Source organism: Schistocerca serialis, chromosome 3 (assembly GCF_023864345.2).
Source record: "Schistocerca serialis cubense isolate TAMUIC-IGC-003099 chromosome 3, iqSchSeri2.2, whole genome shotgun sequence".
Classification (NCBI taxonomy): domain Eukaryota; kingdom Metazoa; phylum Arthropoda; class Insecta; order Orthoptera; family Acrididae; genus Schistocerca; species Schistocerca serialis.
The window spans coordinates 380,275,416-380,347,504 of record NC_064640.1 but is presented as its reverse complement, the minus strand read 5'-3'; the positions used below and the strand labels follow the sequence as shown (position 1 = coordinate 380,347,504).

The 72,089-nt window shown below is 39.5% G+C and overlaps 1 protein-coding gene across 1 annotated transcript; it reads right to left on the bottom strand.

Moving 5' to 3' along the window:
- Positions 1-53,206: 53,206 nt before the first annotated feature.
- LOC126470217 (COMM domain-containing protein 3-like) lies at positions 53,207-59,720 on the bottom strand. Its single transcript, XM_050097898.1, has 3 exons — positions 59,551-59,720; positions 55,412-55,686; positions 53,207-54,091 (listed from the first exon to the last, which is right to left on the bottom strand). Exons 1-3 carry the CDS (start codon positions 59,678-59,680, stop codon positions 53,906-53,908), a joined length of 591 nt encoding a protein of 196 aa, XP_049953855.1. The 5' UTR covers positions 59,681-59,720; the 3' UTR covers positions 53,207-53,905.
- Between the last annotated feature and the right edge of the window lie 12,369 nt (positions 59,721-72,089).

The following is a 72,089-nucleotide window of genomic DNA, read 5'->3' as shown; positions in this document are numbered from 1 at the left end:
TAATACCATGTTCCTCAGCCGAATCACTTTCTAAATTCGTGATAAGGGTGATTTTATTAGGAGCTTACACCGTTGGCGATGTGCACCCAAACTTTCGATCTGTTAATGTACACTCCGTGATCACCGTCTATAGTCAGTGTCACTGTATTTGTGTGGAAGACCACTTCATTCAGGAGCAATACGATACCTCGATTTATAAAGCATATATAGTTTTTAACATGGATATCATTAGCGATACTTGTTTGTGCATGTAGAACTGAGACCACTTTTTATACAGGGTGACAGTAACATAGTCGATGCGATCGTGTTTTTACCTTCTAGTCGTTTATAAGACGGTTATGTCTCTCTTCCAAAGACACACTGGTACCACTCGCAAGAAAAACAAATGAGGCATGTCCATCCATCGCTGATTTTCGCTCAATATTGTTTGGTGCCACCAGAATTCAGTTATCGGCGAAGTATTATACTTAGTAGGAGATGTGTGATAGATATCCTGTGATTGGCAGGCTTATAAAGTTCGTGTTGGGATGTAAAGTTACTGTGGTCATTGTTCCAACATGTGCAAACAAGTTAATATGTCCGGTCGTAAGGGAGATATAGATTTGACATGAAAGATAGCGATTTCAGCGCACCGATAGCCATAAGGTGCATGATGGATTTTACGTGGCAAATTATGTCCAGTCACAAGAGGGATATACAGGGTAATTTTTTCCACCGTTTACGAACCCTAGGGATTGATCGATGAGATGGTACGGAATAAAAAAGGTCTAATGAACTTATGTCCGGAAACGCATGGTTTTCATGCTAGAGACCATTTATTCAGTCATACTCTGTTACAGACACAGCGGTCTAATACGCACTGTGCCATGCAGCTACAGTTACATTATGTATGGTTTCCTCCTAGACGTTATTACTGTTCCTCATACATCATGCCCTTGCGCCTTTTCCTGCCATAGTAATTGTAAGTAGCCTGTTTATATGTTGGCAGCGCTATAGACTGTGTTAATATCGCTGACAGAGTTCTGCGCCTTCCGCAAGATTTGGATGGACTAGCAGTCAGCGAGTGGATAGAGAAGTGTATGGCCATGATTTTCTTACTGGAGACTCTGTGTTAGTAGCACATGCATTGTAAAGTGAGACACAAGGAAATGTATGATGACGTACGTTTGATTGGTAATGTTTGGGCAGTGGAATTATTGACAACTATATAATTTTTGGAACTGAATGTCACATGAATAAGGTAAAATTTTCTAAATACATTGTTTTCTCTTCAACAAAATCTTTCTTTTGCTAACCATATGCCTCCTAGTAGTTAGAGTCTATAGTAGTTAGAATATTTTTATTTAGCTGGCTGTAGTTGTTGCTTGTTGTAATTGCTGTAGTGCGTGTTATGAAGATTTTCTGTGAGGTAAGTGAATTATAAAATTTAAAAAAAATGGGGTTTCCACTATCGGGACTCGCCATTGAAATGAGTTTAGGCGATTAACAGATTTGGAAGTAGTTTCATATTTCTTTAATTTCATATTTTTTGGATTTTTATTATTGTTAGGATTTCTTGCAATTCAGGGCCATTCTTTTGTGTTAATTATTGGAATCCATGTTGTCACTGTATTGCAGTCACATTGCGCTGGGTTTGTATACTGTGGGTAATAAATGAATATGTTAAGTTTGAGTTATCTCTGTCAGGGAAAATTCTTTAGGTCAGTGTTTAAATGCTAAAAATAATTAAAGACTTAGTTTTATAATCAGAAACGTTGTGTCCAATTCACTTCTCTTGCAGACTCACCTTATAGTGGATGTAATACAGCGTTGTACACAGTGGTTCCATATTAGTATCGAGAGCTTACCGACACGGTGCTTACTAATGGAAAGGCAAATGGCAACGAGCGGCAGGCAGCAAGGTTGTATCAGGAGACCTATTCCCGCCGACAACAACCACAACATTAAGTGTTTGCAACAGTGTTTCCTGTCTGAAATGGTTCAAATGGATCTGAGCAATGTGGGACTTAGCTTCTGAGGTCATCAGTCCCCTAGAACTTAGAACTACTTAAACCTAACGAGCCTAAGGACATCACAAACATCCATGCCCGAGGCAGGATTCCAGACCGTAGCGCCTAGAACCGCTCGGCCACCCCTGCCGGCCGTTTGTCAGAGACAGTGTTGTTTCAGAAAGTAGGAAATCATTAAAGACGTACCCGAAATGTTCGGACAATAGACTTGGAGGAGAATGTGATTAACACTGTGGTAGGCGACCGCCGTGTCAGTACCAGGCAGTTGGCCCGCCAGTCCACACGGTTACCCAACGGTGTGGAACATTCTCCATGACAATTATTACTACCCTTATCACTTATAGCGAGTGCAGGGCTTACTAGCGACAGACCTCCCACATAAGGCAAAAACGATCGCAGGATTTGTGTCATCCATCCTATTCACAGATGAGGCCACCTTTACACGGAACAGTATCTTCAGTTTTCGTGACGGTAAACTGTGGGATAGCATGTGGAACCCCCTGGTATGGTGATAGCGAATCATCAGCGGCTGGAATGTGTGGGCAGGGATAATTGGCGACCGTATTTTGGGACGAGTCTTCCTTCCACATCGCGTAACAAGCTGGAACTACCAGCGTTTTTTGTGCGTGACTTTGCCTTCCCTGCTGGACGAAGTGCCACTGATGATTCAAAGGGTTATGTGGCTGCTACATGATAGTGCTCCAGCCCACTTCGCTGTTAACATCCGGACATATTTCAAACGTGTCTTCCCTGGCCGATGGATCGGACGAGGGCGTCCAGTGGCATGCCTACTCCTTCACTGGTTATGGGGCCAACTCAAAAGTGTCGTGTATGTAGAGACCATTCCAAATGTGGGGACACTGTCGCAGTGCATTCATGCTGTCTTTGACACTGTTCAGATGCAGCCTACCCGATCTGAAAGTGAGACAGAACATGCTGCGGTGCATACACGCATGCGTTGAGGCACATGGAAACCATTTTCAATACATACTGTAACTGTGGCTGCATGGTACAGTTCGTATTAGACCACAGTCTCTGTAACAATATATGATTGAATAAATGGTCTCTAGCATGAAAACTATGCATTTCCACACAAACGTTCATTGGACATTTTTTGTACCGTATCCTCTCGCCAATCAGTCCCTAGAGTTTGTACATGGTCGAAAAACTCATCCTGTAGATATTGACATTTCCAGAGCCACACCCATCAGGAGGAGGTATTTCCAATACATCGCCCATTGTCAAATGTCATCAAATTGGGGCTACAATCGTAATACACTCCTGGAAATGGAAAAAAGAACACATTGACACCGGTGTGTCAGACCCACCATACTTGCTCCGGACACTGCGAGAGGGCTGTACAAGCAATGATCACACGCACGGCACAGCGGACACACCAGGAACCGCGGTGTTGGCTGTCGAATGGCGCTAGCTGCGCAGCATTTGTGCACCGCCGCCGTCAGTGTCAGCCAGTTTGCCGTGGCATACGGAGCTCCATCGCAGTCTTTAACACTGGTAGCATGCCGCGACAGCGTGGACGTGAACCGTATGTGCAGTTGACGGACTTTGAGCGAGGGCGTATAGTGGGCATGCGGGAGGCCGGGTGGACGTACCGCCGAATTGCTCAACACGTGGGGCGTGAGGTCTCCACAGTACATCGATGTTGTCGCCAGTGGTCGGCGGAAGGTGCACGTGCCCGTCGACCTGGGACCGGACCGCAGCGACGCACTGATGCACGCCAAGACCGTAGGATCCTACGCAGTGCTGTAGGGGACCGCACCGCCACTTCCCAGCAAATTTGGGACACTGTTGCTCCTGGGGTATCGGCGAGGACCATTCGCAACCGTCTCCATGAAGCTGGGCTACGGTCCCGCACACCGTTAGGCCGTCTTCCGCTCACGCCCCAACATCGTGCAGCCCGCCTCCAGTGGTGTCGCGACAGGCGTGAATGGAGGGACGAATGGAGACGTGTCGTCTTCAGCGATGAGAGTCGCTTCTGCCTTGGTGCCAATGATGGTCGTATGCGTGTTTGGCGCCGTGCAGGTGAGCGCCACAATCAGGACTGCATACGACCGAGGCACACAGGGCCAACACCCGGCATCATGGTGTGGGGAGCGATCTCCTACACTGGCCGTACACCACTGGTGATCGTCGAGGGGACACTGAATAGTGCACGGTACATCCAAACCGTCGTCGAACCCATCGTTCTACCATTCCTAGACCGGCAAGGGAACTTGCTGTTCCAACAGGACAATGCACGTCCGCATGTATCCCGTGCCACCCAACGTGCTCTAGAAGGTGTAAGTCAACTACCCTGGCCAGCAAGATCTCCGGATCTGTCCCCCATTGAGCATGTTTGGGACTGGATGAAGCGTCGTCTCAAGCGGTCTGCACGTCCAGCACGAACGCTGGTCCAACTGAGGCGACAGGTGGAAATGGCATGGCAAGCCGTTCCACAGGACTACATCCAGCATCTCTACGATCGTCTCCATGGGAGAATAGCAGCCTGCATTGCTGCGAAAGGTGGATATACATTGTACTAGTGCCGACATTGTGCATGCTCTGTTGCCTGTGTCTATGTGCCTGTGGGTCTGTCAGTGTGATCATGTGATGTATCTGACCCCAGGAATGTGTCAATAAAGTATCCCCTTCCTGGGACAATGAATTCACGGTGTTCTTATTTCAATTTCCAGGAGTGTATTTAATTGTAATTACAGTGATAAATCTGTGGCTGGCTTCCTAGGACGACACCGTCTGGCGTACGGTGCGCGTGGCCGAGGTAGCCTGTAGCCTGAACGAATGGGCATTGCCGGCTTAAGGCTCTCACGAGTGGCAGGTACAAGGAAAACTTCCACTTGGCTGGCTAGTCGGTTCTTGCCCTCAGCTGTAGAGGCAAGTCCCGGCAGCGGCACCCTCTGGATAGCTAAATAGTGAACTAATACTCAGGATGCGTTGGGCTGTCTGTGTGTTCACATGTGTTGCATGTATTCTCCGTCAAAAATTGAGCCATTCAGTATCGATCAATGCAAAGTGCTTGCGCTGGACATAGTGATAACATCTGAATTCCTACCACTCCTATCATCCCCGGATGCCCTCCGTGGCTGGGGGTGGTGCACTCTGACATGCACACATGTCCATGACTGCGGCTGCAGTCGCAACAGCAGTTTTCTCTGACCTCTGAGGAATGATGCTGCCAATGGCGGTGTATGAGGGAATTGGCATGCTGCATGTGGACATTGGGACATGAGCGTGTAGCATGTGCAAGTGTTTCAGTGCTCTGACATCTAGCCATGACAACTACTACTACTACGGATTGGATCATGGTTTAAGTGTGTCCTGTTTCGTCCTTATCAACAGAACACAGTGGACTCTGTCTTTCAGTGCTATTTGTTGTTGTTGTCTCTATCCTATGATGCAGTAGGCTCTTCCTCCTCCATCCAAATGTAGCAGAGAGAACCAGTTTAGGAATTCTATAGCGCTTTAAAACCCCAACTGAAACGTCAAATTCTCGATTGATCAATTTTTTGTTTCTCATAGGGGTAGTATGAGCACGCACCTGTCCAGCCACTCCCGCAAATTGTTTAAGAACATAGCATGCAATTGAGCTGAAATCTGAAGTTTTCAGCTGCCTCCAACGTAATGGACTTCCTACCAAGTAACCTAACTGTGTCAGTATCCACCAATAAGAAGCAAGGGAAAATAAATCCGAAAGGGGGAAGAGTAGGGTTTGGAAACTGGGCAATTGCGGGATCGAATCCTGACAAATATACCAGTCCTAGTACCCACCATTAGGACGCAAGGAAAAAACTGGCTGCAGACAAAGGGTACCGATGTGATTAAATATTCAATCAATCTGATAGAGTGAGGGAATATTTGCAAGACATCCACAGCTGACTGCGGTGGGCGGGGGGGGGGGGGGGGGGTTATCAGGTACCTACTAATTTGTTCAGGACAAAGGCTGGTTTAGTGAGGCACATGTCATGTCAGATGCTACGTACTTCTTCCTGAATGTCTTTGTTCCATCTGCTACAGGTTTCCATAGCAGTGGAAGTGTGAGAACAAAGAGGGATGTATGGACCACCAACGCCAGGTCTGCATAAGCAGTGATATGGACAGGGTTAGAGGCTGGAAGGGAGGAGGGTTGGGGGGGGGGGGACACCTCAGTCTGCATGTGTTTGCATACATTGGTTCACACAAGCAGGAAGCATCCATTTGAGAGAGAGAGAGAGAGAAAGAGAGAGAGGGCGAAAGAGAGAGGGCGGGGGAGGGCGTGTATTTTGACAGAAATTTCTGAGGTATCAATATTAAAGTGTTGCCAACACATCCAGTCTGCGCACCGCAAGAGGCAGCAGCCGTGTGGAGCAGTTGACAGCAGTAGCGGGCCTTGAGCGGGCGTAGCGGAGCCTGCACGTGTGGGAATTCACAAAGTGGCTAGCCCAGTGAAGCAATTGCAATGCCCTGCAGTCGGTGGGAAAGCTTTTTAACAGTGTGCGGTGATTTATGTTGGCAGTGCTCCTTGTGTGATCGGAATAAAAAAGCGATCGATTTTATTACTTCTTTTCGATGTATTTTACAAGATTTGCATCTTTCCAAACAGCAGAGAATGATGAGCAGGAGAGGTCCAACCATATTAAGAGTTCTCTATGTAATGCTATACTACGATGACACTGAGCTCAATGGTTCGCAGGTCCACCTATCATCAAACTTCAGATGACAGTACCATAAGAAATCGATGGAGAATTTTCCTCCACAAATACATATATAATTGTCTGTGGTGTAAGACTCAATCATGCTACTATAGACCAACGCAACTAACACCGGTCTCCATCACAAATGATAGTATAGTACATACAGTAATGGTACCTTTGCGACGTTTACTGTGGGCTATTGGCTATAGGTGCAGTTATGTATAGAAGAACTGCCCTACTATGAAAGGCTGTACAAAACTTTTGAATGAATCTTCTCCATCACATTTGGTATACTTCGCAAACTTGACCAGCAAAAGAAAACCAAGCGTGTTGTTGAAGGTTTTGGTTCTGCATTCATCAGAAAATACTTGATGATCCTGTGGAAGTATGTGATAAATATGTCCGACAATTAGCTCACTGCACATCTGCGATATTTCCGAAGGATGTGCTGTGCTACCATCTATCTCCGATCGCAAACGTGCGACACTTTCAGTCGAACTTTTATCTTAGAAATACTGAGTGACTAAAATCTTAACAGCACATCTCCATCTCAGTGCTTTCACTATCATAAACAAGACAATACCATAGATCTACTTACATGAGTTCTATCCATAAAGCACCGATATTCGTCTTGCTTATGATGACATTGACCTCAGTGGATCATAGGTCCACATGATACTAAACCCCAGAAGACAATGCAATAATGAATCACTGCTTGAAATCGCCTGAATGCGAGATCGCAGCCTGTTTATAGGAAAGATATGGTAAGTTTTCTGTTCCTACAGACCGATATAGTACTGCTCTATTGATTTTGCTTTAACCTGTGGGTTTCAGGACTTTTGGATGGCGCTAAATCTTCAGCAGGTTCCCTTTGTTTGTTTCGCACTTCACCTTGTGTGCATGCGTCGGATTCAGTAGGAAGCGTTATATTTCACTCAAGAAAGAAGAAATATGTTATACCGGTTCACAAATTGCTCTTTTCAGTCACTTTCAACCTGTCAGTGGTTTGTGAAATCTATGAAATACAGACTCGTGACATTTTATTGGGTGCGAAGATAGATGGACCAACACGCTAGTAAGTAGGCATTTCCATTTTTCAAAAACTATTATAGAGTTGATGCATATTACTATGGGTCTATATTGCTTACATCGACAGACCGAGGGATTTTGTCTCTGTCAATTTTGACTTTAAAATGTAGACCCAAGTAGTGCTGGATGGTGTTATATCATTACCAAGTTAGAATTGTGGGTTCTGACTCGCGTTCAGTGCAGCTATGAAAAACGAAGAAACACATTTCTCTGCCGACCCATTCTCTGACTTTTCTACGATACTGTGTGAACCATCATCGAGTTGATGCACACTACCATTAGCGCTGACGCCTGTGCAATTTTCGAATACATCTTATGACATTTCTGGAGACAGAATACCAACATGAATTCCGTAAACATTGACTGTGTGGAACTCAGCTCGCTCTGCTCGTCCACGAGACCCAGAAGATGGTAGATCCTGTGTCCTTGACTTCTGTTGAGCGTCCAGCACAGTTCCGAGATGTCACCACATTAACATGACGTCTAGATGAACACCTGTGTCTAACAAAAATATGTGTTGAACTCTGTTTCCTAATCGTTGTGGTTTTGTATCTGTAGCAGAATTGGGACCGTCTTAATGTGATAATTCAATGGATAGTACCGCACCATGTTAGAGCTATACCTACTAAATTCCACCTGTTCTGCTATCTGTGTAGCTCCCCATGAAATTTTTCCACTAACGTCCATTCTCAGCCTTTCCGAAGCTATTATGAATTCTGTCTGAATGACTGAAAAAACCAAAATCACTGAACCGGAATCTATTGGAAATTTCGTAAACATATGGTGCGAGATACCCCCAGAGAACCTATCAAAGAGCGGAGTCATACAGAATCGACGAGTAATACGAGATAGAACAGCTCATGTCTAAAGAGACCGCGTGTGCTGCTGCTGCCTTGCGATGTGCACTTGGGTGGTGATGTGTTTCGCCTAGCCGACGTATCATTATGGAACTCCATCTCGTGATTCACTTGAACGCTGATGGATCTCTCTTCAGCTGCCTATCGTTGTGCCAGAGGCCAGCGGTACATGTTATAGACAGATCATCTATGTTTACGCCGGTTTTGACGGCTACAATTCGACTTGTAAATAAGTATAATTTTTTCTGATTGTCAACAAGCTTGATTTTTGGATGGGACAACGTCCTCAACGAAGGATAATGCTCCAGAAATAAATTAGTAACTTTCTAATCCCAAGGATCTGATCAAGATTTTTGGGAGGTTTTCCTTCGTTGTAAGGCCTGTGCTGGAAACGGAAAGCCTCATCCATTTATTCCCAACTTGGGTACCCCAACTCCCCCGCTATCTGCTTGTCTGATACTTCCTGAATAGAACCATGACTCTTTAGTGGGCCAATCTCAAACAACCTACTCCACTCCTTGACATGGTAAATGAAAAGAATAAAACAAATAGAGCACCTGGGGTGGTGGACTATTAACATAACTTGCATCATAGCAGTCACCCTTCCACCCCCCCCCCCCCAACATAATGTTTTTGGAGAATTTTACAAGTATAGAACCGGAACCTATTTTTTTCCCCTTCGAGGATATTTGTATGAGTTTTCCGAGAGGACAAACATGCATCACACAGTGTTTTGTATTTCCTTGCAGAATATATGCATGTATGGGTTATGGGTCACTTTATATCTCCCCACCATTTTAACATGGGCTGCGACTGCAGAGTCGTCGAAAATAAGATACTAGTGGTTAGTACTGGAAAGACCACATGGCATTTTGAATTTCCTGCCACATTACAGTTGATGTAGGCAAGGTTTTGGGGGCAGTAGAGGCGATGGGCTCGGCAATGTGGTCCAGTACTGGTATCAGCTGAACGGTGGACTAGGTTCTGTGGCTACATGGCTGACGTCTGTCGACATGCTACCACTGTGCAGTGACAGACCTTGCCAGCTAATGGCCCAATGGCCCTCTCTGACTGCTATGTTGGTGCAGCCCAATCCTGCCATTACAATTAGTGTGCTACTGTGGAAGGATGGGTGCTGCAGATTTCTCATCTGGTAAGGCAATTATGAACCTGGCCACTCCAGGAAGGGGGCTCTCCCTGGCGTGGTATTTCTATATAAAGACGCAGTTGTTACTATCCTATTCCCAGCTGATGTTTAAGCACAGCACAGGTGGACTTAATCTTAGGACAAGTGTACCCAACCTTACACTGATAGTTGTTTAAGCTGTGATGTAATAGGGGTGGGTAAACTGTTTCTTAGAACAACTGAACTTCAGCAGGTGGTATGTATCGTCAGGGGAAAGCCCAGTGGCCATCTTGAATTCTGTGATTAGAACAAATGACCTTGTGGCGCCGATAAGGTCGACACCAGAATCGATATGCGTTCGTCTTTGGACTCTGAGCATCGTATTTGGACTCTGAGCATTGTCTTTGGGCTGTTCCGTCATGTTCAGTTCTTTGTGAGCCTTGCATGTGTTTAGGTGGATAAATGAACTACTGCTAAATGGGTGTTGTTTGGTGTAACCAACCCTAACGATCCCCTCAACCTAAATACCATGACTGCAGGTTCATGCATGTCTGAGTGAATAATAGCTTGGGAAAGCACGTTTACGTACCTGCAGGGTCAGAATGGCATTTCTGCCTAACAGACAGGTTTGGAATTTCAGAAGAAACACAGCTTTTGTCCTGAAACAGATGCAGGGGGGGGGGGGGGGGGAGGAGAAGGATGACCTAGGGAGACAATGGTCTTTGTCCCAGAACCCCAGGCTCAGACTGTCATCATTTATCTAACATGCAGGCATGGGCCTGCATGGAAAACAAACATCATTTGTCTTGGGAGAAAACCCAGGAAATTTGGCAACCATGCAGGCTGGGCCAGTATCCTTGGTCTCTAATCTTGAATTCCAGCATGACCAAGTACCATCTTGAATTTTTGAATTTCCCACCCATTTATACCTACGACAACAGTGCTTCCACAGTGACATCATAAGAGTGGGGGAAAACCCTGCAGCACAACTGCCCTATTTTTTAATTTGCTGCCAATTTTTGAATTTCCCACGAAAATTTGAGTTACCTGCCATTTTATACATAGCCTACCTATCTACCTACTCACCTACTAATGTCTGTCATTGGTGTATATTGGGATGTGGGACATTGGCAGTCCATTCTTCCAGCAGGATGAGTGTATGATGTAAATTGTGCTGTTTTGTCTTGAGACTGTGTGGGGTTTATGGTGGTGGTAGTCTAATACATACAGTCATGGTACTTCTGCTATGTTAACTGTGTGCTATTGGCTATACAGTGAAGCACTTATGCTAGAAGAATTGCCCTACGCTGTACAAAACTTCTAAAGGAATCTTCTCTGTCACATCTGGTGTACTTTGCAAACTCGACCAGCAAAAGAATTCCAAAGGAAGCGTGTTATTGAAGGGATTACACATGTATTCAATAGAAAAGATTTAGAAATCATGTGGAAATATATTATGTATATGGCTGCTAATTAGCTCACTGCACATCTTCTGCAATACTTCCGAATGGATGTACTGTGCTACCATCTATCTTCGATTGCAAATGTGCGACACTTCAATCATAATTTTATCTTAGAAATATCGAGTGACCGAAATCGCAAACAGTACTTTTCTATCTCAGTGCTTCCACTGTCATAACCAAGACAATACCAAAGATCTACTCTCGCGATGTCTATCCATGAAGTATCTATGATCAGGTTTCTGATGATGACGTTGAGCTCAAGAACTCACAGGACCACATGATGTAAATCCCACAAGACAGCACCATAAGAGATCCACTGGTGATGTTGAATGTCCTCTTTACAACGCAAAATGCTTGTAATTCATGTGTAGAATAGCTTAGAATCACCTAGGTTGCTTTCTGCTTATAGCAGGGATGACTGGAGTTTAACGCACAGTTATAAATGTCAAATTAACGTATTATTCCAAGATAAAGACTTTCATGACGCTTCTGCTAAATTACAAACCTCACAAAAGCGATTACATGTATTCTCGAAGCCTTGATATAACAGACTGTGAAGTACATCTAATATCACTGCTAGTCGTTTCCTTTCCTAGTTCATTCGCAGATGGCACAAAGGGAGAACAGTTATGTGCCTTGATGCATTAGGTCTTCTCTGTCAAGTAACTTTCAAGAAGCTAAGAGCCATGAACCTGCACAGCATGTGCATTGTAATATGGGTTGCTCAATCCATGGCAGACATTTCTTAAACTGCTCTTCGATGATGATGTCAAGTATTTATTGGAACATGAAGTTTGTGTTGCTAACTTGTGGTTGGTGTCCTATACAGTTCCAAGATGTCACCACATCATAAAATACGAAGTATCGTGTCGGATTTATAGTGGAAATGAGGATTCCTAGCAAATAGCATTTTGTCCTTAGCGGTAATTTTGGTGCTATATTCACTGTTTTCAGCTCAAAATTCAGTGTCGTTATAATAAATAAAGATCTTTTCACCTCCCTCTCCAAAAAAAAAAAAAAAAATCATTGATCTTGCCAAAAGCAATTCTTCTTGATATCGTTGCTCTCAGGTGCACATTGGGGTGCTCTCTATATGAGGCACTCCTGCGTTCTCTGCGATTTGAGTGCAGAACTATGTAGTCTTCCACGGCATAGTAGTGTACTTCATGTATGTGAGCGGCCGCTGCCCATGCAGCGTCTGTAGTTTTACTATACGCTGCGGGCAGATTTATTCAAGGCAGAAGTGGGTTGCGGTTTTGATAACGCCGAACGTATATCAGCACGACCATATCTGGTTGCGGTGTCAGTTCAGTCAGGTTGGAGCCCTGACAGTGTTTATTTGCGAGTACGTGTGCGTCGTTCATACCAGTCTCGAGTTCTGCTCAGCATTGCAAGCCGTAATATCTAAGTCGACCTTGATTAGCCATTTGCCTTCTAGGTTGCCGTTGTTTTCAAGTCTCCCGGACTAACTGGGGTTTATAGACGACAGGAAATAAGGTAATTGTTGGGGCCTGGCTGCATCACCATCCAACGGGCCTCCCACCACAAGTCACCAGTAGCCTCTGACATGATACTGATTCATGAGAGTCTTGTCCACAGCCCTGCATATGGGATTGATCTTCCACTTCTACCTCACTGTCTGGCGACTCCCATGGCCACCTTATCATAGACCTCTCACCTGCCGACTGCCATGCCATATCAGAACCAAACACTGATGCAAACAACCACCACCAGGACACAGCACTGAGTGCTGTTTTGTCTACACCATCTCAATGGCCCAGCAGGCCTTTTGAGAATTCCATCCCTGTTGATCTCCCCCAAGGCCAAATTCTCAAATGGTCATCTGCTTGCTTCCATTGCAGTGGCAGTGGTATGGATTCGGATGACTCACAACCAGGGGAAGAAGTGCCTGTTGGTGCCTGGGGCCAGGGAATGGATCCCCCTCACGATCCCACTTCTCAGAATACACTGTCAACCCCACCAAAGAAGGAGATGATGCCTTGTATCGTGGTTTACAATCCTATGAATTACATTAAACTTAACACTGAACTGCAACGCCAGAAGGACATGCTTGACATCCAGGAAGGCTACCTCACAGCCCTCTACGTTTTGAAATCGAGAGCCATGAATTACCAAACTCATCAGGCTTCTGACGACAGAAAAACAAAAATTATAATAAAAGGCCTTCGAAGTGAAGTTCCAGAAATGGACTTCAGTGATGACCTGCTCTGTCTCAACTTCAAGAGTCCTTTGGTCCATCAGTACAAGAGGGACCCTGAGACCTGGAACTTAATCCCTTTACCAACCCAAATTATCTTTCTTATTAGGAGAGAAGATGTCGAACATATATACTAAATCAGGTATATTCTATGCACCAAGGTGTGTATTGAATCTTATCAAGGCCATGAAGGACCATCCATTTGCCATAAGCATCAACGTTTGCAATGCACTGGTAATTACTGCTCACTGCCATTGCAGTGTGCTAAGTGCACCAGTCTGCATGCATCAGAGGACTGCCAACTCCTGGCCTTGGGAAAATCCATATGCGACCCCAGCAGCTGGTTTTCTGGAAGGGTTGTCCAATATACCAGAAGGCAATAAAGTTTTCCCACTCTCCAGAAACGAAATCGAGAATGAGTTGGCCATCCTCAACACCATGGGACCACGCCCATTTTCCCTATCTTATGGGGTCAATCTCACAATCATCAAACTGCTGCAGATGCTACGGCACTCAACATATGTATAGCACGAGGATCTCCACCTTCCCCCCTCCCATTCAGCTAAGTCCCCTATGACAACCTTTGCTGCTGCAGCTTGGTCTCCTTCTGCTGATCTGTCTCTTGTGACGAATAGCAACGCCCACCAGACAAATGGTTCAAATGGCTCTAAGCACTATGGGACTTAACATCTGAGGTAATCAGTCCGCTAGACTTAGAACGACTTAAACCTAAATAACCTAAAGACATCACACACATCCATGCCCGAGGCAGGATTCAAACCTGCCACCATAGAAGCAGCGCGGTTTTGGACTGAAGCGCCTAGAACTGCTCCGTCACAGCGGCCATCCCCCACCAGACAGAAAGATCATCTGCTGCCTTCTCACACTCACTTATTGAAGTGCCCCAAGCCTCCATTGCAACAGCTTCTCCACCTGCCACATCGTCCACCCATCTTAGCTGTAGGGTCGAAGATATCCTCCAATGGCGGAGCCAGATGCTTTATTATAGGGTGATAAGAGATATCCTCAAGGTTGTCTCCCTGTTCACGTAGCCCAGCATCAGGGCAATCATTCTGAAACAGTTCAGAAAATCCTTCAGTCAGACGACAAGCTCACAAAAGTTATCGTCCTGGCTGAAGGGCTCAGCCAGATATTGTTATTGTGGCGAATGGTCCATCAAACAACCACCAGCCCCCTCAGGATCTAGTCATCTGTATTATTAATGCCAATGCCATTAAACAGATGAAGACTGAACTGAATACCTTCCTCTGTGACCATCATGTGGATATTTTACTTGTTATGGAAACACACCTCTACCTGATGGGTGGTTTTCATCTACAGAAATTCGTTTTCTGTCACACAGACTGGCTCCATTGCAAAGGTGGAGGTACAGAAGAGTTCCTATATAATGCACTCTTCCACAGTCAAGAGGCTATCCAACCACTGGAACATATAGAGGCTACAGCAGTCACTGCCTCTACCAACTTTGGATCTATCACTTTAGGTGCAGCGTATTTGAGCCCTAACCAGCCGCTTCTTGAAATGGACCTCTGCTGGTTGACATCTTTTGACATACTCTGGTTTGGAGCAGACCTAGCTTGGTATTCTCGCCTCACTAATTCCACAGCCAGACTCCTTCTCGAATTGGAAGGTACTCTGGCACTGTCCACTATGGCCCCCACAATCCTACACATATACCAGTCTATTCTAGCTATGAGCCACATGTTCTGGATGTGGCCATTTTCAAGAACATCGTGGTGCAGTTTTCATTGGGAACGCTCCATGAACTGGCATCAGCCCATGAACCCAATGATCCTGCACCTTACCAATGTCACACTCTCCTTCTACGTTCATTGTACCATGGTTATCATGGACTGAGACAGATTTGCCAGTTTTCTTGACAGCACCACCCAGCAAAGCCTCGAACTGATGACCCCTGCCAATCTTGTTAATGCTGTTCATCACTTAACCACAAAAATCCAGAAATCAATGAAGACCTCAATTTTCGTTGTACCTCATACTTTAACGCCACTGGATGACTTGCATCCTCTATTGTGCGAAATGAAAATCCATAACAACTGCTACCACCAGCAGTATAAGCAGTTTTGTGACCCTCAGGACAAGCAGTGCATGAAGCATCTCCAACGTGAATTTTGTCACTGCCTTGCTGATTTGAAAATGGAACAAAATGATGCCAAGATGTCCACCTTTCTCCTCCAACACAAGTCGGGATGGATTGTTGTCTGAGCCATTAGGCAAACCATGCTAAGAACCAAACATCCCATCCACACAGTTGGATGGCTTAATTTATGATGACCTCCATGTGGTGGAAACTCTGGTAGATGCATTTGATCCCCAGAATCAACTGCTCATCCAGGACCTCACTCCTCATGAACTCCTGGGTGGACACAATATTCTGACAGCCACTGCCACTTTCAGAAACAGACCACATCTTACTGCCCCTCACCTTACGCCCCCAGTAGAAGTCCAATAGATCATCCAATGGAAGTGTGGACAATCAGCTCCTCGATTGGATGGCATCTTAAAGAAACACCTCCGCTGGCTTTTGAGCAAGCCTCTGGTCTCATTTACCAGAATTCTGAGCTGCTGTCTCATGACTGGATTTTTCCCTCCACAGTGAAAGATGGCAAGACTTAAAGCAATCGCCAAGTCATCGAAGGATCCTATGGCCCCTATGGACAACAGGCTCTTCAACCACTTGAATACCTTGGCGAAGGTCCTGGAATCTTTGATCCTCCACTGGATTTCCCAGCCTCTGGCTGTGGCTGGGACAATCTGTCCAGAACAGTTCGGGTTCACTGTATACCTGTCAGCCAAACTGATTCTCAGGATTATAGAACACGATCTGCAGAATACTTAAAACAGGATTTGGTTTTGTATACAAAATACTGATACAGATGACAATCCCAAACATCTATATTGAGATCGTGGAAGATTTCCTCCACTACAGCATCTTCCTGCTTACTCACAAGGGAACCTCCCCGTCGCACCCCCCTCAGATTTAGTTATAAGTTGGCACAGTGGATAGGCCTTGAAAAACTGAACACAGATCAATCGAGAAAACAGGAAGAAGGTGTGTGGAACTATGAAAAAATAAGTAAAATATACAGTTTGAGTAGTCCACACGCAAGATAGGCAACATCAAGGATAGCGCGATCTTAGGAGCGCAGTGGTCCCGTGGTTAGCGTGAGCAGCTGCGGAACGAAAGGTCCTTGGTTCAAGTCCTGCCTCCAGTGAAAAGTTTAATATTTTGTTTTCAGTTTATGTGACAAACTCTTATGTTTTCATCACTTTTTTGGGAGTGATTATCACATCCACAAGAAAACCTAAATCGGGCAAGGTAGAAGAATCTTTTTACCCATTTGCCAAGTGTACAAGGTAGGTGGGTCGACAACATATTCCTGTCATGTGACGCACATGCCTTCACCAGTGTCGTATAGAATATATCAGACGTGTTTTCCTGTGGAGGAAACGGTTGACCTATGACCTTGCGATCAAATGTTTTCGGTTCCCATTGGAGACGCACGTCCTTTCGTCTACTAATCGCACGGTTTTGCGGTGCGGTCGCAAAACACAGACACTAAACTTATTACAGTGAACAGAGATTTCAATGAACGAATGGACAGATCATAACTTTGCGAAAATAAGAAATTAAAATTTTAACTCGAGGGTGGACTTGATCCGTTGACCTCTCGTTCCACAGCTGCTCACGCTAACCACGGGCCCACGGCACTCGTGGACTCAGATTATCCTAGATGTTACCTATCTTGCGCATAGACAACTCAGTTTGTATATTTTGCTTATTTTTTCATAGTTCCATACAACTTCTTCCTGTTTTCTCGATTGATTTGTGTTCAGTTTTTCAAGGCCTATCCACTGTGCCAACTTATAACTAAATCTGAGGGGGGTGCGATGGGGAGGTTCCCTTGTCAGTGAGGAAAACGCTGGAGCATACGACACATGCCGATGTGTACTTCTCAGGGCTTTGTGTTGTCTCCCATCCTCTTTAACATTTATGGTAATAATACACCAGTCATCCCACACTGCCATCTGACACAACACACTGGAGATACGGCGTTCTATACGGCCAGCTGCAACACTGACCAGCTCATTGCTCATTTCCAAAGGCAGGTGGAACAATATTGACCTCAATTCCACGAAAACTACTTCAGTCTACTTTCCCAAACGGCTCCCAGTCCTCCGCCACATCACTACTGCAGGCGTCTCATTTCCATGGTCCCCAGATAACAAATGTCTAGGAGTCTAGATGGATAACAAACTGCTCTTCCACCGACATGTGAAGTGCATCATCCAAAAGGTACTGAAACTGACAAAGACATTGCACTCGTTCCTCATCAGGAGGGACCTGAACTTGGTATCTAAGTTCCAACTGTACTGTATGGTTGTCCATCCTTCTCTCACCTATGGCTCCATGGCGTGAGCCACGATTAGTTCCTCCATGATGCAGACCCTTCAGCGCCTGCAGAATAAGCTACTTCAGTGAGCCAGCATGCCCCTCCACTCATAAGGATTGTTACCTTGTACAAGGAGACAAACATGGTCCCTTTAAAGACGATCATTCGAGACAAGGCGAGGTGACTATATCACAAAGTGGGTGTCCTCCACAACACAGTCAATGGTTTGCAACAAATTGGCATCATGATTCCCTGGCACTGGCACTGCCACTCTGTTCCACTTACAATCCTCGAGGACTCGGATTCGGACCATGAGTAACGATAAACCTGGTAGAGCCACTCATAACAAATGTCAGTTTTGGTACGGCCACTCATAATGTGAAACGTTTGGTACAGCCAGCACTATACTATGAATGTAATTGTGTAACATCTTACCGACAGAATTGAACTCCCACCATTAGGGTGTGGTACGAGACTTCAAGTCCCACGGTCACAACTTCAATGTGCAATACAGTGATGTCATTGTAATATACGAAAGTTTTACTACTACACGAGGACAGTTCGACCGCTGCTAAACTGATGACGCTGTATCGCAACATCTGACCAAAGAGAAAAGAGGTCACACTGCGAGTCTGGCTCAGGCTGCTGGAGAAGCAACTGCTGTGAACGGTTCATGACTCTAAGCACTATGGGACTTAACATCTGAGGTCATCAGTCCCTAGACTTAGAACTACTTGAACCTAACTAGCCTAAGGACATCATACACATCCATGCCCAAGGCAGGATTCGAACTTGCGACCGTAGCAGCAGCACCTAGAACCGCTCGGTCACAGCGGTCGGCTGAACGGTTCACAGAGATGCGTCTTTGTAGGAGAACCAGTGCTCTCGCGCGACTGTTTACTGTTTATAAAACGACTTACAATAGTACTTTCATCACTGGGGCAGCTTACACTTCAAAGAATGGAGTGAAGCTGAAAAGCACTGGTTCAAAGGCCGTTGTTGACTGTCTTTGGGTATCTGTTGGTGGTATTTTGAATTTTGCCATCTCAAAGGATGCTGATTTCAGTAAAGGTTCTGGATGGCTTGCAGTGGCTCTTTTTGCCTTGAAGGTATTGAAACTATTCGTGGCCTCGTAAGTTTTAATAATCACGTCGTCATTACTTACTGTACTTTTGATGTTGGTGAAATTTACAATAGGGATATTGTTAGCTCTTACTTATGTTCTATGATTCCTAGCGCTCGAGGTACGGGCGTCAGCGCAGGTGTGACCCCACGATCTTCACCATAGGTATGTCTTGGTGTGACAGAAATTTCGACTACTGAATTATCACGTTAAGTACCTATGCAGAGGCCAAATAATTGTGGTACAGATGTGTCCAGTGCTCTGTTTGGAATCATGATGCATGAACTGGAGAATAAATTCCCCAGGACTATGTTTATGGTGACTCAGTTCAGAAGTGTGTGGATGTTTATTTTGCGAAACATTTATGCTAAACTTTACAGAACCTATTGAGAAAAAGGAAGCAAGTTCGATATACACTGAGGTGACAAAAGTCATGTGATAGCGATACGCATGTATACAGATGGCAGTCGTGTAGAGTACACTAGGTATAAAAGGGCAGTGCATTGGCAGAGCCGTCAGTTGTACTCAGGTGATTGGTGTGAAAAGGTTTATGACGTAATTATGGCCGCACGACGGGAAATAACAGACTAAACGCAGATTGATAGTTGAAACTAGATGCACGGGATATTCTGTTTCGCAAATCGTTAGGGAATTCAATGTTCCCAAATGTATAGTGTCAAGAGTGTGCAGAGGATACCAAATTTCAGGCATTACCTCTGACCACGCACAACGCAATGGCCGACGGCCTTCACTTAACGACCGGTAACAGCAGCGTTTGCATAGCGTTTTCAGTGCTAACAGACAAGCAACACTGCGTGAAACAGCCGCAGAAATCAATGTGGGACGTACAACGAAAGTATCCTTTAGGACAATGAGGCGAAATTTTGCGTTAATGGGCTATGGCAGCAGACGACCGACGCAAGCGCCTTTGCTAACAGCGCAACACCGTCTGCAGCACCTCTCCTGGATCCTAGACGACTGGAAAGCCGTGGCCTGGTCAGATGAGTCACGATTTAAGTTGGTAAAAGCTGATGGTAGGGTTCTAGTGTGGCACAGATCACCCCCCCACCTCACCCGAAGCCGTGGACCCCAGTTGTCAAAAAGGGACTATGCAAGCTGGTGTTGGCTCCATAATAGTGTGGACTGTGTTTACATGGAATGGAGTGGGTCTCTGGTCCAACTGAATTGACTGTAATAGGTTATGTTCGGCGACCTGGAGACCACTTGCAGCCATTCAGGTACATCATGTTACCAAACAACGGTGGAATTTTTATGGATTACAATGCGCCATGTCACAGAGCCACAACTGATTTGGCACCAGCATCGCCCGACCTGAATCTCATCAAACATTTATGAGACCTGACTGAAAGATCAGCTCATGCTCAAAGTCCTGCAGCAGGAACAGTTTCGCAATTATCGATGGCTGTAGGGGCAGCATGGCTCAGTACCGGTATTCCTGCAAGGGACTTCAAACGACTTGTTGAGCCCATGCCATGTCGAGTGCTGCAGTATACTGCGCAAGTTTAGAGCCAACACGATATTAGGAGGTATCACATAACTTTTGTGATCACAGTGTAATTTATAGCACTCGGCGTGAAATTTTGGAAATAAGAGTCTAGAATTGATCATGCTAGCGTCTTCCATCCTATTCCCTTTATAATACACAACAGAGCCCTACTTCACATGAGCTAGGAAGAGACTGAAACAGTTTTTCGGGTGTATGTGCAGGCGTTCTTTTCGGAGGCGTTATTGAGAACTATTATATATTAAATTGATACAGTCGACAGCTGTACACAAATTGACCAACAACATCGACGCAGGAGGGAATAACACAGCTCGACACAAACCTCCTTCATGCATCCAACACAAAACAAAGCCAAATCCCGCAATTTTGTACTTAAATCGATGAAAATCTTGTTGACAGAATTTAATTTTGCGTCATACCGCTACACTTTCGTCTAGGCTATACATTGTGAGCCTTACAGGCTGTCTATGTCGTTCGATATCTATTTGTCCTGCACTCTAAAACTGATAGTACTAGCGGCTGCCTTTACATAACAAGTCATTACTGACGGGTGTGTGTGTGTGTGTTGTAGGATAGAACAGGGCAGGATCAGAATACAGCACGAATAACTGCAATGTTCAGCTCGCAAGTGTTGATACTGTTAATGGATTACACTGTGTAAGAACCATCCAAGGACAGTGAAAATATGCATCACTGGATCAATGACGTCAGAATCGAAGAAGGCGATGCAAGGTGGCTGATCTGGAATACTGGTTCTGTGACGATGGAATCCAAGACTTGGAATACTGTCACTGTGTCTATGGTGTAAAAATCCAGGTCAGATCTGTCGGGCTATTTATAACAGTGCAGAGTTCTGGCACACTGGTCTCTCAAAGATGTATGGTCACTATTATTGCTTCTCCTATCTCTAAGTTTGTATCTCTCCACTTTAAATCTTAGATAGTGGGAAAGGAAAGGCCCCTCTACCTCGTGCTGGCTCATTTCCAGCACCCCAAGTTGACTTGGGCTATGTTCCAACAACCCTTCACATCCTCTGCTGACAATATAGTTTAAACAATTTACTCCTCCACACCAGCTACCATAACTTCAAATTGCGAGAAAATTCACTTACGTTAAGTTTAAGGTGATGGGAAGTCTGCTGGTTGTCAAACTGCAGAACAGTCATCCTAAATTTAAAAATGATTAGCCCACTGTTGCTGTAAAAACATCAAAAAAATATTTCAAGAATAAATCCAAGGTACAAAAACTACAAATTATTTCTTCATTTTCATCTCTTTTTCTTGAAAATGTGATAAAAAAATGAAAAATCTCGGTAAAACTTGTAATAATTTTTCGCTTCTCTCACTCATTTAGTTCTTCAAAATTTATTATAATACTTTTCAATATAAATGTAAATCTTCAGTGCTTTGGAAGTGTTAGAATAATTTTAACAATAAATATATTTTAAAAGAAAAATCGAAGATAATATCTGATAAATCTCTGAAAAGTTTAATTATCATATAGGTGATCTATACTGACAATTGTGATGAGGTAATTTTTTAAAATTAGAGTGACATTATGAGTTTAACAGATGGTGATAATAGCTAGGAATGCAGCTTAGGAATCAAAGAACATATAATTGATTTATTTTTTACTGGAGGACATAAATACATTAAATGTGAAATTTATAAGTATCAGAAATACACTAAGTGTAAGCTTTAACAAAGTATTATTTATTATGTCCATATGGTGATGTATGCATTTTATTTTCCTAAACATATATTTTATCATGAAGTGGACTTAATGTTCTCTTGTTAATTTTAATAGCAAAAAATACTTGTTTATTTCTTGATATCAGATTAATTGTTCCATATTTTTAAACAAACACTCTTTAATAGTCTTGTAAACTTATTTGATTTTTACAACATATTTCTCAATTCCTTTCGATCTTTCCTCCTTTAAATCACTATAAGCATACAATTTTCATCTCAAACAACAAAATTCTTGTATCATTTCTCCATTTTCCCCAATACTTCTTATTTCTTTATTTGTGGAATATTGTGTACATTACAGTTAGGATAATCACTTGTATCGAATTTACCAAGAATTTCTTTCACATCTTCATAAAAACCTTCTGTTTATATATTATATATTATAAATCCTTCTGTTTATACAGGGTGTTACAAAAAGGTACGGCCAAACTTTCAGGAAACATTCCTCACACACAAAGAAAGAAAATACGTTACGTAGACATGTGTCCGCAAACGCTTCGTTTCTATTGTGGTGTCATCGCCAGACACCACACTTGCTAGGTGGTAGCTTTAAATCGGCCGCGGTCCATTAGTACATGTCGGACCCGCGTGTCGCCACTGTCAGTGATCGCAGACCGAGCGCCACCACACGGCAGGTCTCGAGAGACTCACTAGCACTCGCCCCAGTTGTACGGACGACTTAGCTAGCGATGCAACACTGACGAAGCCTCGTTTATTTGCAGAGAAGATAGTTAGAATAGCCTTCAGCTAAGTCAATGGCGCCATAGCAATTGATAGTTATCGTATGAAGCATGTCTCATCAAGAACGATGTATACAAATGATGGATTAAAGTTAAGTATTCCAGCAGCTACGTACTTTTCTTTATAGCATTCATTACGTATCCTGTTTCAGACCTCACGCCATCCTGCATGAGCTTATAGCGTGCATTTCGGCCTTCCCTAGCTATATAACATCTATGTTAGAGCTCATTTTATTACGTCTCTTCAAATCACATTAATCATGACTTCAAACACTTTGTTACAGGAAATGTTCAAAATGTCCTCCATTAGCGAGGATACATGCATCCACCCTCCGTCGCATGCACTGATGCAGCCCTAGAGAATGGCGTATTGTATCACAGCCGTCCACAATACGAGCACGAAGAGTCTCTACATTTGGTACCAGGGTTGCGTAGACAAGAGCTTTTAAATGCCCCCATAAATTAAAGTCAAGAGAGTTGAGGTCAGGAGAGCGTGGAGGCCATGGAATTGGTCTGCCTCTACCAATCCATTGGTCACCGAATCTGTTGTTGAGAAGCGTACAAACACTTCGACTGAAATGTGCAGGAGCTTCATCATGCATGAACCACATGTTGTGTCATACTTGTAAAGGCGCATGTTCTAGCAGCACAGGTAGAGTATCCCGTATGAAATCATGATAATGTGCTCCATTGAGTGTAGGTGGAAGAACATGGAGCCCAATCAAGACATCACCAACAATGCCTGCCCAAACGTTCACAGAAAATCTGTGTTGATAACGTGATTGCACAATTGCGTGCGGATTCTCGTCAGCCCACACATGTTGGTTGTGAAAATTTACAATTTGATCACGTTGGAATGAAGCCTCATCCATAAAGAGAACATTTGCACTGAAATGAGGATTGACACATAGTTGGATGAACCATTCGCATAAGTGTACCCGTGGAGGCCAATCAGCTGCTGACAGTGCCTGCACACACTGTACATTGTACGGAAACAACTGGTTCTCCCGTATCACTCTCCATACAGTGACGTGGTCAACGTTACCTTGTACAGAAGCAACTTCTCTGACGCTGACAGGGTTATCGTCAACTGCACAAAGAATTGCCTCGTCCATTGCAGGTGTCCTCGTCGTTCTAGGTCTTCCCCAGTTGCGAGTCATAGGCTGGAATGTTCCGTGCTCCCTAAGACGCCGATCAATTGCTTCGAACGTCTTCCTGTCGGGACACCTTCGTTCTGGAATTCTGTCTCGATACAAACGTACTGCACCACGGCTATTGCCCCGTGATAATCCATACATCAAATGGGCATCTGCCAACTCCACATTTGGAAACATTGCACCACGTTCGTGATGAACACTAACCTGTTGATGCTACGTACTGATGTGCTTGATGCTAGTACTGTAGAGCAATGAGTCGCATGTCAACACAAGCACCGAAGTCAACATTACCTTCCTTCAATTGGGCCAACTGGTGGTGAATCGAGGAAGTACAGTACATACTGACGAAACTAAAATGAGCTCTAACATAGAAATTAAGCGTTTCCAGACACATGTCCACATAACATCTTTTCTTTATTTGCATGTGAGGAATGTTTCCTGAAAGTTTGGCCGTACCTTTTTGTAACACCCTGTATATTATAAATCTCGATAACAAAGTTCAACTTTTTCTCCATATTTTGGTTTCATTACATAACAGTGAAAAATTATACATAATTTCTTTAGATGATTAGAGTATGTTCATTCCAGTATAAATGGATTTATTAAATGGTGGTTTAGTTTTATTCATGTGAATTACAGCAAGTTTTTGATTAAATATTGTGCTTGTTTTGAAATTTGGTTTTGTTATATGTTTTTCACTTTTTTCTGTGTTTGAAACTAATTTTATATCCACTCTGTTTCTTATATTTTCCACTGTTTTCCAAATATTAACTTATTTATGAACTTGTACAAAACTTTTACCAATTTTTTCACCATAGTCCTCATTGCAGTATTCAAATCTGTATATTTTTCAACCAATCAAATTGTTTAAGTTTTAAAACTTTATGTATTTTTGTTATGTTCATTCCAAGACATAAATATTGTTTAAGATTTATGTAGTAAACTACATAATTATGTTTTTCATTCAAAGTTTCTTTAGTATCAGGTACAATTTTATTTTCTGGAGCTAATGATAACTTTTGATGTTCATCATGTAAATTTTTTCCATATTTTAAATCTGCAGACAACCTTGTATGAGTGGCAACCTTAGCTATGAGTAGTCACTTTGGATATTAGTAACCACTTCAGCTGTATTTAGTCCTTTATTATTTGGTCACTATTGGGTTTGTGGCATTAAAAACCTTATCTTCAGGTGACTATGTGCCTGAAACATTAGAGCAGGAAAGCTAGGAATCTTTTTACCCAACATTTGTTAGCCATCAGAAAAAAACCGTTAAAAGCTGGTATGTCATACAATAAAACAGCCAGATTCCAATGTAGTGGACGGTTCTGATTCTCCAATCTATTTCGAACCACACACAGGGGATGTGGCCACGTGCTCTGTCATCAGTATGTGTCATGTAACTAGTAGTGATCCAATAATAAGGGACTTAGTACAACTGAAGAGGTTATTAATATCAAAGATAATCTAAATCTAATTCAAATATATATCCATACATTCAATTATCTGATATTTCACTTACAAATTATTTGCATCTAAATATGTTTAACAATTTGATTTCTTATTTCGATCACAATTTTCAAATTTTTGTTATTCACATTAAAATCTCTGTTACAACACTGAGATATTCCACCTCTAATTCCTATTTCAATCATTATAACCATGCCATAATCATCTAACAATTGTAATTCAACTTTTATCATTTTAACATTGAATCAAAAATTAAACCATGCGCAGTATATTGCTAAGACGCATCTAAATCCTAAGCTTCTATAAAAGTTTTCTAAGATTTTCAGAAACATCACATAATAATAAAATATCAGTTTTACGATGTCATGATTTTTTCAACACATTTTGTATTAAAATCTTCCCAAACTAGTTTTGTGTGCTTATAATTTAGATCATTAATATCACATTCATTTAATTTATTACAAAAATTTTGTTCTGATAGAAGATTTTTTCCTTCAACTTTTGTTCCAACTATCCATATAATCATATGGATATAAATCTTTTTAATTACCAAATTTACTAGATTTTCTGAAAAAATTGTAATATTATATTCCATTTTATTCTTTCCCAAATCACAGGATATTTTATCAAGACTTGAAGCAACAATTTTAAATGTGTCAATGAACTGCATTTTCAGATTTTCTTTCTTTTGTCAGAACTCAAAACTCACATATCTATGTTCGGCATTTGGCATTAACTATATTTCTATTTCCTAATAACAGTTCTTTTATGAGCAAATCAGAATCAGGACCAGATAAATTGGTACAAAGCTCAGATATTTAGTTGTACATCACAATTATTACATAATGGATTTGTATATTTTCCTACTGAATGTTCATGATGATGAACTTCCTTGTTTTTTTGGGAATAATGATGTCCACATAATGAACATGTTTTTACTATAGTTTCCTTGATTGTTATTCAGATATTAATGGTTCCATTTTTTCAAATTAAAAATATATTTCACCAGTTTCTTTAGCTTCTTTTTTATACATTCGATAACTTTTTATGATAGGTTGGCCCTCTATATACAACTGGATTTTTGTATGTCCATTGATATATTTACTGAAATAAGAAAAGATACTTAGTTCATGTTTTTGATATTTCATTGTAAATGAGTTTTCTGGTTCTGGTTGACAGTTATCCAGTTTTAAAAGTAAAGATTTAAAATCAGGAAAAATAACAAAGGGAACATTCATTGTATACTCATTATTTTTACAACTTTTATATAAATTTTGACTGATAGTTAAACTTTTAATGATTTGTTAACTAAATGCTTTGAAATATGATTATCTAATTTTTCTTTAACATAAAAATGTAATAAACACATATCACAAATAACTTTAGGGTCTTTATGTTTTGTAACATGAGTTGAAATAAGTGAAGGTAGATCCTTATCCAATAATAATATAAGTTATTTTCGTCTTTGAAACATAATAGGGTAATATGCTTATCTTGTTTACATTTAGTTATTTCCAGTGCCTATACATCATATTTTTTATCAAATGAATAATAATTAGTAGAGACATTAATTTTATTCTCAGTTCTTGGAATATATCAATCACAAATGGAAATTCATAAATTTCAATTTTTTTATTGCTATTGAGTCCATCATTTTTATTTGTAACAATTCTTTATTGATCTTTATGTACAGGACATAATGCTTATTTTATTGACCACAAAAACATTTCTGATCGATGTTTTTAACAATAGTACAAGCTTCATTCTACTTTATTTTTTCTGTAAATCCATGTAAGATGAAACTCGTAAAGGAATATATTTATTAACTGATAACTGTAACCCAATTTTTCAGTCTAGACACCAGCCAGAACATTGAACATGAAATTTTGACATTCATGCTGTAATTTCTTTTCCTTTGATGTAAGTTTTAATCATATCTCTTTCATTCATGATTTTGTAATTATATGTTTGGAATTTAAATTCAGTTGGTTTTCAGAATCAGACGATTTCATCTTGTAATCACAAAAAAGTATAAAATTTACTTTTGGTCCATTATGTAATTTTAAATTTTCTTCCATATCATCCACAATTTTTTGGTTTTGATGGATTCAAAAATATTCAAATGACAGAATTAAGGTTTATTAAAAATTAATTCATATAGGACAAATATAAATTTGAGTTTGAGATTAAGATGAACCAGCGTTAAGATTTTTACATTAATTTAATTGAGTTCATGACGATTTTTTTTATCATCTCACTCCTTTATTATTATAAGGGAAAATATTTATTAGAAATTTAAAAAATGATAAATAAGAATGAATAATTATTAAAAGTAATTGAACATAAGATAAAAATAAATTAAGACAATTTTAAATTGTTTTTAATTTGTTTCAAACTGATTTTTATCACAAGGATTCTTTTTTTCATATATTATAGAAAACAATTCTTACATTTGCTTGAATATTTGTCTTTAGATGATGGAGTTACATAAAAGCAAACAGTTTTTAATTTAGTGGCATGTTAAACATTTTTTTAAAATGCTGATTAGTTGATCATTCTAATTTTTTATATTGCTGAATACGATTTTTATATTTATGTGTAAGTTTGTCTAATTCATGAATCTCAGTAAACACAATAACAATCTTTAATTTCTTGACAGTTAATACATTTTTGTTTTCGTATCACACTGAGTTTGTTGTTCTTCACCATCATTTTTCGCTATCAATGATATTTCAAAAAGTTCATTATCAAAAATTCCTTCAAATGATTACTAAACATCATTTATAAATACATTTCCCTCATACACACAGAATTCAATTACTATTCAACAGTTTTTTATGGTATTCATTAAAACGTTTTCTAGATATTGTCCTATAGCTATCTTTAATTTATTTTGTAAATTAAAATTAACAAATGAATTCTCAGTTTTACAGAGGGAAGACTTGATTAATGAGTATGTTTTTTGACTTCAATGACTGCAAGACCCTCACACACTTATGTGAAAAGTATTCATGTGGCCAGTTTTGCTTTATCGATTAAATTATCAGAAAGTAAGATGGTGTGCCTAATCCTTAAAGGAATGCATATGCAAGACTGGTCCTGTATGGTGTCGTGTGACAGACAGATTGTGTTCGCTGATCTGCATGAAGTGAATTCAGTGGCTGAGAGCATTAGGTTTGCAAACCAAAAGCATAAATTAACATTGGAGGTGGACTGTTTGGAAACAGCTCAAAGTGAGCAACCTCCAATTACTACATGAAAATGGTTTCAGAAAGTTGTCTGTTTTCATTGCCATCACCCCGGTCATGTGGTCTGCAATTATCAACCACCACAAGAGGCTTTTATAAACGAATGACACTGTCCAGAGGTGGCACAGTGCCAGATGGGCCGTGAACTATCACTTAGTGTTAAGGAAAGTCACGAGTTGCACATGCATCCTTTACCCTTTGTGTGTTCCCTTTTAAAGTCTGAAATGGTCTGCACATTGGTTGATTCTGGCAGTTTTGTCTCTTTATCAGACAGCAAGGACAACTTCTAGTATCGCAGCATGGGAGGGTTTGGGCTGATAAGCCATGTACAGAAGAAAGGTTTTGCAACCAATGGTAGTTTGCTATCGATAGTTGGCCAGTGTCACTTGAAGGTTAAGGCTGTTAAGTTTTTGTGGCCTCTCCAGTTTTGATGGTCAAAGGATGTCATTTTTTAATTAAGACTGGATGTACATTGATCTATGCTGACAAACTTTTTTTGTTTTGTTTAAGGACGAGGTGAACATTTCCTTTTGTCAGCATAATGTTCAGCAGAGGCTTTGTGTCATCAGTTGTGAGGCCAGAGGGTTTAGTCTGAATCATTTGAGCAAAGATCAAGCAGAACAGTTGCTTCGTGATCTTGGGTGTTTTTCTGAGCTTCTCACCAAAAATTTGGGAGTCATTAACAAGATCAAACAACATTTCTGACTGACTGATTACACCTCTGTGAGACAAACTCTGTATTTTTTATCACCTCCAAAAATGGAGGAGATACAAAAATTGTAGATCAGCTGCTGCTGAAGGACGGAGTTATTAGACCTCCAGTCTCCTCATATTCATCACCTATTTTTCCAGTTCCTAAGGCAGGTGGGGCAGGGTACCATCTGGTAGTAAAATATTGGGCCTTCAACCAGAAAGTGTTGCTGGAATCAGTTCCAACGCCTGATCTCTTATAATTGTTTCTCTTGATTTGCTGGAGCTCTCTTTTTCAGTGTTATAGATTTGAGTCAAGCTTACTTTCAAACCCTGTTGGCAGAAAAGTCAAAAGCAGCTATGGCTTTCTGTACACATTACAGTCTCTTTCAGTTCAATCATGTTCCCTTTGGGTTGACTATGCGACCTGTGGTTCTTTCTGGGTTATTGGACACTGTCTATGAAGAACTAAAATCCTGCTGCATCTACAACTATCTCAATGATATTGTGATATACAGCGAGGCCTTTGATGAACATCTGGGACTCATGGGTCAGGTTTTATATTGTCTAGCTCTACTGTTAAGCCATCTAAGATCAACTTGGTTCACAGTCAGATTTCTTTTCTTAGGCACATCGCATCAACACTGCGGCAGGGACAGATCAGAGTCAAACTAAAGCCATTTATGATTTGAAGCCATCTAGAGACAAAAAGGACATGGCAATGTTCATTGGAATGGTGAATTACTTCCAGAAGTTTATTGCTAATTTTGGCCAGCTTGCCACATCATTTAATCAGCTGTGAATAAAAGATGAGGATTTTCGAAGAACTCATGTACAACTATCAGAATTTGATTCCCTGAAGAGGGCTTTAGCCAGTGCTCCAGTCTTGGCGATACCTGACTTTAATAAATACTTTGTGGTGCAAACTGATGCAATGAATAGGCCTTTGTAGTCTTCTTTGCCTTGGAGAAGTTCAGGTTTTATCTTGAGCACAAGTAATTTGAGCTAGAAACTGATAATCAGGCATTGAGCTGGGTGCTGGTTGTGCTTAGAAAGACTGGCAGTTTGCTTGTTGGCTGGTACACATTTCTGCTTTAAAATTTTGGATGAAACATACACATAGGGCTGGAAGTCCGATCACAGACACCTTCAGTCTGATGTTTCAGGAGGAGTCACCCAGGTTGAATTCCAATACCTTGGGATAGCCTTCGAAAGGGGTACTGCTGTCTTGACTAAGATTACATTGCTGTTTGTAATTTGAAGCAGAGCAGAGGCAGTAACTCAAGATCAGCAAGATTTTGGAGGGACTGGGTCAAGAAGAGATAGTTGATTGGTATTCCATTTCAAGGGGACTAGTGGTTTTTCTTATTCGATTTGATGACCAGATGAAGATCTGCTTGCAAAAGCACCTGCTACTAGCAATGTTCAATTATTTCAATGTTTCTTTGTGTGGCTGGCATCTGGGCTTTACAACGACCTTCCAGAAGATTAAAGAACACCTCATGTGGAGTGATCTTTCAAAGAATGTTAAGAGATTGACTGGGCAATGTGAACTGTACAAGACAACAAAACCAAATTCCAATACCCACCACATTTCTTATTGTCCTCCTGAGAAAGTAGTCCCATAAACAAAATTTTAATGAACTACATAGGACCCTTGTCGCACATGAAGGTTTGGCATCTGTATATATTTGTCACAGTATGTGCACTCAGTAGATTTGTCTGGTTGATACCCAGAAGGTCAGTAACCACCACTGTGACCATTCAATATCTTATAAGTATTTTCACCAGTTTTGGCCTACCTAACATAATGCAGCAACACTTCTTTCCAGACCATTTAAGAGATTTTGTTTCAATCACACCATCTATCATGTTACTACAAAAACTTATTTCCCTCAGCCATCCTTTGTTGAATGCATCAACTGGAATCTGAAGTTGGCATTAATTCTTAACCACTCTCATAATAAGTCGAGGTGGGATAGCTCAGTCAGGTGGCTGCCCTTCACTTTCAATACTACAGATCATGAGACGCATAAGATCACAGGAGCCAAGCTTATGCTGGCCTACCCAACAATTCCCCACTCAGTAATCTGTGTATGATCAGTGACTCTTACCTGATTAGTATAAAGAAGAAAAGGGATGCAGCTCATCACAGTATCTCTCACTTGTATTAAAGGCGGGCAAAGCTGTACAACCAAGGATGTAACAGACTTTTCCTTCATGTCAAGGATTTGGTGTACGTGAACAGGGCATTATGGAGAAGATGCTGCTGTGATTTCTAGGACCATATGAGGTCATCTGAAAGAGTACCTCAATCAGTTATTGAGTCCAGAATCCTAAAACAAGGAAATGAATTCAGGTTCATTGGAGACAATGTAAGTGGGATACTAAGGATGATGCGGATGAAGAAACCAGGTAACAGTAGGCCAAATCCTTCTCCTCCTCCCCTGCCTCCAACTCCAGCTTTGGTTTAAGCAGGGAAGGTTGAGCCAGTCTGCTATTGACAGGCAAAGATCTGCAACTGTGCTCAATGCTGCACTACCCCAGCACTTCTCTAGGAGGTAGTCAAGTTGTGTGAGCCAGGTTACAGGATTGCACATGGCCTGCCTCAGTGAAGAGTCTCTGAGTGTCCCGTCCACCAGTGTCTTGTCTACGGGTGGCTTGGTTAGTAGTGTCTTTTCTGGCTAGTCAGTAGTTGTTGTCTCTGTTCGAGGGAAGACCCAGTCTGAGTTTGCAGTGTCACTCTAGCTAATTGGCACATAGTTGGTGTCTGAGGGTCTACTAGTGCACCTTGGAGGAGACTGGCTGTGGTAGCCATAGTCTACAATTGGCAAATACAGTGTGTTAATAGAGGTGTTATTTGTATGTGATTGGGCAAATTAGATGGACCTGCCAGGTACTGCCTCTACTAGTTGTGGATTGTGGATGCTTCCAGATACACGACTGATGGATTTTTATGGTAGGGAAGAAGCAGCACTTCAGTGCAGGAAATGGTAAGTGCCTGCAGTTCTTTTAGTAAAGATTATATGGTTCATTTATTGATTGCTAAGTTTTATAAACTGAATTTTTTGTATTACATTAAGATTGGCCAAGTAGGTTTTGATCCTCTTAGAGCAGTTTTCTGGTTTCTGAATTATGGTGTTATTGAGTGCTTCATCTGTTAGTGCAATGTTCTGCAGTGATTTTATATATGTGTTTTCGATTTCTCCTCAGCCTTTTGTTTGTCAATGTATTTGTGAAGGTAGCCGCCAGAAAGGCTGAAGGCACCATTGTGAAGGCTACACTGTTCACTGCACATGCAATGCCCATATCATCTGAATATGTTGTAAACTGTGTCATGCTATGGTGTGGTATATTTGTTTGCTGTAACTTACAGATTTATGTGTAATTTATTGTTAAATATTGCAAATTATTTGTGTTACCTCTGGGTTTGTATCCATAATCATTCCACATCTGAACTGAGCTTGGTTGGCAATTTAATTGAGTGGTATTAAATCCACAGCTCAAGCCAGATGGGCAGACAGGACCTTCAACTGAAGATTCAAGAAGCACATCTACAATTCGGCTTACATATTGAAAAGAAGGGACATAATATTGGTAACACTGAGAAACAGCCAAAATTTTATGCAAAGTTGAAAAGTACACAGTTAGAATTTTAAGAGAATCAAGGCATATTTTATGAAACAGAAAGAACTGGGCAAACTCCTCAATCAACATAACTAATTTACAACTGATGCATATATATATTCAGGACAGTCTGTTCAGACAAGGTGGTTGTTACACCCTGCATGTGTGCTTAAGCTGATGGGATCTCTTTGTATAGATTGCTGTACTGTACTAGTTGGGATGCATCTCCACTTTTGAGCATCTGCGCAGTTAACATTAACACCTCATATCCAGAATGGGAATGCAAGCAGTCTACAATGGAATGCCAACCTGTGTCGTTGAGGCTGCATTATGTCTTCTGAGTTTATGGCCAGTGATGTAAACATCTTGCAATCCAAAGTGCAATGCCATCAGCCATCAAAAACATGTATCATAGCTGGATCACTCCCATTTTTCCTTTTATTACCAATAATTCACTTTGTTTTAAATACAGTTTTAAGACCTTAGTAATTTGCACTCTATATTTATATAACTAATAACTTTCATAGTTTTTTATGGTTCTTACATTTAAAGATTTGTTGTATACAGGATGCATGTATCTGGTGGAAACATTAGGGCCAGCAAGGCACACTTGGTTATACTTCTATAATTACCTAATTTTTGCTATGAAGTTTAGTTCAAAGATGCATGTAATGAACAAAATGGCACTCAATAGATATAAATGCCATATATTTTAATTGTTCTTTATTTAACTTACATGTAAAACAGGCAAAAAACATTGTACATGTTTTAAGATATTCATTTATAATTTTCTCTTTTCTCCTACTGTATCATCTGAAGAGGATACTGAAGGCTGGGACCTGCTATGATGGTGTGATAGAATATGATTGTGCCTGAAAGAAATGGAAAGTTATATGGGAAGAGCAAGAAATAATGAGGTAATGCTATAAGGATAGATAGAAGAGAGATGGAGAGAGATGAGAACTGGGATAATGTTGAGAATGGCAGTGATACTGGTTTGTCACTGATTGGGAGGAGGACAGTTGTCATCTAATAAGAGGAAAGTTATTCTATGGGGATGACATGCAGATAACCTCCATGATGGTGTCTCCTGTGCAACACTGAGAACAATCATAGGGGTGGAAAGACTACACACATGAAGCAAATAAACATGTTACTGCCTCCCAGTAGAAACAAAGGCATAAACAGAGGTCCATGAAGGATGGGCATATGATTAAGGTATTGGACATATGCCACATTAACATGGAAAAGTGAAGGGAGAGGTACTAAAAGAATTTTTATCACAGTGGGCGTAAGTGTGGCTCTCCTTCAGGAGATTCACACCTCCAAAGATTCAAAGCATAGACTGAAGATTCCGGGCTATGATGCAGCAGCACTGAAAGAGTATGAGAAGCATAGAATGGTAATGTTAGTAAGAAATGGACTTCTGGTGCATGTGACACCCTTAGATGAGCAATCTGAGTATGCTGTAGGAATTAAAATGGATGGAATGACCTTAGTTAATGTCCATAAGCCCTCATATCCCAGATCTGCCACCAAAGATACTCCCTAAATACTTATATCATCATTCAGTATTGTATGTTGGTGCCTATCATTCACACCTCAGTAGATGGGGCTATCAAAGCTGTCCCACTGGGGACCTTAGACTGAATGAATGAGCTGATAACTATGGGCTTCACCTGCTACATGATCCCAGACATAAAATGAATTTTAAATTGAAAATTTGGGACTCAGAGATCTCCATGATTTGACTTTTTCAGCTACAGGGCCAACATTTGCAACACTACCAGCCACATGAAATATGTTGGACGAGTTTTCTAGGAGTCAGCATCACCCTGCTGCAACTGAAGTAGACTTCCACACTCCACATCACAATGGAATATAAAGAGTGCCAACTAGACTGCTTTCCAAGGTTACACAAGGGGGCAGTTAACTAGTTTCCCGCAGTATCAGAAAACTGAGAGATTCAACAAGCTATTACTCAAAGCTATGCTGAAGACAGTTCCACGAGGTGCACAGACAGAATGCACTCCAAGCTGAGTAGTGGAGTGTGGCACACTCATGGACAAATAAAGGAAGAAAGAAGATCCTATTGTTACGGTTTGACTAATGACAGCCATGAATGACTTATGGAAACAACAATGGCATGAAACAATATAAAATTTGGCTTGACATGCTACAGGAAGGAGCCACTTGTTACTGAAACTCAAAGGACCTATTGTCCCTTAGACAAATGTGATGGATACAACATATAACCAAGTGGCAATAAACCTGAAAGGAACCTTGAAAGTCCTGGAGAGGATGCAAGAGAAGAGACAGATTTCCATTTATGTGAATAGGCCATTCCACCAAAACCCCACCAATAAGGATTTTACTAAACCACTGGGAATAGAAGAAGTAATCTTAAACTTGAAACTGAAGAAGTCAGGAAAATCTGCAGGCCTAGGTGAGCACTGGTTGATTTTCTGATAAAACCTAGGCATAAGAAGATAACTATAAAGACTCTATGTGGAATGTATTAAAACAGGCAATATCCCTAAGATTGGGAAAGGAAGGATCATTAGGATTTAATGTCCCATCAACATGAAGATCATTAGAGTTCAAGCACAAGCTCAAATTGGGCATGGTGAAAGGTAACAGTGGTCTCACCAGGGGTTCAGCAGCGAAGGTTCAGTAGAAGAGCTTACCAATGGCACTTAAGATGCTACATGCATTCAAAGGAACTGAGTACATGGCCACAGCAGAAGTGAGGGGATATCAACAGAATGGTTATTCCCACTCAGATAGTCTCTTTGCTGGTGCAACTGTTTCCTGAGTGATGGGCAGCTCTTTTAAAAGTTTCAGTTACATTGGTGCTGAAAGAAAACATTATTCACACAAGTTCATAATCACAGTAGTAGAAATCTGATAAGACTAGTGACTCCAATAGTTTTTTCTGAAATTTACTTGCAAATATTGTTTCTAAAGTTTTGAACTGCGTATACGACAGAGAGATTTTATATATGCTGTAACAATTCATTCTTCATAGTTTGTGTGTTCATCCAAAATTATGATGAGAGTTTTTAATGTTATTTTTGTTAGGGTAACATGTTATCATGAAAGATGACTAAGTTTTGTTGCAACAAAGATCTTTAGTAACTTATTATGGTATATTTTAAGACCCACGCTTCCTACTCACTATAATACTGAACTAAGGTCATCATTCATTACATGTGGCAGAACCGATATTCCTACAATTGTACTTAGATCCTTCTGGAATCATCAGAATGTCAGTTATATTTATTCTTCTTCTTCTTGTGGCTTTACAACTCTGTATGGGTCTTTGCCTTCTTAATGATTTTCTTTCATTCTGCCCCCTTGTTTACTTTCTGTCTCCATACTTTAATTCGTAGGGCTCTGATGTTTTCTTCCACAACATCCAGCTATTGTTTGCATTGTCTTTCTTTTCATCTTCTTCCGTCGGTTTCCATTGGAAGATCTTCTCTATAATAGTTGCATCCTTCGTCCATAGGATGTGCTCCAGCCAGGCTATTCTTTTACTTTTAATTAGCCTTACAATGTTAGCTCCTTGTATGAGACAATCCAACTCCTAATTGATCTTTGCTCTCCAAGCATCATTATTATTTGCAATTCCCCCATAAATTTGCCACAGTGTTATTCATTCAAAAATTCTGGGTTGTTGGTCATTAGTGTTCATGCTTCACATCCACATGTAACCACTGGCCTAATCGTAGCGTTATATATAGTCATCCTGAATTTTTGATTTACCATCCTAGCTTTTTAAATGTGTATTAACACATATGATCACTTAAAATTAAGGCTTTTATTTCAGTGGACATGGAACTGAATATTGGTTCCTACGTATTCAAAACCTTCCATTTGCTCAAAATTACAACCTGATGATGACCTGTTATTAAACTTGCTGTCCCCTGTCCTACAGAGTTTCATAATTTAGTTTTTGATTCATTAATTTCTAGTCCTATATACTGTGTAGCTCCTTTCACTTTCACCACTGCTCTCTCTAATGATGTCATTTATTTATTTATTTATTTATTTACACGTCAAGTTCCGTAGGACTAAATTGAGGAGCAAATCTCCAAGGTCATGCAATGTCTCAGTACATGAAACTACAACATAAAACAAATAACAGATAAAAATAAAATGTTTATAAACCCAAAAAAAGTCAATCCGTAAGTTTAAGTAAACACAATCAACAATAGAACAAGAATCAGCTTACTTTTTCAAAGAACTCCTTGACAGAATAGGAGTGACCCCATGAGGAAACTCTTCAGTTTCAATTTGAAAGCTCGTAGATTACTGCTAAGATTTTTGAATTTGAATGGTAGCTTATTGAAAATGGATGCAGCAGTATACTGTACACCTTTCTGCACAAGAGTTAAGGAAGTCCGATCCAAATGCAGGTTTGATTTCTGCCCAGTATTAACTGAGTGAAAGTTGCTTACTCTTGGGAATAAACTAATATTGTTAACAAGAAATGGCAGTAAGAAGTATATATATTGAGAGGCCAATGTCAAAATACCCAGACTCATGAACAGGGGTCGATAAGAGGTTCATGAACTTACACCACTTATTGCCCGAACTGCCCACTTATGAGCCAAAAATATTGTTTTATAATGGGAAGAGTTACCCCAGAATATAATACCATACGGCATAAGCAAATGAAAATAAGCAAAGTAGACTAATTTTCATGTCGAATGATCACTCACTTCAGATACAGTTGGCATAGTAAAAACAGCAGCATTAAGTATTTCAACAATATCCTGAACGGGGGCTTTCCATGACAGTTTACTATCTATCTGAACACCTAGAAATTTGAACTGTTCAGTTTTACTAATCATATGCCCATTCTGTGAAATTAAAATGTCAGGTTTTGTTGAACTGTGTGTTAGAAACTGTAAAAACTGAGTCTCAGTGTGATTTAGTGTTAGTTTATTTTCTACAACCCATGAACTTAGGTCACGAACTGCATTATTTGAAACTGAGCCAGTGTTGCACACAACATCCTTTACTACCAAGCTACTGTCATCAGCAAACAGAAATATTTTAGAGTTACCCATAATACTAGAGGGCATAACATTTATATAAATAAGGAACAACACTGATCCCTGGGGCACTCCCCTCTTGACCATACCCCAACTCAGACCCCATACCACAGCCATTCTTGACATTGTGACAATGACCTTTTGCTGTCTGTTGCTAATGTAAGAGGTGAACCAATTGTGAGCTATTCCCCGTATTCCGTAATGGTCCAACTTCTGGAGCAATATTTTGAGATCAACACAAACACCTTAGTTAAATAAAAAATTTGCCTAGCATTTGAAACCTTTTGTTTAACCCATCCAGTACCTCACAGAGAAAAAAGAATATAGGATTTTCAGTTGTTAAACGACTTCTAAAGCCGAACTGTACATTTCATAGCAAATTGTGTGATGTAAAATGATCAATTATCCTTACATACACAGCCTTTTTGATAACTTTAGCAAACACTGATGGCATAGAAATAGGTCTAAAATTGTCTACATTATCCTTTTCTGCCTTTTTATAAAGTGGATTTACTAATGAGTTCTTTAATCATTCAGGAAACTGACCATTCCTAAAGGAAAAATTACAAATATGGCTAAATACGGGGCTAAAATGTGCAGCACAGTACTTTAATATTCTGCTAGGCACTCCATTATAACCATGAGAGTCCTTAGTCTTCTGTGATTTAATTATTGACTCAATCTCTCCCTTGTCTGTATCACAGAGGAGAATTTCAGTCATCAATCTTGGAAAGGCATTTGCCAAGGAAGTTATATGTTTCCCTGCAGAAACTAAATTTTTATTTAATTCACCAGCAATGCTCAGAAAATGGTTGTTAAATACTGTACATATATCTGATTTATCAGTAACAGAAATATTTTTACTGCGAACTGACTTTATATTGTTGACCTTGTGCTGCTGGTGAGACACTTCCTTCACAACTTACCATATAGTTTTATTTTTATCCTGTGAATTAGCTATTCTATATGCATACCACATACTCTTTGCCTTCCTAATAACATTTTTACGTGCCTTACAATACTGTCTATAATGGGCTACTGCAGCTTGATGGTGACTACTTCTAACATTTTGATATAATTCCCTCTTTGTTCTACATACTATCCTTATCCCACCAGTCAGCCACTGCAGGCTGGCTATTACTGCTAGTACCCTATTTAGAATGTTCGAATGGAAAGCAACTCTCAAAGAGCACAAGAAATGTGTTAAGGAAAGCATTAATTTTATCATCTATGTTATCGGCACTATAAACAACCTTGACAAGGTTTAAAAAATTCTCTACTGCTGTTGGATTAATGTTCCTACATAGTTTGTAATTACATCTGACGTTTGAGTACAAAAGCCGTTTAGTTTTAAAATTTGTGCATCAGGGTCTGAAAGGCCATTTACCCTTTTACTAACACAGTTTATTTATTTATCTTCCATGGACAAATACAAGGATTTGTTTTGGATAGTTTACATATTGATCATTTCCCCTTATAACATTGTGGGAAACAATTATATAAAATAGGTCTAACAGATAAAAAATTAGGTTGTTTTATTTTCTTTCTTTTCTTTTCTTTTTTTTTTTTTTTTTTTTTTTGTACATGTAAATACTACTTATACAAATGACAGTATTCTACTCCTCTGAGAGGAATTCCTTAATGCTATAAAAACACTTACTGCTGAGGAACACCTTCAACGCAATTTCAAGGCAGCTTCCACTTAAGGATTTTAATTTTTTTGGAAGTTTGTTATAAAATGCCCATCTAGTACTGAAGAATGAATAAAAATATTGTCTATGGCTGTCCACCCTAGTTGGAAAAAAACACAGTCTGAATCAGATCATATGAATTTAGGAGATCCACCAACATCCTTTTTCTTGCACCATCATACAGAAAATTTATAATCAAATCACCACACACAACTAATTTCTGCTACTTCCTACAAAGTGAATCAACAGCCCTCTCTAGCTTGAGCAGAAATGCTCTGAAGTCAGAGTTAGCGGACCTATAAACAACAACAATTAGAAGTTTAGTTTCACTAAATTCAACTGACCCTGCACAACATTCAAATATCTGTCCAGTGCAGTGACATGATATGTCTATGGACTCAAATGGAATACTGTTTTTTACTTACATAGCCACTCCCCCACCCCACAAGGCACTGAGAACTGCAACATTATCAGCATAAGCAGCCAACTTTGTGCTCCTCACAGCTGTGTGTCCCGATATTGTTTTTATATAACTGTTTTAAGGTCAAATTGAAAAGTGTTGTCAAAATAACATCAACATCTCTAACTCCTTTATTGCTGCTGGAACAGATAGTTAATTCACTATCCACTGTCACCATTGCCTTGGAGCCTGCCAAGGTTGCTTTAATAACCAAAATCTATTTGGACGGTTCTATATTTTCTAACATCCCTATGGATTGACAGTAAACCAGAAAAACTAAAAAGTAATGAAAAGTAACATAAATGAGAATAGTAATTGACTTAACATCAAAACTGGTAATCATGAAGTAGATGAGATAAGGAATTCTGCCATCTTGGAAGCAAAATAACCCATGATGGACAAAGCGAGGAGGACACGAAAATCAGACTAGCACAAACAAAATGGTTATTCCTGCCCAAGAGATGTCTACTAGTATCAAACATAGGCCTCAACTTGAGGAAGAAATTTCTGTGACTAAATGTTTCGAGCACAATATTGTATGAAAGTGAATCAAGGACATTGGAAACACTGGCACAGAAGAGAATCACAGCACTGGAGATCTGGTGCTACAGAAGAATGTTGAAAACTAGGTAGACTGATAAAATGAGGAATGAGGTGGTTCTCTGCAGAACTGGCAAAGAAATCAACATATGGAAAAATGGAAAACACTGAGAAGAAAAAGAAGAAGAAGAAGAAGGGACAGGATGAGAGAACATGTATTAAGACATTAGGGAATAACTTCCATGGTACTAGAGGGAGCTGTGGAGGGTAAAAACTGTGGGAGAAGAGAGAGAGAATAAATCTGACAAATAATTGAGGTCATAGGGTGCTAGTTCTAGTTTGGTGTTAGTTGAGGAGATAAATTCGTGGTGGACTGCCCAAACCTATCAGAAGACTGACACAAAAAATAAATAAATATAAAATAAAAAAGTAAAGTCCATATACATCTCTTCCCTATTTCAACTATTGAAGGTCTGGTTGAAGTTCACATAGCTGTTTTTGACTTCTATATTATAATCATATATTTTCTCCAGTCCCTGCCTCAGAATGAATAATTGGTCCACAGTTGATCTATTAGACCTAAAGCTGCATTGATAATAACCCAGAATATATTCCACACATGGGATTAGTCAACTGTACAGGATTCTGGATAAAACCTTAAATGCCACATTCAACAGAGTGATTCTTCTCCGTTAGAGCAACACGACTTGTCACATTTCTCATATATCAACTGAATCACATCTATAGCCCATTCTTCTGGAATTATTTCTTGTTTTTAATTCCATATTAAACAGATTAACAGTTTGGCAATTATTCCATCATTTACTGGAGGTTTGCATTTTTTTAAATTTTTTTTATAGTTCAACACCTTCTGCACTTTTGCAAGAGTAGGTTCTTCTATTTTTTGTCCTACTGTAAGCTACAACTGTCGCCCTCCACCAGTGAAATAACTATCCAACATTTCTTTGAAATATTCTCCACATCTGTCATTCACTCTCCACTATTCTGTCAGCAGGTTTCCATCTTTATCCTTCCAACCTATTATTTTAGGCCTGTACCCATGTGTTCCTTCTTTTAACATCTTTTAAAACTTTCTACTTTAATTCCTATTATAATGCCCTTTAATATCTTATTTTCCTTTTTAAGGCTTCTCTTTTCTTTCTTCTGAATATCCATGCCACTTCTATCCTATTTTCTTTATACATAGCCCAGTTCATTCTTGTATTTTGTTGGAGACATTTTAAACTCACTCCTTTCTTCCACTGCACCAACTGTCTACATTCTTCATCATGCCACTCACTATTTCTGGGTCTTCTAGATTCCCCATTATGTCCTTTACCACAGTTATGATGTTATTCTAATACATTCCCATTCCTTATCTATGTCATTACTGTGCTCCATTGCCTGTAATTTCTGGGATTAAAATGGGGTAATGATGCATAAAACATGACTTTAGACAAGATAAAAATCACATAGCCTCTTCTACTCAATCCTGTTCCTCACCTCCAAGGTGGCAAATACCGAGAAGCTGAATGACCCTGTGGAAGCCTGGGTGCCCAACCACAGTGGGGAACATTGTCAGGGCAGATGAGCATGGGAGAAATAGCCCTCCAAAGATAGAAGGTTGAGTGCAGGGCCAACACCCCTGCCTTGGAAAAAAATTACTGTTGCAAATAACTTAACAGAGAAAGTTGGGCTGATCTCACAAAGACAAAATAAGTTAAGGAACAAGGATACACAAACAGAACTCTTAAATTTGGAACATGAAATATACTTACCCTGCTACAACCAGAAGCAATGAATACTGCAGCCTAAGAAGTGTTGGAAAAAAGGCTGGACTTAGTTGCCCTCCAAGAGATCAGATGGATGTGTAAAGGAGAGATACAAAAGCAAAATTTTACATTAGATTGCTCTGGGAGAAATGATACACAAGATCGGGGCATTGCAGCAAAAGATACGCACAAATCTATTCCCACATTTACACCATTTAATGATAGAATATTCATCCTGAGAACAAAAGGTAGATTCCAGAATACAACTTTTGTAAACATATACGCTCCAACAGAGGTATCAGATGAGGATCCCACATTTACACCATTTAATGATAGAATATTCATCCTCAGAACAAAAGGTAGATTCCAGAATACAACTTTTGTAAACATATACGCTCCAACAGAAGTATCAGATGAGGATCTGGTGGGCAGCTTTTACAATCAGTTGCACCAAGTCTGTGAAAAGATACCTGCACATGGTTTAGCTGCACCAAGTGTGTGAAAAGATACCTGCACATGATTCAAGAATAGTCCTGGGAGATAATAACACAAAGCTTGGAAAATAAGAATCTTTCATTGCCCTTTTTGGTAAAGAAAGCTTGCATGAGAGAACAAGTACTAATGAGTTGAGAGCTGCCCAGTTTATAGCTGCCAATTATATTAAAGCAGTAAGCACATATTTTCCAAGATAAAATATTAACAAAGGGACCTGTAAAATTCCAGGAACGAATGATACAAATCAGAGGGACCATGTATTGGTGTACAAAAGATAGGTGAGTGACACTGAAATTGTACTTAGGTTTTGTGGATCAAACTCAAGACTTGGGCCACAACCTCGTAGCTGCAAAAATGAGGCAAAAAATTGGTATTGCATATAAAGGAAAAATTATGAGAACGCTGAAATGGAATTTAGACTAACTGAAAAACAGAGCTGCTACTTTTGGATATCAGAATAAATTGAAACAGAAATTACAGATAGTGGCGCACAGTAATTTCAGTTGTATTTACAACACTGTGAGATAGATTAAATATCACTGATACACATGGAAAAATGAGAGGGGCTGAGACTTAAGTCCAGGGGACTCCAGAAAGCACAGTTTTCCTTTGTGACTTCTCCTCTGTGCACTTGAACTGTTTCATTTTAAAAAAAGAATATAATGAAACATCTCCCCAAACTGCAGCAGTGTTAAAATCATAATTTCACATCTGAATATGACTTATTTGATAAAGCCCATCGATTTGATTAATGTAGTTGCTGTGCTATGGTGTTACAAAAGCATTATTGATATTTATCATGGATCTAATGTGATTCAGGGTAGTCCATTGGCTGTTCATGAACTATGTACTCCACAGCTTTAGATACTGCAGGTAATATGCTGACTGACCTGAAATTGCACAGGGATTTTACTTTAGAACTCTCTTGCATTGGTCTAAAAATATAATTGTCATGCCATTTGTGTGAAAGTGCCTCCTTAAATTCCCTCTAGAATAATATTTTAGCTGCTGGTCTTTATTGGAGCCTCTAATAACAATGTAATCATTCTTAGATATAAGTAAGGACAAGCTTTATTGGAAAAGCTATACCACACTAATTTTGGGTTGTACATAGATGGCTCCAATTATTTTTAACATGAAATCCATTTTGGAACATAATTACTCTGCTTCTCTTTCACCATTAATGTCCAACACAGATAATATTTTGAATTTTAAATAACAGTGACCATATGCAACTGTGTACTACTTGCAATCAGCTTATGGCCTCAGAAATAAAGTGAGTTTGAGGAAATACTTGGTTTGAGCCACACCTCAGCAAAGGAACTATTAGGAAGATCAGCTGATACAAGCAGCTCTGTAATATGTCCCCAGCATGTTGCCAACAGGCTTGCCTGAATCACCACTACCTGCTGCCAGGAAGGGCGAAAATGACAGGTATTTGTTCAAGAAAACAGAAAGCACCATTTCAGCAAACTTCGTCTGAAAAACTTGATCCAATAGAAGATCTGAAGTCCCTAGAAGTAAATGAACTTACTGAGAACATTACACCAAACATCCAAATTGCGGCAAAAGAAGTCTCACTCCAGAAATCTAACAAGAACAGCCGACTTTCAGTTACTATCATTCAGAAGAAAGGAAAACAATGGACACAGATGCAGCAGAATACACAACTCCTAATAAGATTATCTGGAAAGAAATAAGAAAAGATCTGAGGAAATTTAATAATAATTTGATCATGCAAGCTTTTGGAACCACCAAAACATGAAATTTTTAAAGACCAGTATGTCTAAGGGAAGATCTAAAATTATGAAACTCAAGAACAAGAAAGGAGATATAGTCACAGACATAATAGTAATGAAATTGTTACAGATGTCTGCCAAGAGTTGTATATTGTGGCCATTACAGAATGACCAAGGAAGAACAAGTGGCTCTGAATGATACACAGGAATAAGTGCTGGAAGTAATCAGTGCTGAAGTTGAAAATGCACTTAAACAGCTAAATAACAAGACAAAAAAAAAGTCTCCTGAAGAGGATAGGATAGTGAACGTCCGAACACACAGAATAGGTTTTAGATATATGAATGGCTTGAAGACTTCTCAAGTATCAGAGCCCAGTATGTTGTCTTGATGGCAGGTGTTCATCACAGGCAAGGTGATGGCCCATGGAAGTGTGATATGACCACTATTATTTTCTATGTACATAAACGATCTGGTGGAAAGGGTGGGCAGCAATCTGCAGTATTTTGCTGATGACGCTGTGAAGTATGGAAAGGTGTTGAAGATGAGTGCCTGTAGCATGCTACAAGATGGGTTAGACAAAATTTCTACTTGGTGCGATGAAGGGCAGTTGGCTCTAAATGTAGAAAAATATAAGTTAATGAAGCTGAGTAACGAAAACAAACCATTAATGTTCAGATACAGCATTAGGAGTGCCCTGCTTTACACAATCATATCTGGGTGTAAAGTTGCAGTGCGATATGAAATGGAACAAGCATGTGGTAGGGAAGGTGAATTGTCAACTTCAGTTTATTGGGAGAATTTCAGCAAAGTGTGGTGCTTCTGTAAAGGACACTGAATGTAGGATGCTAGTGCAACCTATTCTTGAGTACTGCTCAAGTGTTTGGAATCCACACCAGGTCAGATTAAAGGAAGGCATTGAAGTAATTCAAAGGCAGCCTGCTAGATTTGTTCTCAGTAGGTTTGAACAACACACAAGTGTTAAGGAAATATCAGGAAGTTAAATGGGAATTTGTGAAGGGAATGTGATGTTCTTTTTGAGGAGCACTATTCAGAAAATTTAGAGAACCAGCATTTGAAGATGACTGCACAACAATCCTACTGCCACCAACATACATTTTGCATAAAAACCATGAAGGTAAGATACGAGAAATTTAGACAGACATTTTTCCCTTTCTCTACCTGTATCTGAGAGTGGAAGAAGACAACCCTCCAATGCATGTCATATGATATATGTAGATAACAAATGAAATGCTGAAACTAGGTGGAAGCAACCTGCTTAAAGCTGTGAGGATGTACATCTACATAGGTACTAGATGTTAGAATTCACTGTAGTGAAGTGTTTGGTTTCAAGCTTCATGAAAAGAACCTGTATGAGGTCACGGTTTGACTCTTGCTCAGACTTAATTTTTAATCTAATTTTTCATGCCTGGTCATATTATTTAATTTATATGACATGTGAGAGGTAATATAATTAAAGAAAATACATTTGTTTGCATGAAGTTTTAGTGAATTTCATGTTATTTGGCTACTTACATTTTTAATTAAATTTAATTATTAGAAGAAGCAAATTTATAACTATCGACAAGTAAATGAACAAACACATAGAGTTTTCCTGAAAATGTACGCCTATTGAGATTTGTGATATTCCTTATACACGCAAACTGATAATGTACCCAGAACTACTTTGCACCTTGATGCTTCAAGCAGCAGACAAGAGGCAGCCCCCATTTGGCAGTTATCCGCGTAGTGGTGAGACGTTGCTAACGTAGCAAGAATGAATAGTGGAGGTGCTAATGTTTTGAATACCACAAATTTTACACTTGTACTACAAAAATGAAGTTTTGAATGGGAGTTGAACCATTGCCTCATACACGTTTGTCTTATGAAGCTCGAACACTAATCACTGGACCACAATGAACTCCAATGTCTGGTGCCTATGCCTAGATACATCAGTTACATAACAGACATAAAACTTCTCTTGCGACTTTCTTGGAATTGCCAGTGTAGTGCACCTTAACACCTGCACATTATGTTGTTTTAATGGCTTATTAAAGGTGTACAAAGTTTGAAGTAAATCCGCGATCCCAACATCGTGGCTTCCCCTTGTAATATTTATCCTGACCAGCAAGGATGCCCCAAATAAACTGAAGGCTAACATCTATTGTATGTGAATACTACCAGTTATAACCTACAGTCTGGAAACTGTGACTCTGACTAGGGCAAGCGCTTGTAAACTAAATTGCACACAGTGATGCATAGAACGACATACACTAGAAGTCAGCCTCAGATATAGGATTTGATCAGGGGCCACTGGAAACATATGGAGTAGGTCTACCTCCAGCAGTGGATTGAAATAGGCTGAAGAAGTAGAAGTTCAAGGCCAATTAAATTTGTTATCATTCCGGACTAAATGTCATCTGCAGGCCTTGGTGAATTATGGACTGGATAAAATAAAATGTGGATAAGGAGGCGATTTCCTAATGACCAGAAGTAGTTATGGGGAAGGGATTAAATGAAACTGATTTATGTAATCAAAGGAAGACATCAAAAGTTCAATGTGTTGCCAGTCGAGATTCACTAGAAATAAATAGAAATATAGCCATCAATTTAGATTTAGCTTGCTGTCAAATTGTAGATAACACAAAACTAGTGATTAAAAAGAAAGTTATCTAGTTACAAGGTCAGACTGAGACAACAAAGTTTAAAGTAACAGGTCTCAGACTAATTAGGCTGTCATATGTATAAAAAATAAACTAGCTAATAATACAATGTAACAGGACATACACATGCACAAACATTTTAATGTGTATCTTTCATGTTTCCAGAATTTCATTCCACGCCTGTAATGTTCATTACTGATTTCCTGGCCTACACTGTATTAACTTCAAAAAGAGTATCCTGAGTTCATAAACTGCAAAACAGAGATTATGATGTAGAGTAAAGGTAACAACTCAATAAAGAGGTGTCAAGTCATATTATTTATAGAAGGCTGAGACCCATTATAGTTTGAGTATGAATCCTTTTTACACACCTGTACAGCTACAATGTGCTGGGTGAATACACTGTGCCAGAACTGCAGCTCGGCTGAGTGGAGAGACTGAGTGTTGGGTGAAGGGGTGAGGAGAGGCAGGGGGCAGATGGGAGGGTTGGGGAAGAATGGCTGGTGGTTGAGAGGGAGATAGCCAGTGTAAGGGATAAGAATGTGGGTGTGAGAGGTAGCAGGTACACCAGATAGGAGGGAATGTGATATGGGCACCTGCAATGGTGAGTTTGTGCAGCACTCGATGATGTGCAGGAGTTGATTGGGAGGGGGACACAGAACAAAGGAAAGGGAGAGGATGAGTGAAGTTAGGATCCTGGGGCAAGATGGAGGTGGTTGTGGGGAAGAGTACTAGCAGTGACTGAAGCCAAGAGGATTACGGGAACAAACAATGTGTTGCAAAGAAAACGCCCATCTACATAGTTCACAGAAGCTGGTATTGGGGGAAAGGATCCCGATGATACGTGTTGTGAAGTAGTCATTAAACTCAAGCCTGTTGTATTCAGTAGTGTATTGTACCACTGGGTGGTCAACTCTACTCTTGACCCCAGTTTGGCAGTGGCCATTCATTTCAGTAGAGAGCTTGTTGGTGGTCAAAATGCTGTGCAGAAATTGAGCACAGTTGGTATATGACATGACTGAGTTTGGCTAAGCCTGTGACAGGACTGGAGTAGGGTATGCTGGATAGGCCTATCAGACAGGTCTTGCACACGGTTATGGCCCATGTTGCTTGAGGTTGGAACCGGTTGTGGCACAGGGATAAACTACGATATTACATAGACTGAGTGGTCAGCAGAATACCACTATTGTGCACTCCAAAGTGGTGTTAAAGGTAAAAAAGATCATCGTTTATTTTTCCAAATTTTGCAATACTTTCTTGCAATTACCACTGCGCCTCAGTGGTGTGATGTAGATTACATAAGCAGCTCTGCAGCAATCAAGATAGATCCCACACTTGGTTCCACTGAGCTAGGGATGCTATCCACAAGGTTGCTGAGTAAGTAACGCCATCAAAATATTCAAAGCCAACCAATGGGAGAGTAGAAATCGGTCATGTATGGCATGCTGGTGAGACAGTGGTTGCAGCTGCGGATCTCTCTCTTGTCTACTAGCCCTCCTACACCATGGACATATCTGCCTGCTCCTCCCATCGAGTGCAAAATGCTCTCCATCACTAGGCTCAGTTCCCTACGCAGTCGTAGCAGATGATAGACCAAATGCACCATGTAGAACAGGAGAAGTAGAATGAATCTCCATTTTTTGGCAACTTCCTTTCTCATTTCATATGCTAGAGTGAACAGGATTGGTCCTGGATGCCCACTTATGCTCTTAACCAATCCTGACATATGCACTATTCAACGAGTTACCTTTACTCATATTATTTATATTCCACCAGAGCTTTAAATTACCTTAGTCAGATCTTTCACAATAGTTATTCCTGTCTTGGTAAGTTCTTTCTGCATAAACACTTCTGCTCTTTTCTGACTGAACGTACATCTAGCCAGGTTTCATGGTATCTTGTAGCCTGCATTATACTTGACTGCTTCTGTCTGTGTTCATCACGTTTACCTCTATGTCAAGCTTAGCGGTTATGAGAAACAAATCATTTGCATTCTTCCAGCCACTTTGTGGTAATCTGTAAATCCATAACTGTTCTTCATGCTGTAGTGACAAGGATTGTTGGAGCAAGACAAAGTCATTTTGCAATATATTACTTTCATTTTTGTTACAAGTTAAAATTGTGTGCTTTTTTGTGTCCTCAACCTGGAGCCCCACCTCTTTGCAGCCAGTGGGCTATCAAAGACATTATATGAGAATGCTTCACAGATAAATTCACAGTTTTAAACTGTTACTTGTTTTCCTTCTTAGGTTCAAAGCTACACTGAAGGGTCACCTGCACTGCTGCTACACTAGTATCACTAGGAGAATTTAACAACAGAGATTATGACTAGGAAACAATCTCAAGGTTGTTACCGAGACATTGTTTACACTATGAGAAATGTACAGTTCAGTTAACATTTCTGAATAATGTTAATCTCTACCTTTGAACAGCATCTTCCTTATTTTCTTTTTACCAGTGAATCCATTACATTCTCAACTCCAGTTTGTATGATCACCCAGAGAGTTCATGCAATTAGTATCTGTCGTTTTCACACAATAACTGTGTGTCCATCTGCATGAGCAAAAACCCAAGCAGAAGTTGAGCATCTGGCGACTTTCCATATCATCAGATATGTAAACAGTGCTTTTGTACTCTGTGTGTTTGTATCCTGACAAAAAGTAGGTTGTCTACTGAAAACTTCTTTAAAGACTTCATTGTATCCACTACAAACTAGACACCTTTCTGTATATAAAAGGGAAATATTTTAAAATGATCCTTCTAACAACCAAGAATACCTTTTTAGAAATACTTTTATGATGAAATTCATTTTTTGAACTGAAAGCTGCTGAGTTTTCTAAAACCCTTTTCACTGAATGGGTGTTGCTTCTGCCAGGTGATTCATCTACCATGTTGAAGTCGTTTCCATTAGAAGGATCTGAAACTAAGCAACATCATATTATCTGTGCTAGCCTAACTCAACTGAGGTGCACCTGATATTGCCCAGTAACTTTGTTTCATTTCAATAGCCACCCACATCACGACATTTAACACTGAGATCAGGGCCATTTCTATTAAATGATCTAAATTTGTGTCATTAAACATGGATCCTCATGCACCATGAGAGACAGTTTCAGACTTCACACCACACAGTGATTACTTGAGCATGTCCAGAGGTTACAGTCAGAGTGGTGACCCAGACTAGCCTCCAGTTTGGGTCCCTTAGGTTCACCACCAGCATACTTGGCCAAGATATGTTGCAATCTCTATGGTGCCTGCCATGCAGCACAACCCAGGACACATGTCGCTAACTATATGTCATAAATGTGGCAGTCTTAACACCATTACAATATTCAAGAACACTTTGGCAAAATTTTTGTACGACTATTTGATGGCTGTACAAATTGTGGAAATGTGAAGCCTTCTCAGTTGAATGCGACATTTCTGGCATCTGTAGACAAATCAGTGTGCTCATGGTCTTCTTTTGTGTTAGAGCTGTTATTTTGTTTTAACAGAAAAATGATAACTGTAATAAGAGAGCAACAAATTGTCATGAATTTTTGCATAACTTGGCAAACTGCTAGCAAAACGTATCTTTTACAAAAAGAAGTGCATAGTGAAGACTGCTTACTATTTTTGAGTTTTTTAGCAGTTCATGCATTACCAACATGGCCAAGAAGACGTTGAGGATGACACACCTAGGACGCTCTTCAACATCAAAATGGATGAAAATATCGAAAAAATAGGTAATCTCATTCGATCTGACCATCGGCTAGGTTTTTGATCGATTGCTGGAACTGTAGGAACTGACAAAGAATGCACAAGACGAATTTTACATGACCAATTTAACACGAGAAAACTGTGCACGAAACGCGTTGGAAATTCTCATGATTGAACAAAAAGCAGCTCATGAAAATGTTTGTACTGACACTTTGAATACTATTGAAATTGAATTTAATTTCTTGGAAAGAGTGATAACATGTGATGAATCTTGGTGTTTTACTTATGATCCAGAAACAGAGCCAGTACATGCACTGAAAGGGCCAAATGCAGATTCAAAACAATGACAACTGTTTTTACTGACACTCGTGCATTCCTGAGGTTCTTGCTCTCTTCCAGAGGAGATTAATGTTTAATGTCACATCGACAATGAGGTCATTAGAGACAGAGCAGAAGCTCGGATTAGGGAACGATGGGGAAGGAAATCGGCCAGGCCCTTTCAGAGGAACCATTCTGCCATTTGCCTAAAGCAATCTAGGGAAATCATGGAAAACCTAAACAGCACGGCCAGATGCGGGTTAGAAGCATCGTCCTCCCAAATGTCAGTCCAGTGTGCTAACCACTGCGTGACCTCGCACTTGCTCACTTCCATGGGGGGAGTGGGGGAAAGATCCCAAATTGTGGAAGAACAAATCACAGCTTCTCCAGCAACACAACACATCAGCTCAGCCCAGTGTTAGGCCACTGACCTTATTCATCTGACCAAGTACCATGTGACTTATCTATTTCCATAGGTCAAATCTACATTAAAAGGATCAAGATTTCAGACTGCTGAAGCAATGAAAGAAAAAGCGGCATGCGTTATCAAGGAGCTCACTGAGGAAGACTTCCAGCACTGTTTTCATAAATAAAAAATTTGTGTGGTGTTTTGTAGGGATAGAGGAGGGGAATATATTGAGGATGACAATAACTAAATAGTATGTTTTTTTTAAATAAAATTTTTTTACAGCAATAGTCGCATTATTTTACAGCCACACCTCGTAGGTGTATAATACATTCATGGAATGAACAAAATCTACCAAATATACAATTTTACACAAATTTATCCAAAATGTCTTGACATTGTAGTGATATGATCACAGGTTTAAGTCTGTAACACTGGAGTTAATACATTGTGTTCTCACACAAGTGTCTTCTAATAGTTGACTAAAGGAAACACAACTGAATAATATGATAAGCTCATGGTGATCAGAAGAAAAATCTCTTCACATTAGTCTCCGTTAAGAAATTCAAAGTTACTTCTGGTTTTCTCAGCAGGAATGATCTGTCACCAGCCCACATCAGATGTTTCATTTTGGGTGGATGAAACACAGTCAATTATAGCATGCAGTTTTGAGTACCATAGGGGCAAACTGCTGCTGAGATGAAATGTGGCAACATCTGCATAAAAGGTAAAAAATGGTCAGCAGTAATGCAAACCCAATTCAGAATGATGTAAACAACTAGTATCAAGTTTACTATCACACCAATAGTACAAAACACTTTTGCACTGATCACAAGGCTGTTTTACATTAAAGTATCACAGTATCTGGCAAATTGACTAGTTAGTTAACATGAGGTTCAGAATCCATTATGAGACCAATTTCCACATCAGAAACAACAGAATGTGCATCAAAAAATTTCAATCGACTACTAGGAACCAGACATTTATTCCAAAAGATGTTTTCATAGTAGCAACATAACTCTTGGCCAAAATCTGTGAACATTAAGTAGGTATTCATCAACAATATGTACTCACTTTTCATGTATCTGTAATACTTTCTTGCACTCAACACAAATTACTAAAGCAACAACAGAAATTCTCCAGATAACACTTTACTGTGTATTATCACACAGTTTATTCAGTCTTCTTACTGTTTCTTGTCATTTATATTTTGCAGCCAGCTCAATACAGCAAGTGGGTTAACTACATCTAACAAAAACTAAATGGTACATTGAGCACAAATACAAAATAATAGAATACTTGGTAATGAAAAATGCAAAATATAATAATAATAATAATAATAATAATAATAATAATAATAATAATAATAATAATAATAATAATAGCTTTATAACTTTATGGTCATGAAGGATTCCATCAGTTGGAAAAACTTCGATCAAAATAATACTTATCAGAAACTGAATGCTAAAAATCCTATTACATACTTTGAAACTATCAGTACAATTTAAAAAGTTCCCTTCATACTAAATTAACAATAGATGCATGTAATGCAAATTCTTCACTGCTTGCACACCATTTAGAAAAGTTACTTACAAATACAGAGTTCTGGAAGTGGAACATGTGTATTATCATTCTCAACACTGAAAACAGGTACCATCTTGATACAACGGGTGAAACGACAATCATCCAGAAAATACATAGATACTTAGAGGATAATGATTTATGTGAACTACACCACAAAAAACTTATACACAAGAAATGAAATAATCTGTTGTGGCACACACAGCTGTCTGTGTGAAAAAATAATTCTGTCTATTTTGTTACTGGTCATTCAGAGACACAGTTATTTAAGAGAGATTCTTTCCAAGTGTTTGACCGCTTCTTTTAGTTTCCACACCAAGTTCTGTAGCTCACCCACAGAACAGGAGAAAGTTATTGTATTTCCCTGTGTGGCTGTTTTGCCCTGACATCTTTCAACTTCAAGTTGTATGTTATAAGAGGCTTCACGGACAAGATCCAGACTGCTCACCTACAAATATCGAGAAAAATTAAGCGATAACAAAATGCCAATAAGCATAAATCATAACGAAGAATAAATATGCAGGGCAAATAATTATCACTCATACTACCAAAATAACACAACACAGTAAACACGTGTGTGTGTGTGTGTGTGTGTGTGTGTGTGTGTGTGTGTGAGAGAGAGAGAGAGAGAGAGAGAGAGAGAGAGAGAGAGAGAGAGAGAGAGAGAGTGTTATTGATTTAAGTCTATCCTTCTTGCTTGTTATGTTATATTTGATGTTTTTATATCGCCAGAGTAGAGTAGTTAAAAATATATCAATGAATGTGCACAAGAATCAGTTAGCTTGCATACTGAAGTACATGTGATAGTCTGACTTGCTGTGTTGTTGCTGCCCTTTGGTATTCACCAACACTTCCATAATAATATGCAAGCCACTCTAAAATGAGGCTAAGCTCAGTTGCCCGTAAAATACTTCTACATATATTCTCATTTGTAGAGATCTCAAGGGAATGCAGGAGGAGTGGTAGTAGTATTTAAGTCTAACATTAAAATCTGAAGCATTATGGCAATCTATAAAAGCATCTACTTTGGTAAACCAATAATTTTTAATATTTTATGTACTAATACCCTCAAATATTTTTAATCTACTATTTGCATTAGACATCTGATTCATGTAATCACTGATAGTTTTCTGAAGAAAATACTTACAAACGTACTGAAAACAAACTTTTCAGCACACTGATGATATATTTTCTACTGACCATAGTAAATGGTTCAGTCTATTACTTTCATTTTAATTACATACCTCATAACTATTCCTTCAGTAATCTTCGTACAAGTTCCTAAAAAAGAGCCCTTTCATTCGCTTTTCCAATCTGGATATAAGGAAGTTTTAAAATCACCAAAATGTGCAATTAAATCAAATACTTTCTAAAAATTAAGTCAATATGAAGTAATGTACATACCAAGGTAGCTATCATTTCTTAACTAAGTTGTCACATACTTTCCGTCCTAGATGAATATGTTATATCCAATTAACTAAAAAGCAATTACACTTATTTACAGTTAGGAACCATAATGTTCTAACAAAACATTAACAACATATTTAGTTTCAAATTTCATGAGTAACCAGTTCCTAAAATGGGACTTGACTTGTTTGTCTCAAAATGATGGATATTTCAGTACAAGTCTGTTTTATGTATAATAAGAAGTGTCTAACAAACTGTTCTGTAATGTTTAAAATATGAACTGTTGAACCATGATAAATACATCTGCCTCTGGGACTAACTACAATTAATTACATAAATATGATTTAGAGCAATACTCTACCTTAACACAGTAATCCATTTCCCATCTCACATCAGTAACATGTGGAGGATGCTGTCCAATGTGACTAAGTGCAGCTCTTATTTTGTTTTTATTGTTACTATAGGATTGCATTACACTACTACATCGTTTAGCATTAAAGCTGTATTCTTGCTGCAGTGCAGTTCCAAGTGAATCTGGTGTTAAATTTAACCTTGAAGCTTCCACAAGCAAAACTAAAAGAGCACCATAAGCACCCTTTATAGAAGACTGAGTATTCAACAGCTCATCCAACACAGCTGAAAATGGAATGGCAATATGTAAAATGTTTCACTGCAACATATTTTAAACCCAATTACAGTGCAAGAGACACAAAAAGGAATGTAGATTAGTGTATAATTTCTCATATACATCAGTTGGAGAGATACAAAGGATCTTCAATAAGTACTGGAACTTTAAGGATTTCAAATACTTAACCTTCTTGCACAGAATATCATTAACAATGTACTGTATATCTGCATTTCTTTCACATTAGTTGTTATTTACCTCAAAAAAGTCTACAACATTCACATATATATATGTATAACATTCTGTCTTTTGCATGATCTCAGCTGCAAAAGCCCACTTTTATAGGATACTGCTCACATGTTCTAGACAGTAACCCTTATAAAATGTAGTCCATCATCTCTGTATGTGCCTACTGTAATTATTAAGTTACTGTAAAGAACAGCAATACTTGTAAACAAGTCACCATGGCACGACACATGACTTGTCAGACATACATGTCCTCAATATGTTAGTTACTTGTTACATGGATCAGCTGAATGATTCTTTTATCAAAATGATGTGGAACGAGTCAGTTTACAGGACGTGGAAGCATGATTAGTGTTAACATTAATGAACACATTATTTTTTAATCTCTCTCATTCAACTGAACTTAAAAACTAGTGTATTTCTTTCTCAGGCCACCACAGTTTACCAGATACTCAAGTGCAGGCTGGGCGTTTAATTATTACCAAATAATGTTCATAAAAGGATTACAGAGTGATTTTCTACAAATTTCCTCATTCTCACTTTCAAAAAGACAACATTCAGTTCTAAAGGTATTACACCAATGATAAGTGAAATACACTGTGAGGAAATCATAACTAGTGTGGAAAAATTTTAGGTGTCCGAATAGATGAGAATTTAAACTCGAAAAAGACTTGCTTTGGAAGCCCTAAAACAACTCAGTTCATCCACATTCGCACTTCAAATCATTGCAAATCTTAGGGAGAAAAAATTAGTATGTTGATATATTTTCATTCAACAATGTCATATGCAATAGTCTTCTGATTTAACTCACCTTTAAGAAACTCTTCATTGCTCAAAAACATGTGGTGCTCACCCATGATCATCTTGTGGACATCTGTTTAAGGAGTTGTGTTGGGTTGTTGCGGGAAGGAGACCAGACAGCGAGGTCATCGGAGTCATTGGATTAGGGAAGGATGGGGAAGGAAGTCAGCCGTGCCCTTTGAAAGGAACTATACCGGCATTTGCCTGGAGCGATTTCAGGAAATCACGGAAAACCTAAATCAGGATGGCCGGACACGGGATTGAACAGTTGTCCTCCCGAATGCGGGTCCAGTGTGCCATCTGTTTAAGGAAATTAGTAATCTACGGCTACACATTATAGTTATTTCCTCATGAAGTTTGTTGTAAATGATCCACTGCAGTTCAAAATCAACAATGATGTACATAATTACAAAATCAGAAGAAATATGGCATTACTTCACATTACAGTTGTCTTTAGAATAAAAAGGGGTACACAATGCTGTCAACAATATTTTTGATCACCTACCCAATGACATATAATGTGTGACAGGCAGCAAAGTTAAATTTGAAAACAAACTGAAGAAGTTTCTCCTTGAAAATTCCTTCTATTCCATGGAATAATTTCTATTTTTGTAATGTGTAAAAGGTGATGGGTAGGAATTAATAATTCACATTTGTATTTTCTTATCAAACTTAAAAAAGGTCAGATGTAGCAATATTAACAAATGAATGTAAAATTCCACATAATTATGATTCGTGCAAATGATCCGTGGAACATGAAATTAACTAACTAATGGTCAGAGTATCAACACATTCTATCCACTGACAATTTGGGTGTTATACATGCTCGATACAATTGTTAGTCCCTCCAGCCTTGTGATAGTCAGCTGTTAATGGTGCTGTAAAGGAGAAGCAGAGACCTTTCCTGGTGTGTGAGGTCTAATTACAATGCTCAGTTACTGCAGTCAGTCATTTGAACAAGGTGACAAATGGAAGGGCAGGGACTCCAAATATAAAAAAGTGTTTACTGAGACTAAAAAGTAATTGACGTAAACTAGGGACAGTGTTTGGGAAGGAGAAGTCAGTGCACGGGCAGGTCCAGTGAGAGGCCGCCCAGGGCTAATTACTGGAGCAAGAGGTATGCCCTCCATGCCCACTGAAGGGTCCAATACATGAGAACTGTCATCTTTCCTTCCATTATAAACACTATCAGTGACCAATCTATGTCTTCCTGTGTGTCCTCAGACACACATGATTGGTAAATTCCCTCAAGTTTAGCTCTCATCCTTCTTTGCGCAGTACTGTCGGATTTCAATTTCTTACTAATTTTCATGACACATCCTACTGTAGACTACCATTATACAGCTGGCTGCCCTCCACTGCACTCCTTTGATCTGTTTTGACAGGTATCTTTGCTGGGAATTTTATATCCCTGCAGCATACTCCATGTCTCATACTAAGCACGTAAGCTTTCTCCTTTATGTCATCACCTGCACCCTCCAGAGCCCTCATCAGTATGTGCAGACAGCTTGTTTACTGACTCACCTATGTGTAACCCCCACTGCAGTTTGCCAGCACTTTGTGTTACAACTACGTATGAACACTGTTGTCCTGTGATGTCAGATCCCAGCTGTTCAGGAATGTAGAGCTGTGCACACCACAAAACAAAACAAAAAAATGTAATATCCTATGGCTATAATATCAATGAGTGACAGTTGGAATTTGCCAACTCATACAATTACCTGGGTGTAACATTTTGTAGGGATATGAAATGAAATGATCGCATAGGCTCAGCTGTGGGTAAGGCAGGTGGTAGACTTCTATTTTTTGTAGAATACTGTGGAAATGCAGTCAGTATAAAAAGAAGACTGCTTGCAAACCACTTGTGTGATCCATTCTGTAATACTGTTCAAATGTGTGGGATCCATATCAAATAGGACTAGCAAGGAATATTGAACGTATACAGAGAACGGCAGTGTGTGTGTGTGTGTGTGTGTGTGTGTGTGTGTGTGTGTGTGTGTCCTAACGTAAGTAGATTCTGTAATTTCACTGTGAAAAATCTATTTACAAGTGAAATTTCTAGATTTGCAGGTACTAGTTGTTCTGCCGTTAATATTTGTTATTAGATGAGGATATTTCTCCTACTTCCACAACTGCCTGCTTCAGCTACATCAACATACAGGGAATCTTCCTCCAATGTCTATGGCACATGAAGAGTTAAGAAATATGAAGTGCTGGTCTCCATACATATGACTGATTTATGGGTATGTTTATTCATCCATATAACAATACTAATTGTATTGATGTATTCAATTGTGTCTTATGAACTGAAACATACATGGGTTCTTACAATGTTTCCAATTTTCTTACAATTTTCACAGGTCAATTCTTACAATATTTATAATCATGACATATGCTGTCGCTTTATATAGTCGTGTGTGGTATTTGTGTCTACTAAATAGCTATCTACAATTATATCTCCCAGCACCTGTGTGTGCGAAGAAATGTTTCATTCAAATATAAAAGTAGTTGACAGTCTGCTTCAAGGCAATGCGGTTTTTAATAAATCTGTAACAATATTTTCGTTTTAAGAGTAGTATGTTTCTGTGTTGCAATGAGCATACTCAGTTCCATTGCATAAAATGCTCTTCGGGAAGCAAATATAAACAAGCTGTCATTCAAATCACTGAGAGTGGCGTCACAGACACAATTATTAGTGTCTTTCGTATTTCCCAGTTACTACGTTTCTCATCCCAAATTTGTTTCGTCCTACATTGTTTATTTCACCTTTAGAGATCTATAAAATTTAAAAGCTGAAAGTAAGTAACATTATATTCTGAAACACTTACGGGAGGTAAATGACATCCCTAATATGCTAGCAACAGCTTTACATAGTATATGATGAAAACATTCTTCCGATATTTTACTACTGTCACCCGCTATTTTCAAATACTCCACTATTTCTTTTGACAGCTTCATTTCTGTCCGCTTTGCACTTTATCATAGATAACATTTGAAATTTTGCACCATACACCAAGGATGTTAGAATCTATGGAGATGCCCTAATTATTCCCACGGGTCTGCGATTACGCACGAGGAAACTAGCATCGTGCAGACGCACTGAAATAGACGGGCATACACAAAAATTTGTGGAAGGAACGCATATATGCCTGGGCGTTCTCGTGTCCACACGTTACCTCATTGCGCGATTTATTGCGTTTATTGTGATGAAAAGTCTTCAGAAAACGAAAAAGAGACTGTAGGGAAGGACGTAACCAAATGGTGAGGGGGGGGGGGGGGGGTTCAGGGATGTCTGGACCCACCCAAATGAAATTACACAAGACCTAGTTACCACGCAGTGAAATTAAAAGATATTTTGATTTTCAGTCATAGACGAAAAGGTGATATGCACTGTCTATAATCGGCGACGCCGACGATAGATAAAATTATCTACTCATCCATAATACTGTCGGCTATTGCCAATCATTATTTTAACCAAGACCAACTGCTGGCCTTCCTAATGCTCATTTGTTGTTTTCTTAATCTGTTCAGTTCTTACTTGCAGTTGAATGTAACGTAAGTGCTGCTGATTACTGCTTTTGTGTTGTGTGCTGTTGTGTTAGTTCGTAATTATGGATAAGTTTGTCACAACAAGGAAGGAATAGCAGATTTTAATTCGCTCGCTAGCGTTATGGCAAGTTAAAAATACGTACGCATTATTACAACAGCCTAATTGCATATCTAACGTAGTTTCAAGCTAGCACTGGAGTCATTATTTGGAGGCTGGTTGAACTTTGGGGTTACAAGATCTCAGTATTTCTCAAGGCAATGGAGCAGTAAATATTACAGATAATCTTAAATTAAAATCAGTGCATTACAATACTCTTCGATTTGTCTGTCGCCCAAAAACAGCGCTAATAAAAAAATCGCGCAAACGGTGATGGTTACATTTCTTTAAACAATTTGCACAGTATTCCATCATTAGTGACCCAAATGGAAAAATATCGTCCAATCTGGTCACCTGGGTGGTACTCAGCTATGAAAACCAGTTCCGATATGAAACAATGGGGATTGGTCTGTGGAGAGTGGAACGGGTATGTGGTGGCAGCACATTCTATAGTTCGTTTATTTCTAAAAGATTTTTTTCACCGGGCTGCTTGAATTCGTCCGAACCAACTGCACCCTACAACCCTCCCTCCCCCTTACATCCAAAATCTATTTACGCTCTCATAATTTTATAATAACTGAAGCCAGCAATTCCCCACACTGTTAAATCTTAAAATGTGAATGCATTTGTGGGCTATCAAATGACAAAATGTGCATAATTGAAGGAAAGACATGCAATGTTTGAAGTCAATCTTTTGTTGTGATTCATTTTATTTTGTTTTATAACAATGTGCAACACAACCAGTTTTTCCAAACTCTCCGCCGCCTTGGGGTAGCTCTCCATGATGAGTCGCCGAACTAGCAATACTTGGATTCACGAGATGAGGTGGTTTGAATCTATTTGCCAGAAAACTTGAAAATAGTTTTCTGTGGTTTCTTGTTTTCGGTTTAGGAAAAGTCACGGTTGGTCTCTTACCATAGACCACAGCCAATTTCTTCTGAATACTTTTCCTTCCTCACAGATTACAATTCCCTTAAAAGATGTGCCTCTCTGCTTAAATACACTGAAATGCTAAAGAAACTGGCATAGGCATGCGTATTCAAATACAGAGATATGTAAACAGGTTGAATATGGTGCTGCAGTCGCCAATGCCTATATAAGACAAGTTTCTAGTGCAGTCGTTAGATCGGTTACTGCTGCTACAATGGAAGGTTAACAAGATGTGAGTGAGTTTGAACGTGGTGTTATAGTCGGCGCACAAGCGATGGGACACAGCAGCGATGAAGTGGGAATTTTCCTGTACGACCATTTCACGAGTGTGCCGTGAATATCAGGAATCCGGTAAAACGGTAAAACATGAAATCTCCAACATCTCTGAGACCGGAAAAAAATCCTGCAAGAACGGTACCAACGATGACTGAAGAGAATTGTTGAACGTGACAGAAGTGCAACCCTTCCGCAAATTGCTGTATATTTCAATTCTGGGCCATCAAGAAATATCAGTGTGCAAACCAATCAACGAAACATCACAGATATAGGCTTTTGGAGCTGAAGACTCACTCATGTACCCTTGATGACTGCACAACACAAAGCTTTACACATTCCCTGGGCTCATCAACAACTGCATTGCATTGTTGATGATTGGAAACATGTTGCCCCGTTGGACGAGTCTCGTTTAAAATTGTATCTAGTGGATGGACGTGTAAAGGTGTGGAGATAATCTCATCAATCCATGAACCCTGCATATCAGCAGGGGACTATTCAAACTCATGGAGGCTGTCTAATGGTGTGGAGCATGTGCAATTGGAGTGATATAGGACCGCTAATACGTCTAAATACGACTCTGTCAGGTATTACATACCTAAGCGTCCTGTCTGATCACCTGCATCCATTCATGTCCCTTGTGCATTTCGACGGATTTGGGCAATTCTATCAGGACAATACGACACCTTGCACGTCCAGAATTGATACAGAGTGGCCCCAGGAACACTTTTCTGAGTTTAAACATTTCCGCTGGCCACTAAAGTCCCCAAACATGAACATTATTGGGCATATCTAGTATGTTATGCAACGTGCTATTGAGATCTCCAACCCTTCGCACTCTTACGGATTTATGGACACCCCTGAAGGATTCATGGTGTCAGCTCCCTCCAGCACAACTTCAGACATTAGTTGAGACCATGTCACGGTGTGTTGCAGCACTTCTGCGTGCTTCTGGGTGCTGGTGTAACAGTTTCTTTGGTTCTTCAGTGCAAAAAGCGTTGCATCGAAGGTGAGCCAACCATCTCTTTGGAGATTCCCGGTGCTAAAAGCTATATGATAAGTTGGTAATAATCCTAATTCTCCTCATTTAGGCTCATGCATCTGTCAGCTGGGGCCGGTCGAAGTGGCCATGCGGTTAAAGGCGCTGCAGCCTGGAACTGCAAGACCGCTACGGTCGCAGGTTCGAATCCTGCCTCGGGCATGGATGTTTGTGATATCCTTAGGTTAGTTAGGTTTAACTAGTTCTAAGTTCTAGGGGACTAATGACCTCAGCAGTTGAGTCCCATAGTGCTCAGAGCCATTTGAACCATTTGTCAGCTGGGACATTCTTTAACACAGAAAATGATCTTTCTTAAACTGCAAGAAGTTTCAGATACATACTTAAATGAGGAAATCTGGAAAGTCTAAATTTGAATAATTCCAGATTCCTTGCATTTTCGCCACAAAAATTGTTCTAGCTTTTCTGTTGAACAGAGACCTCTTTATTCCGAAAGCCCTGTCAGTAATAATCATGGTGTCCCAAAACATAATCGCTCGTCCATTCCTTATCACTTTCTCTGCTTAAATCCACACTGAAAGAAGAAGAGCATAAACGGATCTTGGAGGGTGAATGGAGACTGGAGTATGACTGCTTCTTAGTGGTTTGCCACAGTACAGCACCCTTAAATAACAAGATTATATCTCCACTTGGTGAAAAGTCCGATATCCTTGTCGAAAGAAAAGCATATCGTGACTTATGGAAACGTTCAGAATAAATAAAAAAACATAAGTCTTTTTAAGGTTCTCTTTAACAAATCAGACCCACCCTTTTTTCTGACAAAATCCTGGCTACGACCTTGTTGTAGATAAAGAAGTATCCAAATAACAGAGGTACAAGAAAAACAAAGCGATGACAACTTTTCGTTTGCAAATTTCAGAAGGCACCAGACCATCAAGTATTGCATGAGCAGTGACATATTTAACAGGTATTTTATTGAGCAGTCAGCTCAATATTTTCTATAAACTTACACACTGTATGTTTTGAACGACGACAAAATCTTCGTCATTATTCAAGATATACAGTGTGTAAGTCTATAGACAATACTGAGCTGACTACTACATCTGGTGATAAGAAGAATAAAATACCTGTTAAATCTGTAGCTGTTCATGCAATACTCGATGGTCCATCGCTTTTTGTTGGTTGTAAATTGAATTTTAGTCTAGATATTTATAATACTTTTCCTCATCGTGATGGCTGGGTTACAGTAGCTATTGTAAGAGTAAAGTGTTGTAATTATTGAACATGGTCTTTAAAGTTTTGCTGAACGTATTGTTATAGCTTTTCGTTTTTTTCTATGTTGTGGAACTGGCTAATAAGGATTCTGGGAAGTCCTATTATCTGTCTCCATCTCCGTTTAATTTATACACTCGTCTCGTCATAAACGTAAGATGAATCCTCACGAAAGTGTTCACGTCTGTGTTAAAGATCAAAGTGTATGTGAATGCGTAAAAATGAATGGTGATTGTACCGTATATTATCGTAAATAAAGTTGTTTTGTGTTTGAAAAAGACTACACATTGATCTTGTCAAAAGCTGACAAGCGATTTTCTTGGTGTTGTAGGTCCCTGGGGTACACTGGGACGCTCTCTGGAACACCCTGGGGTGCCCTAATTGAGCATATGCTCCACTGGGGAAAGAGGCACGAGTCATGTATCTATTTTTCGTGCGCTACCTTGACTTGACACTATTCTTACGCCATCGGCGCCGAGTGGCTAGAGATCCTATCCTTACACTGCTGCGATAAGGGTTGCACTTGGTCATGAATTTTTTCTAAGTTGAATTGAATATAAGGCGAGCGCCGACACGGTTAGGAGTGGTCTGCTGCTGCACAGGCAACTGCAGTGGTTGCACACTCCAAAAACCACTCAAAATTACTAATAAAGGTTTTTAAAAAAATCAAGGAACATGCATACAATATCAGAAATCAGCACTTCCAACAACAGATTTAAGGCTGTATGGAATGCATTGATACAAGAAACAGGACAACCAGCCACAGAACAAGACAACACCACTACCAAACTGAATAGAACGGCTATAAGTGATGAATCACTGGTAGCAAATGCATTTCAAAATCATTTCTTAAATCTAGTAGAAAGCATATGGACAAACAGTTCAAGAACAAAATCACGGCAGTATGCTGAAAATGTAACTTTCATAAAAATAAATCACATGAAAGTATCACCAACTATTCCTTCTGAAATTAAGAAAATTATATGTTCTATCAAAAATAAATCTCATCTGGTTCTGATGGTGTTTCCAATAGAGTACTAAAAATTTGTTCATATGTGATAAACCCAGTCTTATCTAAAAAACAAAAAAAAACTAAACTCTACCCACACAGGCCATGAAGGCCCAAAAGTACCGACCGCCCGTCGTGTCATTCTCAGCCCACAGGCGTCACTGGATGCAGATATAGAGGAGCATGTGCTCAGCACACCGCTCTTCTGGCCATATGTCAGTTTATGAGTCTAGAGGCACTACTTCCCAGTCAAGGAGCTGCCAGTTTGCTTCACAATGCCTGACTGCACTCCGCTTGCCAATAGTGCTCTGCAGACCAGATGGTCACCCATCCAAGTGCTAGCCCAACATCTGTCATCTGACAGAAACCAGTGCTACTACTGTGGCAAAACCGTTGGCCCATGTCTTATCTGAAATATGTAAGTCATCACTAACTCAAGGCATTTTTACAGAGAGACTGAAATGTACCATTCTTTAAACCCTCTTTAAGAAAGGTGACAAGAGAAATGTCAATACCTACTGATGTGTTTCACTACTGACATCATTTTCCAAATTTTTTGACAAGATGATGTATTCTAGAATAGCATTTCACATTAGCAACGAAAGTATCCTTAGCCAATTACAGTTTGGGTTTCAGAAGGGTTGCTCTACTGAGAATGCCATTTACATGTTCAATCACCAGATTTTACAAGCATTAAAGGACAGTATAGCGTTAGCTGGCATTTTCTGAAATCCCTCTAAGGCATTTGAATGTGTGAGTCACAGTATTCTCCTAGATAAATTGGCGTTTTATGGGATTTATGATATAGCCAACCAATGGATAATGTCATATCTAACAAAAAGAAAACAGAAATTTGTACTTAGTGATTCAAGCAATGTAGTCCAGGTATATAATTTTGACTGGGGAGAAATCACGTATGGGCTTCACCTAGATTCATTCTTAGACCCACTACTGTTCCTCATGTATATAAATGATCTCTTTTTTATTTACACATCATGTTGTGTAGGACCAAATTGAGGAGCAAATCTCCAAGGTCATGGAACGTATCAGTACATGAAATTACAACATAAAACTAATAACAGATAAAAATAAAATGTTTATTAACCCAAAAAAAGGCAAGCCATAAGTCTAAGTAAACTCAATCAACAATACAACATGAATCAGCTTAATTTTTCAAGGAACTCCCCAACAGAATAGGAGTGACCCATGAGGAAACTCTTCAGTTTCGGTTTGAAAGCACGTAGATTACTGCTAAGATTTTTGAATTTTAGTGGTATCTTATTGAAAATGGATGCAGCAGTATATTGCACACCTTTTTGCCAAGAGTTAAGGAAGTCAGTTCCAAATGCACGTTTGATTTCTGCCCAGTATTAACTGAGTGAAAGTTGTTTATTCTTGGAAATAAGCTAATATTGTTAACAAGAAATGGCAGTAAGAAATAAATATATATTGAGAGTCCAGTGTCAAAATATCCAGACTCATGAACAGGGTTCGATAAGAGGTTCATGAACTTACACCACGTATTGACCAAACCGCCCGTACTTGAGCCAAAAATATCCTTTTAGAATTGGAAGAGTTACCCAAGGATATAATATCATTCGACATAGGCGAATGAAAATAAGAAAAGTAGACTAGTTTTCATGTTGAGTGATAACTCACTTCAGATACTGTTCGAATAGTAAAAAATGGCAGCATTAAGTCTTTGAACAAGATCCTGAATGGGGGCTTTCAATGACAGTTTACTATCTATCTGAACACCTAGAAATTTGAACTGTTCAGTTTCATTAATCATAGGCCCATTCTGTGAAATTAAAATGACAGGTTTTGTTGAATTGTGTGTTAGAAACTGTAAAAACTGAGTCTTACTGTGATTTAGCGTTAGTTTATTTTCTACAAGCCATGCACTTATGTCATGAACTGCACTGTTTGAAACTGAGTCAGTGTTGCACAGAACATCCTTTACTACCAAGCTAGTGTCATCAGCAAACAGTAACATATTAGAGTTACCCGTAATACCAGAGGAAATATCATTTATATAAATAAGGAACAGGAGTGGCCCCAACAATTGTCCCTGGGGCATTCCCCTCTTGGCTTTATCAAACTCAGACCCCACATCACAGCCATTCCCAACACTGTGAACAATGACCTTTTACTGTCTATTGCTAAAGTACGAGGTGAACCAATTGTGAGCTACTCCCCGTATTACGTAATGGTCCAACTTCTGGAGCAATATTTTGTGATCAACACAATCAAACACCTTAGTTAAATAAAAAAAATATGCCTAGCGTTCGTAACCTTTTGCTTAACCCATCCAGTACCTCACAGAGAAAAGAGAATATAGCACTTTCGGTTGTTAAACGACTTCTAAAGCCGAACTGTACATTTCATAGCAAATCGTGTGATATAAAATGATCAATTATCCTTCCCTGTAGAAACTACAGGGAATCATACAACTATCTTGGCAAATGCCTTTCTGAGATTGAGAGGAGTATTTCAGAAATCAATCTCAGAAAGGCATTTGGCAAGATAGTTGTATGATTCCCTGTAGAAACTAAATTTTTATTTAATTCACCACCAATGCTCACAAAATGATTGTTAAATACTGTACATATATCTGATTTATCAGTAACAGAATTATTTTTTCTGCGAATTGACTTTATATTGTCGACCTTCTGCTGTTGACCAGACACGTCCTTCACAACTGAACATAGGGTTTTAATTTTATCCTGTGAATTAGCTATTTCACTTTCATACCATATACTCTTTGCCCTCCTAACAACATTTTTAAGCACCTTACAGTACTATTTGTAATGGGTTACTGTAACTTGATTGTGACTGCTGCTAACGTTTTGATATAATTCCGACTTCGTTCTACATGATATCCTTATTCCACTAGTCAGCCACCTGAGCCGCTACTGTTAGTACTCCGTTTAGAACGTTATAATGGAAAGCAACTCTCAAAGAGCACGAGAAATGTGTTAAGGAAAGCATTATATTTGTCGTATACGTTATTGGCACTATAAATATCCTGCCCCTCTTGTTCCTTAATGAGGTTTAAAAAACTCTCTTTTGCTGTTGGATTAACATTCCTACATAGTCTGTAATTATATGTGACATTTGTTTGAACACAAAAGCCTTTTAGTGTTAAAATTTGTGCATCATTGTCTGAAAGGCCATTCACTCTTTTATTAACAGAATGCCCGTCTAGTAATGAAGAACAAATAAAAATATTGTCTATGGCTCTGCTACTGTTCCTCTGCACATAAGTTGAAACAAAAGCAGTCTGCATCAGATCACATGAATTTAGGAGATCTACCAATATCCTTTTCCTTGCACCATCATACACAAAATTTATAATGAAGTCATGACATATAACTAATTTCTGGTACTTCCTACAAAGTGAATCAACTGCCCTCTCCAGCTTGAGCAGAAATGCTCTGAAGTCAGAGTCAGCAGACCTATAAACAACAACAATTAGAAGTTTAGTTTCACTAAATTCAACTGCCCCTGACCAACATTCGAATATTTGCTCAGTGCAGTGTCATAATACGTCTATGGACACAAATGGAATACAACAAACATAGTTAATCCTTTTTGCACATGACACTAGTGTTGTAATCAATCCAAGCATACATACAGAAACAGAAGAAATTGTAAACAAATTTCTTTAAAATATCATTGACTTGTTTTCTCTGAATGGTCTCTCTCTCAATTTTAAAACGACACAACATATTCAGTTTTGTCATCTGGAAGTACTACACCAACGATAAGTGTAACACATGATGAGGAAATAATAAATAGGTTGGAAACTTTAAATGTTTTGGGTCACATATTAATGAGAATTTAAACAGGAAAAAACACACTTTTAAATTAGTAAAACAACTAAGTTCAGCCACATTATTACAAATCTTGGGGAGAGATAAATCATTAAGTTGACATATTTTCCATGTTTTCATTCAACAATGTCATATAGAACAGTTCTGGGGTAGCTCATCTATAAGAAAGGTAGTCTTCATTGCCCAAATACATGCTGTGAGAGAACTATGTGGTGCTCACCCACGATCATCTGTTTAAGGTGTTTTGCATTCTGACCACTGTTTCACAGTATATTTAGTCCTTCATGAAGTTTGTTGTAAATAGTCATCTACAGTTCAAAAGGAACAATATTGTACATAATTACAATACCAAAAGGACAAAAGAGGCTATTACTTCACACTAAAGTTGTTTTTAGCTCAAAAGGGGATGCACAATAATGCAACAAGGATTTTTGATCACTTACCCATTGATGGAGAACGTCTGACAGACAGCAAAGTAAAATTTGATAACAAACTGAGAAAGTTTCTCCTTGACAATTCCTTCTAATCCGTAGAAGAATTTCTATTACTGTAATGTGTAAAAGTTGGTGGTTAGGAATTTCTAACTCACATCTGTATGTCTTCTTTTCTTTTTGAGAAAGAAAAGCTTACAAATGTTCAGAATGTAATTATATTTACAAATTAATTTCTAATGTGAATGTAAAATGACTTTGTCCACGACATTACAACCTACCATGCAAAATGATCCATGGAACTTGAAACTAACTACATTGGCACACCGCCCCTTTGTGGAAAACGAATGACTGAGAAGCGTAAATCTGATTTCACACATGTAACATAATGCGACGCTACAGCTTGTGACGTTCTGTAGTGGAACCGTGAGCTACCATTGACACAAGACACCACAAATTCTACGTAGCTGTACAGCATTCAATACTGAAATCGTATGGGTGGGTATTAACATTATAGTGCAGATTCTGTATTAGAGCTGAGACAAAGCTAAACAAATGGAAGACCCAATCCAAATGTTGGATACGAAAATAGGTTTCGTGCAGGGATAAATCAGTGCCCACAAACACTATTATAGAGAGAACAACACTCAAACATGAAAATGCTGTCTGCTGTGGCAAACTAACCGACAGATGGCATGTAAATTACATTTGCAGACACGACACACTTCGAAGGTATTGCATTCATTGATGTAGGCATTCCAAATAACAAATTTTTAGTTTTTATAGCTGCTAAATCAAATTCAAGGGCTAGTTCCCATATATAATTTACAATTTGTACAGTGTTTTTGTTAGTCTCACAAACTACGATGTTTAGACGACTCGCTATTTTAATTACATGATAAGAATATTTTTTTATTCATCCAGAAATCTTTCATGATTGTGGAATACATAATTCGTTTGCAAATATTGTGTGTGCATGTTACATTACATTACATTAATACTTGTTCCATAGGTCATGAATTCCACATTCGGTAATGATGTGGAACATGTCAGTATAACATAAGTTTTCTTTACACAAATTTTTTTATTGTTACTACTTCATATATAAAAATTCAGCTATTAATTAGAAGGAGTTGTCATTCAGTAATTCTTTTAATTTTTTAAAGTGTTGGTTGGCTATGAATCATACTTTTAATACTATTTGGCAAATGACCGAAGATTTTTGTGGCAGCATAACTCACCCCTTTCTCTGGCAAAGTTATATTTGACCAACAATACTGAAGATCATCTTTTCCTTTAGTGTTTAAGTTATGTGCTTTACTATTATTTTTGAACTGGGATGGGTTATTAACAATAAACTTCAAAAGTGAATATACACTATGTGATCAAAAGTATCCAGACACCCCAAAAAACACATGTTTTTTATATTAGGTATAGTGTGCTGCCACCTACTGCAAGGTACTCCATATGAGCGACCTCAGTAGTCATTAGACATCGTGAGAAAGCAGAATGGGGCGATCTGCAGAACTCAAAGACTTCGAACGTGGTCAGGTGATTGGGAGTCACTTTTGTCATACGTCTGTACGCGAGATTTCCACACTCCTAAACATGCCTAGGTCCACTGTTCCCGATGTGATAGTGAAGCGGAAACGTGAAGGGACGCGTACAGCACAAAAGCGTACAGGCCGACCTTGTCTGTTGACTGGCAGAGACCGACTACAGTTGAAGAGGGTCGTAATGTGTAATAGGCAGATATCTATCCAGACTATCACACAGGAATTCCAAACTGCATCAGGATCCACTGCAGGTACTATGACAGTTAGGCGGGAGCTGAGAAAACTTGAATTTCATGGTCGAGTGGCTGCGCATAAGCCACACATCACGCTGGTAAATGCCAAACGACGTCTCGCTTGGTGTAAGGAGCGTAAACATTGAACGGCTGAACAGTGGAAAAACGTTATGTGGAGTGACGAATCACGGTACACAATGTGGCGATCCGATGAGAGGGTGTGGGTAGGCGAATCCCTGGTGAACGTCATCTGCTAGCGTGTGTAGTGCCAACAGTAAAATTCGGAGGTGGTGGTGTTGTGATGTGGTCGTGTTTTTCATGGAGGGGGCTAGGACCCCATGTTTTGCGTGGGACTATCACAACACAAGCCTAAATAGACGTTTTAAGCACCTTCTTGCTTCCCACTGTTGAAGAGCAATTCGGGGATGGCGATTGCATCTTTCAGCACGATCGAGCACCTGTTTATAATGCACGACCTGTGGCGGAGTGTTTATACGAAAATAACATCCCTGTAATGGACTGGCCTGCACAGAGTCCTGACCTGAATCCTATAGAACATATTTGGGATGTTTTGGAACGCTGACTTCGTGTCAGGCCTTACCAACCGACATCGATATCTCTTCTCAGTGCAGCACTCGCTGCAGAATGGACTGCCATTCGCCAAGAAAACTTCCAGTACTTGATTGAACGTATGCCTGCGAGAGTGGAAGCTGTCATCAAGGCTAAGGGTGGGCCATTACCATATTGAATTCCAGCATTACCGATGGAGGGCGTCACGAACTTTTAAGTCATTTTCAGCCAGGTGCGCGGATACTTTTGATCACATAGTGTATGTATTGCAAAGGTAGTACGAGTATCCCAAGTTCCTTAAATAAATGTCTGCAAGGTGATATTGAGTGGGCTCCTGCTGTTATTCTGATTACACACTTTTGCTCAATGGATACTTCTTCTCTTAATGACGAATTCCTCCAAAACATGATACCATGTGACAGCAGTGAATGAAAACAGGCACAGTAGGCTTATTTTATTGATATGTTTATCACCGAAATTTGAAATAACCCTAATAACATAAGCAGCTGAACGTAACTTTTTCAGCAGATCATCAGAGTGTTTCTCCCAATTCAATTTCTTATCAGTTCACACACCCACAAATTTTAAATATTTGCCGCAGCAACAGACTTCAG

Coding starts and splice junctions, on each gene's coding strand:
- LOC126470217 (XM_050097898.1), bottom strand. CDS start 59,680: ATGAAGCTGTCAAAAGAAATAGTGGAGTATTTGAAAATAGCGGGTGAC. Junction 55,687..59,550: donor AGGGATGTCATTTACCTCCC/GTAAGTGTTTCA, acceptor TTCCATTTTCAG/CTGTGTTGGATGAGCTGTTG. Junction 54,092..55,411: donor AAATGGATTACTGTGTTAAG/GTAGAGTATTGC, acceptor CGATATTTGTAG/GTGAGCAGTCTGGATCTTGT.